General features: G+C 29.7%; 1 protein-coding gene across 1 annotated transcript; it reads left to right on the plus strand.

The window, feature by feature from the left end:
- Nucleotides 1-732: 732 nt before the first annotated feature.
- RunxB (RUNX family transcription factor Runt related B) lies at nucleotides 733-56,480 on the plus strand. Its single transcript, XM_088197504.1, has 6 exons — nucleotides 733-872; nucleotides 6,246-6,518; nucleotides 9,811-10,027; nucleotides 26,559-26,753; nucleotides 51,977-52,132; nucleotides 55,076-56,480. Exons 2-6 carry the CDS (start codon nucleotides 6,360-6,362, stop codon nucleotides 55,906-55,908), a joined length of 1,560 nt encoding a protein of 519 aa, XP_088053630.1. The 5' UTR covers nucleotides 733-872; nucleotides 6,246-6,359; the 3' UTR covers nucleotides 55,909-56,480.
- Nucleotides 56,481-72,089: the final 15,609 nt, after the last annotated feature.

Genomic DNA, 72,089 nt, shown 5'->3' on the forward strand with positions numbered 1-72,089 from the left:
TTTAAGTAATTTGTACTAAGTTTAATAGTAATTTTAAGAGGTTGAACCAACTGCGTTATTATAACATATAAATAAGTATAAAATATAAATATTAGGTAAAGGAGAACTATATAAATTCACTATTAGTAGTTTTTCTATATTTATTATTTAATTTTACCAAGTAGAAGAAAATTTTATTTTAAGCTTTTCGTCGCCACGGGCGTCCCTGGCCAAGGAAAGCTATAGCCACCCCCCGTGGCCTCTTCCCGTCTTGGGGCCAACCAACGACGTTCTTTCGGTCGTTTTATCGCCTTCTTCTTCCACACCAAAGTGTACCTTCACCCCCGCCGACCTAACCCTCCGCCCCGATGTCATATCCACCCCCGGCCCTAATGAATGTATGGTCGGTTTCTTTCGCCGGGCTGGGGAGAGAGACGTTCACTTCTTTCTGCTGAGCTTTTCAGTTTTGACGTAGTTAGAGAGACGCGGTCCGACCTAGAAAAAAAAACGTTCCACCGATAAAAACAGTACGCACCTTGCACTTCGGGCGACACGGTCGATCTTCCGCGCGGTGGATTTGCGATAACTTTTTTTAATTTATGAAAAATATAATAAAAATAAAAACTTTTTATAACAATAAAATATATTTTTAAAAACTAGACGAAAGTGATTTTAAATTTTTATTATTATATATAAGTGAAAGTTTCGTATTCTGTGTTGATACACTTGACGTTGTGCTGTTAATAATAATTAATTTTATACGAATTATTAAAAAAGTGATTTTGGTGAATTGTTTGTTGTTATGGAGGTGCGAAAAGTCACGAATTGCAAAGGAGTCGTTCGGGTTTGAGCGATAATTTAACTTTCCGACAAGTCGGTTGGAAGTTCAACAAGTATGCATTATTGAAACCGCATTTACCGCTCGCCTCATTGCCTTAAATCATTCGCGTGTAAAAGAGACCCACTTCGGTGTCTGCGTGTGAAAGTGGCTTTATATTTACTCTATAAATAAATTTAATTTCCTATTCTAAGAAAGTGTCTTTATATAATAAATAATATTGTTTTAAATATTGTTTTGAAATAATTTTTAGCGCCTAAAAAATTCAGGCTAATTTTAAATGCGCTACAGTTTTAATATTGTTTTAATATTTATTTTTAATAATTTTGAAAATTACTAAAAATAATATATATAATATATTTCAATATTTTTTTTATTTCTATATTTAATATTTACGATTTTAAGCTTTAAATAAAATTTTGGCGTAGTTTAGATATTGTGTATTTTAATAATATTTGTAAACTATAAAAAATAGTGTAAGATTATATACTATAATAGGTTATTTCTTGTTTGAAAGTAAATTTTACATTAAGCTATCTACTTAAAATTTAAAGAAAGTGTGTAAACTATGAATTTTTAAATGTATAATATTAGTTATTACTCAAAATATTATTAGAAATTTTACGTACTGACTTTCTGAAAATCGTTTGAAATAAACTAAATTTCATAATTTTTAAAATAAAGATTATTTTTAGTATAAAATAAGTAAAGATTTAGTTTTTTTACTCGAAATTCATTACTTAAAATTTTAAAGTAAATCATTGTTTAGTTAAATATTACGTATTAATTAAAAAAAATATTTTTTCACAAAATTCTGAAATAAAAATAATATGAAATATTTGTTTAAATATTTATTAGTTTAAATTTTACTTGAAATTAAAAAAAGCTCTTTGATTCGTGAAATTTTAGGAGAATATTTTTTCATAAAATACATAAAATAAACGTTATTTTTACTATGTTTCAGAATAGGACAATTTTATTTACAATATAAAAAAAGTATTAGTTTATGTTCTTTAAAAATAACAAACACACGAAGAAAATCTTAAGAAAAATCTTTGTTTCATTAAATTTTAGGGATTAATTTTAAAATGTATCGTTTCATAAAATTGTTTAAAAGAAACGTTATTTTTTATTATTTAAATTGAATACTAATATAAGTCATAAGTTATTACACTATACAATTAAAACATTCTTTTTATTAGAATCTTAGTTTAGTAAAATTTTACGTATTGACTATAGTTTTTTTTTCTTTCATAAAATTGCTTAAAATACACGTTATTTTTAATATGTTTGAGGTTCATACAATTTTAAATATAAGCAAAGTAAACTTTAAAATACCCAAATAAATCTTTTTAGTTTTTAATTAAGTCGTGATTCTTAAGAAAAATATTTGGTTCGTATAATTTTATGTATTGGCTTTAAAATGTATTGTTTTATTTTTTTTTTAATATTTTTGCAATTTAAACAATTTTAGGTAATAATTTATTACACTATAAAATAAACTTTAGGTAAAACAAATTTTAGGTACTGCCAATATATTTTTTATTATTATAAAATTGCTTAAAATAAACGGTATTTTTAATATATTTAAAGGTTTATTTATTATTAAGTATAAGCAAAGTAAAGTATTAGTCGAGATACTTTGAAATCAACATAACTTTAAGTCATAATTTTTGTGTCATTAATTTTTAAAATAAGGATTATTTTTGAGATAAGGACACTTTTAAGTAAATAGTTATTACACTATATAATTAAAGTATAAAAATTTTTTGATTTAAATTTACTTGTAAATCTTAAAAAAACCTTTGTTTCGTTAATTTTTAAGCATTGACATTAAAAATGCAGTTTTTTTTATTTAATTTACTGTAGCAATATAGATATTTTGCAATTAAAATAAAATGAGAATTCTTAAAAAATCTTTCTATTGGTAAATTTTAGGCATAGACTAATAAAATGTGTGTTTCAGAAATTCTCCTAAAAAAACGATATTTTTATTTTATTTCCAGAATATAATTACGAAATAAAATAAAAAGCTTTTTATATACATATTTATTATAGTCGTAATTTTAGTATATCATATTTAGTATGCAATAGTAAAAGTCTTGTAAGAAAATACATATATCAAATAATAAGGATTAAAATAGAACAACATTAAATATCTATAATTTAATCTATTCGCTTTTTAAAATATTTTTTTAAATGAAATGTTCAAAACACCTTTTTTGATTTGGTAAATAGTATTGTATCTTAACATTTAATTTGTTTAAATATAAAATAATGATAATATCAAATATTACAGTAAAGAAAATATAAACAATGGAAGTTTTATGTTAAATTTATTTTGTTATATTAATATAATGATCTTATTTTGAATATTATTATATATGCACAATATTTGCTAGTGATTTACTTGCATTTACTGTATCTTATCAAATTAAAAAATATTAGTAACGAACATATTAATTGTCAACTATACAGATAAACTTATTTGCGCAATAATTCAAAAAGGGTTTCTAATGAAACCAAAGGATGAGTAAAAAGTAAATTCGCATTTTAAATTCTAAACAACGTTAAAACTGACTTTTATTATATAAAAAAAATATATAAAAATTCCTCCTACATTTGGATGCTAAAAATTAGATCACTCGCAAAATTTCGCAAGCAAATTCGATTGCATGCGAGATGTGTGCATAATACACGGTGCATTTGACCCTTCTCGACCCCCGTTGCAACCGTTTTGTATTGTATATATCGGGGGCGAATTTGAACCCTCGCCCTCCGATAGTGCAGAGAATCCGCCCGTACGGGGAGTGAGAACAAGGAATGAATCATACATAATTCGCTTCATCCCCAAAAAAACCCCCCCGTGGCCGCTTCCCAACATTGCTTACAAGGTCGCGAGAGAGTTCTTGCATTAATTATTAAGAAAATCAAAAGTGGCAATCTCCAATTCAACTGTGTAATAATTCAATGTAACTGTAACTCAGTCATGTTATAAAAATTATGTATCATATATTAGTTTGATTTAGACTAACAAATCAATCAATTTAAGCGTCACAAAGCAAACTATGTTGAATGTTTCAATACAAATACTCATTAGCATTTAATTTATTATGTATTAATAATACGTGTAAATTGCAATCGCCGTTTGAGAAGTAACGATTGGATGGTGGTGGGTGCATTATTTGCCAAAGTTGCAGGCACGTGTTGCCGTTTCATTTCACAAATCAGCTGTTGCACCCGCCACGTGCAAGGGCTAAAGGGCAGGGGCCAAGGGCTAAACGATAATGTGGCACTGCATTCAAATCGCATTATTATTATACGAATGACATAATAATTATCGCGAACACTTCATAAATCATCCCCGATATGTTATAATATGTAAATATATGTATATATATTTATTCTTTATGAGCTGAATTAACTCATGATTAAAGAATTTTTAATATTCAATATGTACGACCTAAGCTCGAGTTTGGTTAATCATCTGTGAGATTAGGAAAATCTGGGAAAATCAAATCTGTAATGATCGATCAGAATTAACTAATTTCAATCTTCCAGACGTACTAAAATAAAAAAAAATACTAGGGTTAATATGAGATTCGAACCATCAGGAACCATGCTGGTTTTGCTAGTATTGTAAAATAAGTATACAAAAATAAGCTTAACTATCTGGCAACGTACTATATTTATAAGCTAATGAAAATATTTTCTTAACAGTAAAATTCATCTAAATTTTACATAGAATTTTTGAATGCTTATAGATAAATTGAATAAAATAATACATAGATTAATTTATATTATTTGTAATACAATTTTAATTAGAAAACTGTAATTTAATTCAAAACAAGAGGCAAATTATGTTGATATTTTTTTTTTACTATAAGTCATCACTTGAAATATTTTTTTTTTATATTATTTTTGTTTCTATAAATGAGCCGTTGATTTTGATAGTGGGGCAAGTCTTATGATATTTTGCGTAATTCATGGTTTGCGTTTGTATTGATTTAAATATATAAGTAAGCAATAATATACTAATTTTATATTGTTTATAGTCTTTTTTCATAAAAATTTCATATGACAAAATTATATGAAAATGTTGATTTATTGTTTTCATGAGTTTAATTGTAATAAGAAAAAATATAATAATTTATTTCTTTACTTTTATATTTTATTTCAACAATTCATATTTTTTTCTCATATGTGCATTAAACAAAAAGCTTATTATTATTTTATAGAAAAGAGAGAACAACAAAAAAAAATATAATAATTATATATATAACACACAACAACATAACAAAATACCTAAAGAAATATTACTATTAATTTTTTAAATTAAGATTTTCAACTTTTAGTTTCCCAATACTTATAGAATGATAAAAATGATTGTAATTATGACATAGCACACTTTGAAACTTTTGTATTAAAATTAGTTTATTTTGAGTGGACTTGCCTCACTTTAAAATTTAATAAACAATTAATATCAGTGACCAAAATAAATAACTATTAAAAAAATTATACATATGATTGTGAATTGATTAGGAACAGAAATTTTAAGTTAATTTCTAATGAAATTAGCTGTATTTTTTTTAACAAACGGCTCAAATGTTGATATATGTAATACATATAAAAATATTTAGATTCTTTGTAAAGTCACTGTCAATAAAAATAAACTACAGAGCCTAATGTCAAAGCACATCTGTAAACTATGCAATTCGTTTCATAAATTATATTCTGTGCTTATAAAAAAAAATAGTTAGTATGTTAGTACTTGTTCCTGTAGTTTTTGAGTGAACAATTTTGTAAAAAGCATGTGTTTAAACATAAATAATAGGTATAAACACATATTCGATTTTATTTATAAAATAGTTAAAAATCGGTCATTTCTTTTGTACCCAATAAAAATAAATTATTAATGTTATAAAATGTTATATCGTGTTAACATATTAGTCTTTAGGGCTTTTTAATAAAATATTAAGTAGTGTAAAATTGATTGATAGTATTATATATTATATTTTATTTTTGTACGCAAGCGGAAAATCTACGTATCTAGAAAAACATTTCAATTCGTAGTCGTATCTACTGCGTCTAACTGGCGGATACCATAACGCGGATTTAGATTCGAGGGAAATTCCCCACAAAGGAGAATCAGTGCCGTTATTGTATTGTACAAAAGTCATGTCGAATCATTGTTAGTCGCGCATTGTGATCCGAAAGGGATTTCCACCCCGCGGGGATATGGCATCTGAGGACACTAAGGATAAGGGCCGTTTTAGCACTGACTTCAGACCCTATATTTGATGTCTGAAACATATTGACATAAAAAAATGTTCAGTCAGTCAGATCAAAGGGATCGGCGCGTAAAAGTCTCATACCCACTTCACGACAGAGTGGCCCAAAAATATTTAAAGTAATTTTCAATTTACAGGTGAACTCTAAGCAACATGAAGCATAAATTGTGATTTTAAATAAAATATACTATAGTATGGTGTTGTGTCAATAAAAGTAGAACTGAGTTGAAACAGTGGGCGGTTTAAAGAAAATGCACTTGGCCAGCGAGGTGAGCTCAACCAGCGGCCCGGGGTCCGATGTGGGGCCCCCACCGGGCGCACTTTCGGCCGAGTTGCTGGCCGAAAGGACATTGGATGGACTCATGGCTGAACATCCTGGAGAGCTGGTCAGGACTGGATGTCCACATGTGGTAATTATAACATACATAGATTATGTTGTATTTTTCGTTTATGCAGAATCTGTTCGATCAAGTATGTGCCATTTTTTTTCTTTCTATCGTCACTTTGGTAAATTTTAAATAATACTAGTATGTTTTTAAACTACTAAAACACGACAGTATGCCACAAACTAGTAAACCAACAGTGTTTGTAATTAATTGTGGTGCCTTTAATAGTAGCCCTTATACAATAATTTAAATTAAAAGCTACATGCATTTAATAAAATAGTTTGTTAAATTTTTACGGTAATATTGTTGTAGTAGGATTTTAAATGATCTTTTCATCGTTTTATTGTAATTTTTAATTTGAAATATTATTTGTATAATTACACTGTATAAGAAGTTTTTAAAACAAAAATAAATTACAATTCATATGTAAACTCAAGCGAAGATATTATTTATAAATATCTTAAATTTTCGGCATAATTATTCTTTTGTAAAAATATACAAAAAACTGATTAAACAAAAAAATTAAAATTTTTTGTCAAAAATTTAAGGAGCATTATTTATCATTTATGTAATTAACACTTAAGAAAAATATTATGAAATTAAAATGGATTTTTTAAGTAAAATTATATTTTTTTGTTATAAATATAACAAAAAATACTTATATTTTTATATTACAAATAATATAACGGTTATATTTTTGCATATATTTTTAACTTTATTTTTTAACAGTTATAAATTTTCTATTTTAACACAAAATATTATTGTATATTGCCGAATTTACATTTACACGTATTGTAGTAAATTTTATATTATAAATAATGTTTCTTTAATTTAAAAAAAATAATTCCTAAGTGTCAACTTGTAGAATTTATTTTATAAAAAATGCCTAAGGACTTTTAAAACAAAAATATCAATAAATTGTATTGTTACGATTTTAATATCAAAATTAAAATTCAAAAAGATTCTTAGATGATTTTAAAATTAAAATCATCTAAGCAAATATTTGTTGAAGCATTAAAGATAGCAAAAATCGTAAAATTAAGGCTTAAATAAAAATAAATAAAGACTGCAAAATTATTAAGCGATTAAGTGGTAGTGACTTTTATATTTTTTTTTAACCGCATAATTTTATTATTTAATTTGAAAACACTTATCATGTGATTTTTCAAATTAAAAACATTAAACCTTAAACTTTCGCTAATTATTTTTGATGTATATATGTTATCTATAATACACTTCATGTTAATAATTATTGGTCTAAGCAAAATCGTTAAAACATATTTTAAAATCAAAATCTAATTTTAACCTTAAAAATTAAAATTTTTAACCATGGAGCCTAAAATTAAACTTCTAAAATTTAGTTATAGTGTATTACAGTGACTTTCATATTAAAAGTATACTTTGTCGTATTAAACATTAATAATTTTAACCTTGAGGCCCAAACTTCAACATTCATAATGTAATGTACTTCGTAGTATATATAATAATTATTATTTGAGTAAATATTTATAGGAGTATTTTTTAAAAATTACCGTAATATCAAAGCTTTATAGAAAATTTTCGAGGACTAAGATATTTATCTTTCAAATTTAAAAATACATAATAAAAATAAAAATTCATTAAAAATATTTACAATGTACTTCATAGTATATATATAAATTATTATTTGAGTGAATATTTTTATAGATGATTTTTTTAAATTACTGTAAAATCAAAGCTTTATAGAAAATTATCGAGTACTACGACATTTATATCTTTTCAAATTCCAAATTCTTGAGGCCCAGAATTTAGCTTATAAAATTTATTTATAATGTACTATATGCTATTTATAATAACCATTATCTAAGTAAATATTTAGAAGCACAAACTATTAAATAAAGATCTTATACAAATATACTAAAGACTACGAAAAATAATATTATATCAAATTGTATTGCAGAGACATTTATATTAAAAATTATATTCTTTCAAATATAAAAATTCATAACTAAAATCTTGAGCATTAAAATTGTTTTTTTAATATATACATATTTATAATATACTATGTGCTATTTATAATAATAATCAGTTGAGTATATATTTGCTAAATCATTATAGTTAAAAAATCTTAAAATTGAGGCCTTAAAATTCATAAGTATTGTTTAAACGCTAAATTTATTTATATTTATATTGTGTTATCTCAAATAATCATTAGACTTTATAGAAAAATACTATAGACTACAAAACAAATATACAAAGTCATATTTTAATTATTTTTGTATAGGAAATTATATTGCTTAAAAATAGCTTAAAAAAACATAATTTTAATCAAATAATTTAACTAAAACTTTAAAAATGATGTATAATGTACTATGTGCTATCTACAATACAATATTTATTATTTAAATAATTATGTCCTAAATGAAAATTGTTAAATTAAGACTTAGTAAAAAATAAATAAAGACTACGCCAATTGTATTGTCACATGTTTTGTATAAAAAATTATATTCTTTTAACTTTAAAAAATTATAACTTTTAACAACATACTTTAGCATAAAATTTTAAAATTAATTTATAATATAAAATGTGTTATTTATACTAATCATCACATAAAAAAATATTTATCAATGCAAATCAAGTCTTAATTAGAACTTACTAAAGACAACGCAAAATAACTATAAATAAATTTAGCAATATTGTAGTGACTTCAATATTAAAAAATATATTATTTCAACTTTAAAAATATTTAATTTTAATTTTAAGCTCTGAATTTAAAATTTTGCAATTTAATTATTTTCTACGATGTGTTATATAAAATGATGTCATTTAAGTAAATATTTATCAAAGAAAAAAATGTAAAAATTACCAAAGACCATGCAAAAATAATAAGCGATTTTTATATTAAAAATTCATAATTTTAATATTAAATCTAAAGCTTATACATATTATTTAATGTACTACATCTAATCTTCTATAATCTGAATAAATATATGATAGAAAATCTTGAAATCTAACCTTTCTAAGAAATTATTTAGGGCAAATTATAAATCGGCATATATACGTATTACTTTAATTATCTTACTTTTGTGATAAAAAATAATGTTATAATCGTAACATGAAATAAATTATAATGATTTGTATTGTTTATATTTACGTACTCTAAAATTAATTTATTTATTAATTATTATGTAATATTGGTTATTATTTATCAAGTTAATCATATATTATAACGCCTTAAGTTAGAATAATTACAATTTAATCTTTTTCTATTTTTATATGTTATATTTATTATTAAAATGATGCATAAATGACATTTTTTATATTTATTTCCAAATAGGTATGCACCGTCCTTCCTCCTCACTGGCGCTCCAACAAAACCCTACCAGTAGCTTTCAAAGTAGTGGCCCTAGGAGACGTCGGCGACGGCACAGTGGTAACAGTGAGAGCCGGCAACGACGAAAACTACTGCGCAGAGCTAAGGAACTGCACAGCAGTAATGAAAAATCAAGTGGCCAAGTTCAACGATCTGAGGTTCGTCGGCAGGAGTGGCAGAGGTAAGTTGTTATTATTATTTTATGACTATAGTCTATGCTAACGCCACCCGATTATTGTTCTTGGCGCAAAGCCTTTACCTTTTCTGAGGTCAGTGCCAAAGGATGATACAATAGGGAATACTGCACCAACGCTCGGGTGACACTTAATTAGTTTGTTTTTGACCCTCGCGTGTAAAAGGATACTACAGGTGGAAAATTGACCCGTCCCTAACCTGCACCCTAGCGTGCGATATGGCTTCGGGTCAGTATTCATACCGATTGTTGGGTATATGGATCTTGCGAGGGGTGAGATAATTGGGATTAATAAATTAAACGATGTGTGATTAATGACGTTTATCATATACATATATACATATTTCCTTAAAACTCTTGCGAAAATTATATATTAGTTAATGGCTTTTTTTGACAAAAGTTCTCAACTTGACAGTTTTGTTATTCGAATAAATAATATTATAGGATCACATTGTTTTTCAATAGTAATAATATTAGCATTTGGAAAACGCATATGTGTTTTTTTTAGAAAAATACATATATGCGTTCACATTAATTTTTTATTTAGTTGCGGTGAACTATTTTTATACTAATTATACGAATATTTATAAAAAATACAATTTTACGCATGCCAGTGAAATGAGTTGAGATGTATGTATTAAGTCAACTCTCAAGGTCGCGCGACGCACCCAGCTCATTTTATGGAAGGTTTGAAATTAGATAGGAGATAAAATGAATAGTGAGTTATTTAAATAAAATAAAATAAAAGCCCTGATTGTAGAAATGTATGTCCTTTCTAAAACAAGTGCTTTGCGTGTTTATAATATTGCTTACAGCGTGATCGTTGATGTTTGTTAGTTAATATGCTCATATTTTAATATATTTAACTACGATTTATTGTATTTTTGTAGATATATGTAGTAAGAAAGCATAGTACGTATTTAAACTAAACTATCATAACAATTCAAATTATCACTAAGCTTACAAGCGAAGACCTATTAAGTCGTTTTTCATTAAACATAGGTGTCAAGTTCACTGCTAATCTTAACCGTATTCGCAAACGAAACTCACACACACAGCAGTGACTTATTACACACGTTTACAACCCGACGATAAATACTAACCCCCGCTTCAAAATAATGGCAACAGTAGAGAAAAGCGTTTTTAAAGAGGAAGAAGAAGAAAACAAGACAAAAAAGTGGAGGGCCATTCAAGGGCAGGGGTCGGCTCGAGTTAAATCCCTCGGCAACTTTATCATTAAGCATTTCCGTGATTATTAAAAATTCACCACACGCCACTTTCGTGCTTTAGACACAAACCATGGAGCGTCGGTCCCCTCGGCTATATATTTTTCCCTTCTGGCTTATTTTTTCTCAGCGGGTACGTATTTACTTCCGCGCCTTCTGCGAGAGAAACATCCTTAAAACAAAAGTGCCTAATGGGGGAGAAAAAAGAGCAAACAGGCACATAGCAAGGAAGCGATATCGGGGTGACAATTTTAATTATATGCACTTTTTCAATAACAATCACGGAGATTAAAAATACCTTAAGCTACTTCAAGTCAACTGCATATATAAATTATTTATGTAAAAATATTGTCATAGTTAATAATAAATACTTAATACAAATTAAACTACTATTGTTTGAAATATTTGTGTAGAATTTTCTATTCTCATATCTGAAGAAAAATTATAATCGAGGGGTGTGACTGTACGTAACACTTTTTTTAAAAAGGCTCGTTACGCGAGTTTCAATCCCCCAGTTGGGTTGCCAGTTAAAACGACGACTTTTCACTTTGTGTGCTTCTCATTATTATTCTTATATATTTTCTGGCTCTACTCCAGTGGTTTTAAAACTGGTATATAAACAATATTTATTGTATGTTATATTAATAAAATAAATAATGTATTATCTTATCAGAAATAATAAGTATTATTATTACTGTAAATCGATTCTTGTAACAAGAAAATAGGAATAAGTCTATCATGGTATAACAATTGGACCGGTATAATTAGGCGTTCTGGTTTTCCGTTTGTCTTCTCAAGAAATAAAAATTTTAATTTTCACTTCTTGATTTTCTCGATAAATTTTGCTTAATAAAAAAATACATGTTTATGTAGAATGATATTTTATCTTTACTGTTTTTATTTTTGCAATTATTCAAACTTTCTAATAATATCATTTATAGTAATTATAATATTAATGAAGAATGGTAAAATATTTATAATTTATTAAAAAAATATTAGTATTCAAAGTAAAATCAGCCTTACTTACTTTCATTTTTTATTAATTAAATAATTACCTAAGCAATTTTCATACATTAATTATAAAGAAAACATATATGTAAATATAATATTTAATACAAATAAATTATTCAACAGAATCTTAAAAAGCTATTGAAAATGTGACTTTAAAAAATTTAATAATTACTATGTTTAAAATGCTACAAAAAAATCTCTATAAGATTAATAAACTAAAAAATATCAGAATTTCACTATAAGGCGACTACAAAATATAGCAAAATAAAAAAAGAGATATTATTTACGTATGATTATTACAAAGCTCATACAAATTCAATATAATTTTTAGTTGGTAAATTAATAAAAAAAAAATAACTGAAATTAATAAATTTATTATAAGCTGTGTGTCGAGATCATTCGTAATTGTTGCGAATAAATAAGAAAATCATTGATTTATTTATAGCTTTTGAACTTTCTAAGAAAGTAGTTTTTATCAGTGGCGTAAAGTAATGACAACGATTAATAAATTTAAAGCACTTGTGATGAACCGTAAAAAAGCAAAAAGGTCGGTGCTGAATACAAAGGATAGGGCTATTGTATATTTTCACAGAATCATCTTTCGGATATACATTCTATAGAATGATGTTTACAAATACATTTTAAATAATAATAAATATTATTATTTTGTCCCAAATAATCACATTAACCAGATAATCAATAAAAATAAAACTGTTGGATTTTTCAATTTTTTGTAGGCATAAGAGCCAGAACTAAATCACTTCACAAATAATTTTTTTTCATGACTTTCATTCTTTCTTTTGATTCTTTAGTCTAGAACTCCATTTAGATTACTTTGATTCTGATTTAAAATAAACGAGAATTCAATCAAACTTTTATTAAGAGAAATGTCGATACGTTCGAGATGATTTTTAGAAGTATAAGATAACAGTATAATAATATATCGACATATCTCTGTAGAACAGATATAAAGAATTCATGGATTACTTGTTTTATAGAATAACGACGTTATCAATTTTATCAAGTACGCAGTTATATACTCTAATAGGATCTGTATTAACAATAAAAATAAGTTCGAGGATATAAGACTGAAAGAAACAATAGCCTTCTCTGTAAGTCGCAAAAGTATATAAATAAGAACACGGTTGTTCTAAATAAGCTATTTCGGACACTTTAGTTATAGCCTAACATAGTACTACGTTAAAAGCGGTTACATAAAAAATACTTAAAAAAAGCATACGGTGCCCAAAGATCTTCGTTGAGCAAAATCAATAAATGGTCAGTGCCAAATGCAAAAAATATGTATAATGAAAACAGGTGTAAAATACATTTTTACACATTCCAAAATAAAAAAAAAAGTTGCTATTTTATTTTTAATTTAACTGACAAAATATTTATTATACAATTCAATAGCTAAAGCTATAGAATAAATCATTGGTTTAACATAACATTTTTTTAGTGTACTTTTATAAATCACCAAATATTGATAATAGCAAAATAAAAATATCATTTTTTTTTGTATTGCTGATTATATTTATTATTACATTTTCAAAGTAAAATATTTGAAAACCTCTGATATGAATATATTATACATTATAACGCACACATTCGCGTAATTCGGATACAGACTTTTTAAATTCCACTCCAAGCCCCCCTCATCAGCTTCCCTAAGCAACGATTTTTCCTATCCCCAGCTTATTTTTTACAACCGACCTTTATCGGCTTCTTTTCCTTCCACTTGAGTGTTGTGCTTTTTTCCATTTTGGATTCATTAACTGTTTAAATTGACAACAATTTCCCCCTACCCTTATCCTGAATACTCGTTACCTTAACTTCGCTAATACATCTTAGGCGTAGAAACAATTTTGCATTGAATTTATACGCACATGTATAATTATTATGATATTATAATTTTTCAGCGAGATTCATTATGACGTTTTGAGCGGAACCCTCGCCCCAGTCTTAAAGAATTTCCCCCAAAACTTGGCTTCTTTCCGTTTTTAATTATCGAACCACTCATTTCTAATTATTGTTATTAGGGGTTGGAGCGGAATAACAGGAGGATTATTTGAATTGAGATCAAATTGGCCGGCGGATGCAAATTGAAAAGTCTTTGGCCTTTTCCTGCTTCTTTGCCAGAAAGGTTCTTTGGTTAATTTGAATTATTCCCAAGGGGTCACGTGCCCGAGAAACCGTAAAAGTAATCCGTTAAACGATGTCGAGGGACAGATGGTCGATCCCTTAAACTCCAGATAAGGAATGGTTGACTTATTAAAAACTAATTATTTATTAGCAAATGTATATATACATTTTTTGTCTTATTTATTGTATCATATATAAAACGCACTTTTAATCTTAAGTAGTTGCTATGAAAAAACATATTTAAAATAGTCTGTAAAACACATTATTTTTTAATTTATTAAATGGTAGATTTTTTTATTATTACATTAGATTTTTGATGTATATGTTACAATGAAGTTATATTTTTACTGAAGTTTTAGTTAAATCATATACGAATACATTTTCACTAATAAATATAATTTAATTGATAAGTACAAGTAAAATTATATGTTATCTTAAACTAACTTTGGAACTTGATTTGACAGTTGCGAAACGTCTAATTGAATTAAGCTAACCTAACTCGATCTAATAAAAATTCTAAAACAAATTAAATCTTAAGATTTTTTATTATATTGATTTGCTTTGATAAGGATTGGATTAAAATTAAATGAATTTAGTTTATTTTTATATTTAATTAAATATATTAATAAATAAATTAAGTAGAAGAATAATCTTTTTTATAATTTAAAGTATAATATTAAACAGTTTAAAATAGAAAAAACTATAATTATGTGATTGCAAAAGTTTGTCCTTGCAAATTTATTGTAGCTAAATTTTTCTTTTATTAATTTAGAATAATTTCAAAAAATTTAAAATATGCAAATATTCAGCAAACTTTAAAATATGTTCAACATATTAAATATTTAAAATATTGTGACTTAGGCTAGGTAAGAGTATGCTATACCGTAGCCTAACTAAGCCTAATTTTAACTTTTTATTTTATATGCATACATATTTTTATCACTTTTTTGCTTTGATACAATTTTTAAATTATTAATAAACATAAAATGATTCTTGAAGTCTAGAAATGAAACACACAGAAAAATATTGAAAATAAAAAAAGCTATTTTAGGGATTAAGACAGTTTACGGAGCACATTATCTGTGGGCGCAAACTGTCAGCGGAACGTGTTTTGGTGACGTTGCGTTAAAAGGAAAAGATGATGTAGACTTCTAAATTACTTTCTCAAACGAGCCTTACTCTGTGGACGCAAATTGAGAGTCTGTCGAGTAGAGTTCGTTGTTAAGGCTTTCTCCATAAAATGTCCTAACAAAGGGATGTATTTAATAGAAGCAGCTCAACAAGAGAAAAAGCTTAAAAAAATCCAAAATCAATTCGATTATTTAGATTTATTTTTTAATATTTATTCATTGTAAGCGCACATATTTAAAATAAAACACTTAAAAAACTGTTGCATTTGACTCCCTTGGCACTCGCAAAATCAAGGACATTCGTGTCGCAATCAGTGGCGTAGCTATGGGGGGGCGGAGGGGGCGGGCCGCCCAGGCGGCACTTGCTTGGGGGCGGCATATTCGCGATGGGATCGTCTAGTATGGTTCTTAACCCTGAATGCACTAAAACATATATAAATCCACGGATAACAAGAGCTTAATAATAACCAATTTATTATTTTAAGAAATGCTGATTTTATGACCCTGCGAAAAATGTATGGGGAAGGGGCGGCAATTTTAAGGTTCGCCCTGGGCGGCACATACTCTAGCTACGTTAATGATCGCAATAATAACATTGACTTATAACATTTCCAAACTTGACTAGCTGCCGGTACCTCACGACAGTGAGGTACCGAAGCTAGCGAATGTGCGAATACCGGTACGTAATATTCCCATAGAAACTATCCTTTACACTTACTCTTACATTATATTTATATATTATAATATAAGCTGACAGTTTTTTCAAGTACGATTATATTTATATGACCTTTTTTACATAACTTAGTTAACCTCTTATTAATATTGAAAAAAAAACATACAAAGTAGAATTTTGTTTTTTAGTTTAAAACCACTGATTAGATATATAGATAATGTAAGATAAATTTGACATTTCATAGGTAATGACCTAATGCTATATTAAGCTATTATGATATGGATAAGTCGGAAAATTCGCTGTTATATTATGCGTATTTTTCTCCACGCACCCCAACATCCCTTTGGCTTATTGTGCCGACACTTGTTCTTGACATTTTTGACAAATGTTTTAACGACATGTCGACACACAACCCTGTTCATAGATATGCCAACCCCATGCCGGTGCGCGGATATCTCACATGCATGAACAACATACACACACTACTAAAAAAAGGAATTTGTTCTTCTTATTCCGAGAGTCGAATTTAATATTTTGCGTGATCTCTCGCAAGAGTGAGCAGCCACTATGGATCGAGGACACTCGTCACTTTATGCTTCCGCGAAGATTACATTGTTCTGTTTGAGCGTATCCAGGATACCAGGATAAAGAACCTCGCGAGGAATTATTCACTCGATCTCGATTGAGAGGATATTATATTCAGACCGTGAACGTCATAAAGGGTGTACGCTCAGCCGAAAGTGTTTCATTACTTTTTGGCAGTAGCGCGCAATTAGCGTGGAATGAGTGGATTTACACGTTTTATTCATATAATATATTCATTACAATACAGAAAACGATTTGGTGTAATTCTAGTACAAATATGCATAATTTATTTTATTAAATCTTCTATTGAAACCTGACAGGCGTAAGCCCAATGCATTACAATGGGGTGAACATGATAAAACCATATTATATTTGTAGTGAAACATCAAGATTGAAACCAGAGAGAGAGCTATTTTATTGATTTTATTGTATAATTACAACTTAAAATTAATAGTAAAATAACTGCCTAATAAAATAAAACTCATATTATTACAGCTTAAAATCAATAGATGTCACTATACATAACTTTTATTTTATTTATTCATCATCATATTTATCTGCGAGATCAGAAAAATATAAGAAAACCTAATCTGTGATGGTCGATAAGAATTACAATTATATAATTGATACAGATACAATAAAAATTAAGAAACATGTCTAAATGGGATTTGAACATAGGTCTTTAATGTATTTGTTATAAACTAATACCATTGGGCTTATCAATATATAATTAAAATAAATATTTGCTTAAAAAAATAAACCCAAGCTCCTCTATGTATTTAATGCTATAGCAATATCGTTTAATAATAAGATTTGAGCTAATAAGTATACAGATGAAAACCTAATATAAGTTTTAATTTATTAGTTAATTTTAAACTTAAAGTTAAAAGTTAACTTTATATTGATATATTTTATAGGTTTATTACAAATGTTGTAGCATTTTATACTGGGGCTTGAAATATAATTATAAAGAACGCCTATATATAATATTTACTAATTCAAGTGTATTTTTATGGTACAATCTTTAAACGGCTGCCGTTCCTATTTTGATTTTATTGTCTGAGATATTTTTTAACTTAGTTTTAATTTAATATATCTATAATTTGAGACAGTAAGAAGAGACTAATAAACTCATGGGATTAAAAACAATTTGACTATTGAGTGGTAGAAGTACGGGAGATTATAGTTGAGTTTTTTTTCATATTTGTAGAAATTAATTAAATTTTTTATACTTATCGGGTACGCAATGTACTATAAATTTTTATTTATCTGTATTTTCTGCGTCAGTAATTTATAAATAAAAAAATATTGATAGGTCAGCAGCTATTGAATGATCTGTACTTTTACGTGAAATGAGTAACCATAGGGTAGAATAACAATAGTAGTATGCACATATTGTAATGTAAGGTCTAGCCTGCGTCTTTTTAAAATATAAAATAGTTTTTTTGCCGGTACTTATAGGTGATACAATATTTATATTTATTGACACAATTGTTTGGTCACGAGATCTTTAAATAAATTGTGCTTGCTTGAAACCCCCACAAAAGTGTTGTTGTGTCAGTCAATCATGAAACAATATAAAACCTTATTAATAAATGGTTTAAAGGTTTTAGAAATATAAGATTATGCAATTATGAAGGGTTAATATTCAGATGTGAATAAATTGTATAAAAGTCAATAGTAAGATACGGCTTTGGTCGACCTTTAAATGTTAAACGCGCCGTTTTGGCGTTATATACGCCTTTTTATGCACGTTGCCAATGTATTGTATAAATGCTAACATCTCCTTTCTTTTTGCATACATAAAATTTTACTATTTTTCAGTACATTTCGGTCGGCCGTGCGCAATATTATTCTTCCTCGCTCGCCAACAAACGGCAATAAGAAGATAAGGCAAACGGCGGGAGAACACCCTCCATATTTTATGAAGCACTTTTGGCTTTTGGTTTCTTGAAATAACCCTAGAACCCAACGCAACGAGTGCCTGTTATGAACGAAAAAAACATGAAAAATTAATATCCATATCCCATTCTCAGACATTGTTCCGATTGCGATGAGACTAAATTCTAAAAAATAGCATTTTTACAGACTTTTTGTTACGAGGCAAATAAAATATTTTTTTTTATTTTAATCAACGTTATTTGAGATTAATACTAATATTAGTATTTTATGTGCCCTAATATAATTTTAAATATTGTATTTTAAACATTTATTTAAAATTAAAAAAAAACGTTCATAATTTCTGCAAGCGAATTCAGCATTGCGTTTCCACCTCTATGGAGGCAGTTTTAATCTCATCCGATTCTCCTTTTACGTCGTCATATAATAGCCGAAAATAAGAGGTTCGCTATTCAGTTATGCTGAGATAAGAAAGTTGCCATTTCGTCTTATTTAAATAAATATGCCGGAGAAAAGGAAAAGGGGGAGTTGAATACTGAATGGAAATTTTATTAGTTTTATAGAATGCCATATTTTTTAATCTGATTAACATAGTTTGAGGTTGATTTGACACTCAATTTAACGTTGTGATTTTTGTGACAATTCAATAATAATTACATTATAAAGAAAACAATAACATACAACGTATGGTGTTTTTTTTAAGACCTGTGATATGTATATATTTAACTGCAAAAAAAATATTCAATTTTGGATGTGGTTTTCAATTTAAATAATTTAGCAACCATTTGAGGATCATTACATATAAGCAACAAGCCTTGAAGTAGCAAATTGTTTTCCAAAAAGTATGTCTTAACTGCAAGAAAAATCATCATCGGATTAGTTGGAGAGAAAATGACGCAATTCATGCTGATTGTAAAAAAATAATCAAAAAAATGCTTATATTGCGAAATACTCGTTAACCAAGTTACTCGCAATACGTAATTTCACTGCAATAAATTATCTAATTTTAATTGGATTATTTTTACATAGTCGAAAATTGACTGTGATTATAAAAAGACGGTTGGTAGTAAATAACTTTATTTTGTTTATTTTACCAAGGATACTAGTTTTGTTATTAAATAATTTTCTTATTAGTTTAATTGTTTGGGTTACTATGTAATATAGTATTCAGTATCATTAGAATATTCACGTTCCTTTTTTGCATGAGCTCAAAATTAAAGGATTTGGAGAAGGTACTGTTAGTCACAGAATTGTATTTTTAAAATAAGCACCACAGTAGACCCGTTATGAAAACACAAACAAGCGTTCAATTTCTTTAGTACATAAAAAAATCTGCTATTGCTAAAAAATATGTAAGAAAAACTGTTGAAGCTAATTTATATTTTATATTATCAACAATTATCTATAATTATTATTATATTATTATCTAACATATTTTTTAAATTAATAAGCATACATTTTTTACCCATATTTCTATTATATTTAATTCATTAATTAAATTATTCAAAACTTATTTAACATAATCATCTATGCAATTAATTAATGTGTCATCTGCAAGCAGATGAATTATTCATTTTTTATATTAATAATTATACCGTTTATATATAATATAAGCAGCAATGGTCCTAATTTAGATCCATGTGGTATACCGTAAGATATTATTTTACAGTGTCTAATATTTATTTTTACCAGTTCCTGGCCAAAGCCATTTACCTGGGTATCTATTAATTGGTTCTCACTTTTATTTATTTATTTTTAGGACAAAAAAAAAAAAAAAAAGTAAAAAAAAAAAAAAAAGTTGTTTCTTATTACGTTAGCTAGCACTTTTTTTTACAAATATTCATGTTACCTTATTAAGGTTTTTAACTAATGGGTTAGAATGATTTTTGTTTCTGTCATGGTAATTTACTTTAAGTTTATCGAAATAATCGCGTAAAGTGTCTATTTTTAAATCTTTATGTATATTTGAGTTTCGGACAAACCATTGGGCATTTGTCGCCATTCTTAGCGCAATATTTTGTTGCGTTTGTAGTGATTTCGAATAATTACGACTAAGTATACCACCCCAGACGGGGGAGGCATATGAAATAACTGGTCGGATGATCGATTTGTACAGGAGCAGTTTGTTTTTTACATTTAGTTTGCTCTTTCTGTTTAATAATGGATATAGACGAGCACGAGTTGTTTTGACTCTTGAAGTTATGTTATTTATATGGGATTTCCATGTTAATTTGGAGTCCAGAGTTAATCCTAAGTATTTGGCAGAATTTTGCCATTCGAGGCTTTTATCGTACATTTTTAATTTAGAGAGATTATTATTAGCATAAGCGTGTTTTCTCCTGCGATTAAACATTACAGCGACGCTTTTGTTGGGATTTGCTGTTATTAGCCACTTATCGAACCACTTTTGAATAGTGTTGAGTTTGTTTTGAAGATGAATTATTGCACGATGGGGGTTTTTATAAGAGCATAAAATGGCGGTATCATCCGCGAATAGGGCAGTAATTACTTTTTTATATGGCTTGGAGGGAAAGTCGCTAGTAAAAATTGTAAATAACAATGGACCCAGAATTGATCCCTGCGGAACGCCTGCCAGAATAGGTCTCGGACTCGATAGATGGTTTTCCAATTTAATTTTAAAGGTTCTATTTTTAAGAAAAGATTCAATTATTTTGACCAGTTCAGATGGAAATTTGTATTTTATAAGTTTAAATAGTATACCATCATGGTATACTTTGTCAAACGCTTTGGCTATATCCAAAAATACTGCTCCTGTTGTCATTTTTTTATTAAAGCCCGACTGGATGTGGTTCACAACTCTATGCAGCTGCTGCGTAGCCGAGTGTTCCGTTCTAAAACCGAACTGTTCATTGGGTAATATTTTATTTTCTATTACATGTTTTAATAATCTACGTTGGATAAGCCTTTCAAATATTTTACTCGCGACGGGTAGGAGGCTTATGGGTCGATAGCTCGCGGGAAGAGTTGGGTCGGTACCGGGTTTTCTCAGAACTATCACATTAGCTTGTTTCCAAACTGTTGGAAAATACAGACAGTTAAATGATGCGTTTATGATATTAAGAAAAAAACTGATAGCGCTAGGAGGAAAGATTTTGAAAGCTTTACTAGGGATGGAATCGTTTCCAGGGGCTTTGCGGTTGGCTAGTGATCGAAGAATATTTTCTAGTTCAATTGACGTTACTGGTTCTATTTGCTTGTGTTTTTTTCCTAGAGTAGTTCTAATTTCTTTTTCTATTTTGTTTTTAAAGTCTACATTTATTAAAGATAAGTTAATTGTACATTGATCTTGGAGGCTATCGGCAATAGCTTCTGCTTTATCTTCTAAAGAATAAACTAGCACTTGTGAAGGAGTCATAATTTTTTTTATATCTACTGGATCTCTACGTAAAATTTTTGACATATTCCAAAGGGAATTGTCTTCAGGGTTTAGGTCGGTAAGTTTATTCTCCCATAGTTCATTATTGTATTCTGAAATTGCAGTTTTTATTTCGGACTGTAAGCGGTTTAATTTTGATTTATCTGACTTATTCTTAGATTGTTGCCATTTCCTACGAATTTGATTTTTAATTTTAATAAGTTCGCGAATATTATTTGGTAAAGAAATATCTTTGTTTGTCTTTCTTTCGAGAGTAACTCGTTCTATCGATTTGTTTATTGAGCAAGTGAGAGTATTAATTTCTTCTTCTATTTCTACCGTGTTGTTAAGCTCTTTTTGTTCAGGAAGGGTTTGCTCTAAGTAATAAGGGAAGAAATCCCACTGTACTTTCTTTATGTTTCTTCTAATGTTAATATCAAAATTTATTGGAAGGCAAAAAATGACTGGGTTATGATCAGACGCGAGACTATTGTGGACCTCTATATTGCATGTGGGTAAGTTGTTTGTTATGGCAATATCTAAAATATCTGAAACACCCCGTGTTGAATAGTGAGTTGGATCTGTTGGGATTTCTAAGTTTATGTTATTATTATCTTTGGCAAATTTATTTAGCGTTCTACCATTTTTGTTAGTCGCCCTGCAATTCCATTCTCTATGTTTGGAGTTAAAGTCCCCTGCAGCAAAAATAGGTTGCGAATAGTTAAATAAATGTTGTAAATCTTCAATGGGATACGCCGGTTTCGGTGGGGTGTATACAGAATGAATAATTATGGGCGATCGAGCATCAGCTTTAACTTCTAAAGTTGTAACTTCAAGCTTATTAAATGTTTTTGTAAGCGCATCATTATGCTTTATCTCGTTTTTAATGTAAATTGCAGTTCCTCCCCCGGCACCGATTTGCCTGTCCGAGCGATAGGTTTTGTAATTAGCAAAGTTAATTTTTATCGATTCTTTTAGGTGTGTTTCGGAAATAAGAGCTATATCTATGTTTTGATCTATGAGGAATTGATTAAGTTCGAATTTTTTATCGCGAAGGCCATTAGCATTCCACGCTAATATCCTTAAAATTTTGCGGTGGTGGGTTTTCCCTTTTTTTTCGCACATCATAATGTTGGCAATAGGTGGGAACTGATAAATTTCATTTTTTCACTTAATTCCATAAACATCTTGATTATGACGTCGCGATTGGAGGGGTTCTCTGTTGTCACATTATTGATAGGAGTCTCTTCCGGGTTTCCTTTAAGTTTTTCGGCGAATGAGCAGCCGTTTATTTTATTATTAATATGGTTATGGGTTTTTTTATTATCTCGCGGTTTCTTGTAATCTATATTTTTTTTATTGTTTGGGTTTTTAGCACATCCCCCGTAATTCGCAGGATGAGAACCGGCGCAGTTACTGCATAAGGGCTTATCAATTTTTTCCTCGTGGGAGCAATCTCTGGTGAGATGGGGACCGGCACATTTTACGCATGCAGGAGTAGCTCTGCAATTAATCGCAGAGTGGCCGAACAATTGGCAACGGTGGCACTGGAGAATGCCTTTTGGTCTATTCTGCTGCTCCACCGTAATACGCTGGTGCAGGAGATATCCCAAATTGTATATTGATTTATTGTGCTCGCTTTTTTTTAGCGAGACTGCAAATAATAGCATAGGTTTGCTTGACTTTTTATTTTTTAATTGGTTGATGGATTCAACCTCGAACTTAAGCGACAGGAGCTCCTCTTTAATTTCGTCGCAAGTAAAGTCAGCGTTCAGCCCCCGGATGACTACCCGAAGAGGTTTGTCTTCGGTTAGTGTGTAGGTATGAAAGGAGAATTTCCTTTCATCTAGCAAATTAGTAATTTTGCGGAAGTCATCGGTTGACGCCGCAATAATTTTTGCGCAGTCGGTGCGCTGAATAGAGGAAAACGACAAACCATTGTTGATAATGGTTTGTCTCGCCGCTTTGTAATCTGATGGATTATTAAGTATAATTGGCGGGATATTCGCCTTTTTTATTTCCGTTTCTACTATTGGCGGTGTGCTAGGCCGTAGCCTCTTCTTAGCAGGGGACGATTCCCTATTATTCGAGGGATAACGAGTAGTCGAGGGCGCGGTCAGTTTATCAGCGAGAAATGTCGCGGGTGCAGAGACAGTGTTCAATGTCACTATTCCGGTCGAAACGTTACTCGCGGGTATCGCGGGTGCAGATGCGGTAACAACGATTGGTACCGCAGATACGTTTTGTTTATTATTATTTTTTATTTGAGAAGAATATGCGCCTTTTAGAGGCGCAGAAATAACTGCCTCCGTTGCGGACGCGGAAGAAACGGAAGCCGTTTTTTTATTTGATTTTTTGCCCTTCAGGAGCTCGGCAATTTGCACCTCAAGGTAGATGCGGAGTCGACGTTCCTCAAGGAGTTCCTGGCGAAGGATCTCCATTTCCTCCCTGAGGTTCGTCAAGTCTGAGGCATGCTCACTTACTTGAGTGAACTCCATGCTTAGGGAGTCCACGTCAAAGATTGGCTCCGCCATGACAGAGCCGGTCGGAAGACCGATGAGTCAGCGGGGGAAAACCGTCGTTGGAGTGGTGTGCTCAGAGCGTGTATCTCGTCCGGTAGCCGAAACAAGAATGGATATTATTTTCTCTTTGACTATTTGCTTTATTTTTTAAAAATAATTATTAAACCATCTAAAAACTATTTCACTTATATTGAAATTCTCTAATTTCTTCAATATGATTATTATCTATTGTTTCGAAAGCTCTCTTGAAATCTAAGAAAACTGTTCCAATGATTTTTCTATTTAATTTTATGTACGAACATATAAAAAATATTTTAATATTCACGTATCTTTTTGTGTCCGAGTCGAAGCAAAATGCACACGCGTTTGCATTTACTGTGAATATAAAACGAAACGTGTACTGTAAAACTGCCACCCTCAACACTCACAGACACGGCATTGAATTCAATTAAATAAACCCTTTCACTGCGTACGTTCAGGATCGCGAGGACTGCGTTAGGGGTAGAAAAAGAACTCGGCGGAATGTCGCGGCATTCCACGTTGGAAACTCGCGAACGTGATGGAATCCAGACCTTTTACTTTACTGTAAAATTCCTGCAGGAGAGAGAGAAAAATCCAAATTTACCCCGATTGGATTTATGTCTGGCGAAAGAAGGAGTCTAGGCCGTTAGGACGGTTAGCCAAGATGGTAGCCAAGAAAATAGCGGATAGCCGCAACATTTGGCACGGATGCCATATTTGGGGTGTATTTAGGGGGCGGATGTAAAGGGGCGATTGTTTCGGTTTATATGCAAAGGAGACATTGTCGCCGCTTCCAACAGACTAAAGATAAACATCGATCCATTAACTATATGAATATATATCATACAGTGTACATAGTGAGCCAAGAAAGAGGTTACATTTTTTGTATACATGTAAATAGCAATCGCAAGTTAAGTGACATTAATCATTGTATAATTTTCTTATATATTTTTTTGTGCATTTGCGATTAGTAGATTGTATATGTACTAGTCTGCACTATTTTAAAGGTCATTTTATGAACAAATCTTAAGCTAAGTAAATCAATAAACAAGTGGACTAAATCAGCTTTTGAGAAGAACGTTTTAAAACGTTTAAAACATTTTATGAATGATCCAAACATGTGTGAAATCGATTTTATTTGTACGGATAATAAACATCTATAGTTTTAATAATATTAAGACGTTATATTAGTTTGTGTCAGCCCTACGCATTTCGGTCGAGCGTATGGGTAAGTGTGCGTATGTGAGTCTATATTCGCATGCGTGTATGGTGCTATTGCATACATTGAATAATTCAAATATTGCCACTTTTATTAATGTCATATTATTTTTAATACGATCATATTAGTTTATTTACAGATTTTTTATCTTATATAGATCTTTATTATTATAACCAAATCGTTTTTAGCAGTGAAAATTTATATTTTAATTATAATGAGCTTTTACATTTTACAAAGACTAAGATAATGTAGCGTTGCGTGGAGTTAATATTGTTTTTTATTTATATAAAATATGTAATAGACATAATGAAAGGTCCTTAGATTGGTTGTGTTTAATATTATTAAGTTCAGATAAAAAGACAATATGAAAAACAGTTTCCCTATTCAAATTTGTTTTTTAATGCAAACAAGTCTTTTAAAGCGCAAAAGATATTCATACCTTCGAAACCCTCAAGCGTTTTCTTATTTGTGCCCCCAAGAGACGAGGGCGGTGGTAATAAAAAATACATTTGAAAAAATCAATGGTGCATATTTGGCTTTTGATATACACCCCATTGTCCCTTCCGAGACACATGTAACTGCGAAATTATTCAACGTCCCTCGGGTGATTCATAAAGATATGAATGTCTACTGTCTACGTCTATATTTTCTATAAATATGATTTTAAAGGATAGACGTTGATACCTTATTAAAAAAAATATTATTTTTCTTTCAGGGAAATCCTTTACTTTGACGATCATCTTATCAACGACACCCCCGCAAGTGGCAACGTACAGCAAAGCGATCAAGGTGACGGTGGACGGACCCAGGGAGCCCAGGTCCAAGACTCGTCACCAAGGTTTCCATCCGTTCCACTTCGGGCCGAGGTTCCACGACCCCCTGATGGGATCCCTCCCCTTCAAACTATCCGGTGAGTCTATACGTAGGTGCACCTTGTGCGAAAAGCGTTTAATTTTGAACGATTACAACTATTTGTCATGCGATACGTTTCGAATCACACCCAAGGAGTGGCACATCTATTTCCCTCGTCAGGCAAGAGGCAACGAGGGTTGACACTTTCATTCGAAATGTTCGTTCGCGAGGTGTCATGTGGGCATGACAACCTTTCATTTCGGGGCCGCCACCCGCAGCACAGAATTCTTAAGCAAATAAATCGAGTCGGATGTGAAACGACTGTGAAGGTGACACTGTAGTCATATTTAAAGTGTCATAATAATTTAGCGAAACAGAAATATAATAACCAGCGCTGTAAGTCATTTATTACCGATTGAATGATCGTATGCCCAAATTCTACAAATATTTTTTAATCTCTGTCGTGTCAAATAATATTAATTATACTGAATACAAGTAGAAATTAAACATGAATCAGTCTCATTTTATTCACCGCAAAATCTGGATTTTGTAAACATCATTTAAATTTTATAAGTGTAACACTTTCTTTATGATTAAAGAATCAATTACTTCATAGGTGTTTAATGATATATTATCATTTTTTCGTTTAAAAATGCTTAACAAAATCAGATTTTCACTTTGACTAAATATTTTGAGTTGTATATAAATATTGATAATATGAATATAGCTTAGTAAAAAGTGATATTGCTATGAAAAATTTGGTTTAATTATGTCAAGGTTACATTTTTGTTGCAACAATTAATTTCTTGCTTCATAATATAATTTCAATTTTAATATCCAGTCGTGTGACTTTCAGTATGTTAAATTTTTATCGCGAAGTAATGTGATGACACAGGTAATTCATGTAAAGATTGCAGGATGATTAAAAAGGTTATAGTAAGCAGTCACCTCTGATATAGAGCAGTAGTGATGTAGTAGTATTTTCTCTGTTGCTGCCTCTGCTTAGAACTCTCAATTATCCGTAATTTTCAACTATTGAAATATTAAATAAAAAATAAATGAATTATTCAAATATTCAAACATATTTTTCTCAGTTTTACTGATATTATTTTATTTAACCAATTAATGCAAAAAATTATTTGATTGCACATAAATTAATATTTAATTAAAAAATAAGTATTGATTATTAATAAATATTTTAATTAATAATTAATTACTTTCATAATTGTATAAAATATACATAACACAATGTTGTGCGAATTAATTTATTGTTACATACTGTTTGATCAGGAACTTTCAGCGTGTTCAAATCACCATAATTAAAATCAGTTTTAAATACATTATTTTATCAAATTTATTGTATTTACAATAGATAATAATGTTTGAAACGAATTTGATATACATACAGATTAGATCCGTATCGGCGTTTGTTTTGTGCGAATTTGCATATAAATTAAATAACTAGAAATAAATTTACCGCGATTGAATTATTAAACTGATCAAAATAAAATCTTTGCGCATTAAAACAACAAATATAAAAACGTAACACGAACTTCACAAAAAATGGAGCGCAGATCTGTTTTTGAGATAAGCGTTAAACGATAATAAAGGGCGGACTTGTCCAACATTTTTTTGTTTCGTTCTGTGATTTTCGGTCATAGTAGATACAGCTGATAAAAAAGGCAAACAAAAATGATTATTTCCGCTTTTAAACGACTCTTTATTTTTTGCTATATATTCAATATTAGGTAATCCTAAAATGAATGTAGTTTTTTCAATAAAGCAGAAAATGACTTTTAATTATTTATTTATATTTCAATGAAATAAAATTCAACGAAGAAATTCTGCGATTTTCGGTCATAGTAGACACCCGATAAACATTCTATTTATAAAAGCATATTTTTGCATCTTATTGTCTCACATTTCGAAACAAAATAAAGGCGCATAAAAAACCATGGATTTTGGAGCGGCATTATTCATTCGAGTATATTTAGAGAAAAAATGACAATGATATAAATTGTTTCATTCTATTTTTTTTTAATTTTCATTCGAGATACTATAAACAAATATTTTACGAATATTCGATAAATTATTCTAATTTTCATATAGTTAAAAATTGAACGAATTGTTCAAGTAATGGAATATTCGAATATTTGATTTTAAATCCTACTCTAAGTATCTCTCTCTCTCTCTCTCTCTGCGTCTCTATTTGTGATAGTTCTGAAAAAATGCAATGCACACCCGTTTTTAAAATAAGCGTCAAACGATAATAAAGGGTGGGCTTATCCAGCATTTTGTTTCGTTCAACGAACGAATTCTGCGATTTTCGGTCATAGTAGATACATAGGTTCAAAACAATGTTTAGCTTGGATAAAAATTTTCTCTTTTACATGACTTTTTAGTTTTTTTTTTGTATATTCAATATTAGGTAATCCCAAAATAAATGTCATTTTTATAATAAAGCGAAAAAATCACTTTTAAATATTTATTTATATTACGATAAGGTAAAATATAATTATATTTTAAAAATAAAACATTTTTTTTGCTTCTAAATTATTTTTTAAATAAAACTTCATTTAAATTAAATAGGAAGTGGAAAAAAAATATATCTTTAAAAATATTTTGAATCACAGCAAAATTCATTAAAAAAACGACATTATTTTCGGGATTATCTAATTTAATATAGAATTTGACGTATATGGAAAAATATTCATAATAAATACTATGTTTCATAGTCTATTCTAATAAATATTAAAAATGCAATAAACCTAAATTTTCAGGAGTTTGTCGAGATAAAATTTTAACTGAAAATTACTCCAAAAACACAAACTTATAGCAAAGAGCTAATTATTAATTTATAATCTTTGTCTTATTTTCATAAAAATATTTAGTTTACTGTATTATATTTTAAGGCAATTTAAGTTAAATTCAATATATAACTCATACACCTAAAACTATTTTTATAAATTATGCAAATTTTAGAGCACGACCGCACACACGTCTAGTATACTTAACTTGAAAGCTTTCGTCTTTTAGCGTATAATTTAACGTGAAACGCGCCACTCATGGTGAATTCACGTAAACGTACCTACACAATATCACGTAAAATATGATATAAATAATACACTATAATCCTTCTACTGAAACAAAATATGGTTCATAATAACTATTTTTGGATATTTGTTGTAGCCAACTTATTTTTTGATATGAAAAATCTAAAAAAAGTTTTAACCTTGTAATCCAACCGAGATACGGCGCGGTAACAATTCGCGCCGTATCTTCGGGTAATATTGTTAGTTTAAAATTTGTTGTATCACGTAGTGAGGGTTCGAGGTACACACACCCGCCCCTTGTCACCCTCTAAACATATCAACACTCCTATGAGGCTCCCCCAAGTTCCAAGCGTCTTAAGTCCAAAGTTAACTCACCCCTGTCGCCTTACACAGTTTTCACACGGCGGAGGTATGCGGAAAAAGGTGCTTTACTTAGTTATAATTTTAATTCTGAAACATTGCATGTTGAAATAAGATATATTTATTACAAATACGTAGTAGAAAAATGGCAAATCGAGAATTGTCATTTCTCGAGAAATAAATCAATTTTTATTTCATACATAACGCTGCATAAGTTAAGACGGGTTCATACCTAATATGCATACTTATTGAAAGGTTTTATTAGGAATGACAGAAAATTGTTTAAAAATTTTTAGCCCTCGAATTATTTTTGACACTCAGATAAGAAACATTTCTGAAGGTGCTCGTGCTAGATTTTTGAAAATATGCATACTTTTTAGGAAGATCGGAAGTATTTAAATGACCAATAATTTTTATACGATTTTCTATCATTCTAACCAGCCGGCGGCTTTATCTTTGCTTTGGTGATCTAAGAACCCGCTCAGATATGAATAAATTACGCAATCGGCAGAATGCAATTAAACTTAATTTGACAATTGCAAAACGTCCATTTTATGTTCAAACCTAGACATACCCTTATAAAAATTCTAAAACTAATTATAGTTTTAGCACTTTTATTAGGTTAAGTCACGTCGCATCTCGCATATTGCTTCATAGTTAGTCTGCACTTGGACATTACACTATGTTTTAAAAATATGATAGCTATTTTTACCGTAATTACTATGGTTTTCTTATATAAGAGAATTGGTCGAAATTTATTAAAACCGAATTTTGATCAATAGGAGGGCGCAAATACAATTATCACTTCTCAGAAGTCAAAAATTCACGTCAAAAGCAATAAAATCGTGTCGGTGCTGTCGCAGTGGGAACGCTCGGCAACGAGCGTTTCCACTGCAACAGCGCTGACACGATTTTATTGCTTTTGGCGTGGATTTTTGACTTCTGAGAAGTGGTAATTGTTTTTTGCGCTCTTTTATTGGTCAAAGTTCGGTTTAAATGTGCTTCCTTTATTCGATTCTCACTTATTATAAGTCGTAATATTGTTATAAAAAGTCCTTATATAACGCTAGATAACCGAGCGTTTCCAGTGCAACAGCAATGGCACAATTTTATTGTTTTGACGTGAATTTTTTATTTCTGAGAAAGAAAAATTTTTTTTGCGCTCTCCTATTGGTCAAAATTTGTTTTAGATAAACTTCATACGATTCTCACTTATTATAAGTTGCAATATTGCTATAAAACGCTATATAATCAAGTGTTTCTACTGCGATGGCGATGGCACGACAGAAGCGACATTTGGGAGGGGGGAGGCAATTAGGGTAAATTTTTAAATGTATGCCATTTAATGAAATATTATGAATCCAGATCCAAACGACCACTGACTGGCCAATTTTTAAAACCTTCCTTAGGAATGTAATGTTCCTGTAATGGCGTCCACTTAGATACGCAATATCGTTTGTCTACGTCGATGCTAAAAAACTTTGTTTCTTAGAAAATACAAGGGACACGAAAAAATCATTTTATTAGAAGTCTTTCGTATCGAATTACACTGCAACATATACATATGTAAATCTTATTGCTATACTTAATTAATGCATATAATACTAATCTTAAACTTAAATATATGTTCTAATGTAACTGTATATATTTTTTTTTATAAAAGCGGTTTTTTGCCAGAAATGTTTTTTGGAAATATTCAAAATATTTAAATTTGTAATAATGATAGCTCTTAATTTATTTAATATACAAATTTCTAATTGTGCAGTATGTACATAATTTATTATCCTATTATCTCAAAAGATGTCTGTTTACATACATATACCAAATCCCATATTAAGCACCTTTTCCATTCTGCGTTACTATCCCCGTATCGGTGGATGTAAAAGACGGATGAAGGGTGATGCTGTGTTGCGACTAAGGCAGAGTCAAAGGTCCGTAACTCAATTAAACGCCTTATGGCACCCGAAACTGTTACAGGTAGGCTTTTCGGCATACCCACCCCCAATAACCCACACCCTTATTCCTAAATACCATACACGTACACATGCCTAGCTACCGTACGTACAAGTGACGAGCGAAATTAGATTACGTGCATAAGTTTTCCGCACATCGGAAAGATTCAGACCGAGGCAATTATTGTTTTCGACGCGATTTAATCCCATATCTTTCACTCTCTCTCTCTCACTCTCGCTCCATCTTAACGACAGATATTAAAGATGCGATTTTCTTGGTGCGCGGTGTACTCGCGTCGGGGCGTTAAATTAACGACGCTTTTAACTAATAATATTTTAGAGTGTCAATAAACGCACATCGCTTCGTTTGATTGCTGATAATAATTTACATATGGGTGAGCGTAATTACTGCTGATTGAGCTTTGATTATTTAGAGGTGGTGCGTATGAAATGTCGCATTTTAATTATTTTTATTTGGCTCAAAGTAGTACCGGAACTAGGTACCCGGTTACTGTCATTTTTGATGGCTATCCAGTTATTTTAATTTAAATATTATACTTGATTTCACTATATGAAATATATATCTTAAACAATTTTCAAGGCTATTTTTCTATTTTGCAAAACCCATTTAGATATTAAATGGGTAGTGAGAGCGGTGTTTCGAAAAGGGACTGGAAATCCCTATTTAACAATCCCATAGTATTGTTTCATAATGTAAATTTTATGACACATTTGTCGTTTAACAGAAAATGGGAGTATTTGCTTAAAATACACATGACATACTCGGAGGACGGTTGTACACAAAAACGGCATTTATGGTTAATATTTACCGTCAATGATTTATGAGCGTTAGAGTCTTGATCACTCGTTATCCATGGATGTAAGAGATATACACATATTTTCACAATACTCCAATGCAATTTTGACACAAATTACACAGAATAAATTATTTGATTAATTAATTATTATTTATAATCGATTCAGAAGTAACAAAAAATATTTATTTTTCACTTTTAAAAATATGAAAAGAGCAACTCCTGCTTATACAAATAAGTTATTCATAACTAAAAGGTTATAAAATTTACATTAAAAATTTCAAGTTTATAATCCGTGAGAGTTGACAATAATCGGCACTTTATCAAGTTTCTGTTAATTCTTTGACTCATAGTAGAAACATATTTTTTCTGTCAATAATATATTGGGACGGGTAAGCCCTTTCAGGTGTTTTTACGATAAGCAAATTCATGTATTAAAATTATCTCACGCTCACAGACAAAAGCAAAACAAGAGTAGTTCTAAAATATTTCTTTGAGATTTTTTTCTATCTTACTTTTTTTACCATAAAATAAATCTTATCTGTGGACTGTAAAATTTATATATTATGACTTAAATTAAATTAAATTTTTTAACTTTTAAATTTATTATTTAGAGAAAAAAATATTTAATAGCATCTAATTTGAATCATAAAATCATATTTATAAAATGTTCAGTGTTTACAGCCATTATTAAATTTCATAATATATATGTATATATTATTGTTTTAATAATTTAATCATACGTGTATATTCAATATATACAAACATACGTTGTTGATAAAAATACATATAAATAGGTATATGATTAGGTAGTTAGTTTTTTTTTGTAGCATTTTTTGTATTTTTTTATTAAATAAAATTTTATATTGTGTATTTGATATTTTTATTTGATGTAATATTTTATTTTTATATGTTAACTTAAACGCTATAGTTTTTTTCACATGAATATTTTTCTTAGTAATTATCGATTTTTTTAATAATACACAAAAATTTTCGTATTATTAAAAAACATAATTACAAATATAACATAAGTGAAAAACTTCAAACATAAATCAGATAAATCTTTGTGTTAAAAATGTAATAGCAGATACATATTTTGTATAAGCTCGTATCACAAATAGGAAAAAAAATAGCACGTTAACACGTGTATTATATTTAAGCATTCTGGTTTCTTCATGTTTTTAATTTCTAAAGGAATGAGAATTCTCATTTTCATTTCTTGATACTAAAATAAAAATTAAGATGAAAAAGTATTTATGTTTTAAATGGTATGTGATTATAATAATACAGCTTATTATTGTTAATATTATTATATTATTTATTAAGGGTGAACTAAATGTTCGTTTAAAATAACAGACTTCAATCAGATGATGATTTGATATATTAGACGCAAATAATCGAAGGATCAGAGTGGATCGATTTACTTCGATTGATTACAGAGAATTGCATTACACATTAATTTTGGGCTTCTATATTTATACCTAAATTTTACAGTAAAATGTTCAATTTTTCATAATTAAAACACCATCAAGATGAAAAAATCATATTTGCAAAAATCATTTTTGAAAGGCAAATTTTTTTGTGTAACTCTAAAAAAGAAAGCCCCATACATTTTTGCAATCTGCCGACTTTTACGCAGTGCGGTTTTTACTTATCTGATTACTAATGTAGTATTTAAATTTGCAAAGCAATGATCACGCCCATTAAAATAGTTGAGAAAATCATAACCCATTTTTTGTCATTCAAAATCTTTCGACCTCTATTAGGAAATTCTTAAAATGCATGCAGATTTTCAAACATCTGACACGGACCTACCCTTTGTTATGCAGTCGTTATAAAAAATAGTAACTAGTACGATTTATTGTCTAATGGAATTTCTAATATTCTTTGTGAATTAAAAGTAAGTTGCTTATATAAATTAGCGCATAGCGAATTTTTTGTATAAGCAAAGTTCTCCGGACTCCTCAGTTTGTAATATACATTACACGTGCTATTTTTATCAATATTTTTTTAAAATAGTTTCTTATACTTACTCAATGTCAAATTAAAAAGAGTGACATGTATGAGATGCGTGGGTATGTGTGTTCGTGAAGAAAAGCGCTGTAACAATGCGCTTCGCCTGCGGCAGAACAAAGAGCAGTTTTCCCGAAAGGATTAGCTAACCCTTTCACGGCCCAAAACTTTCGACATGACAAAGTGAAACTGTTAAATGCCAAAGCCTTCTTATTAAGCCTATGATATATCTTAAAGCGTTTGTCTTTTACGGAGCGAGCGCCAAATTTACTTTGCGTTCGAGGCTCGGCAGCGGACAGGGCGCCGCGTGGGGAGCGGATAAATTTATTAAATTAATATTTAATATCAATTAAATTTTTTTTTTAACATTATTACATATTATATATACACTATCATTTATTATAGAATTTTTAAAGTCATTATATACTTCAGGTATATTAAGAAGTAATTTATAAAAAAATATATTGCTGCTTTTAAACTTATTTATTTGAAGGCTATTCATTGCCTAAATCTTTGATATTATCAATATTTTGTCACTGTCAATTCGTTGAGTTTGACGTCAATATTCTAAACGCATCAAAATATTAAATCATAGCATGTCAATTGGAAAATTAAACAATAGTTAATAAATATAAAGTATTACACCTATTGACTAAGTTATTTTTTAATGCTTGACATATATAAAATAAGCCTGTTAATATGATGGATGTCTCTGGACATTCGATTTACTAGATTGGTTAGCTAGTAACTGTTAACATACAATTACATATATAATACTGTGATTGGCTGTTACTGAATTGAAGACTACTTTGATATTTTATTATGCAAGTTTGCGTTAATATGTTGTGTTTATGATGATTATAAGTTTGAGTGCGAGTAATATTTTTAACGTAAAATATTCAAACGTAGAATATTTAGCGTTTTTTTTAGATTAGGATTAATGATTAAGTATTGAATGAAAAAAATTGAGATCCATAGTAATAAATCTAGTTTTGCTACTTTAGTTAGAAAATAATCTCATTAAACTGTAGCAATAAACATAAGCAATTCAGAAGATAATTCTGTCAGCATCCGTAATAGTTATTAACTCTTTTAAAAGCAGTACTCTGTATCCTCATACTTAAAAAAATTTCCAAGAAATGGTAGTAAAATATTAAGTACCAACACACAGTCTCAAAGCGTTTGTGAAAAAGCAAAATTAGGGAAAACTGTTTTTATGTTTGAAAGAAATATGATAAAAATTCAATTTAAAAAAAAAGAAGCTGAATCAGGGTTCGCAATCGAATATTCGAATGATTCGTCTGATTTTTAACTGTATGAATATTTGTAAAATATTTGTTTATACTATCTGAAATGAAATTTAAAAAATCTTAGAATGAAACAATTTGTATACTTGAGCAATATATGTATTATTTTTTTCTGAATAGTGCAGCTACAAAATTCATGTGCATTTATTTTTTACGAAATGCACAACAATGTGACGTTTCTTAAAAAAATATGATTTTACGCCTTAGAAAAACATTAGTGAATATAATGTTTATCGGTTGTATCTAATATGACTGAAATACGTAGAATTCGTTCGTTAAACGAAATAAATCGCCCACAGGTGTGGGTCGCAATTATTGGTGAAGTCTGTGTTACGGTTTTGTATTTGTTGTTTTAATACGCAAAGAGGAAAAATTATGAATATTTTCAAATATTTGAATACTTCAACCATTTGCTATCTTTATAGTTGAAATTAAAAAAAATAAGAATCGTAATCGTATTTATCATAGATAAAGTTGTCATTACTCCTACTTTTCCTACTATACGTTTGTCATATTTCGAACAAGATAAAGATAAAAAATCTCTTTGGAAGATTGAAAAATTGAGATCTAAATTCACTGACGGATAAATTTTGTGGAATAACTCAATGAACAGATTTTCAAACATCTGACACGGACCTACCTTTTCTTAAGCAGCGGTTATAATACAATTAAAATATTTTTTAAAATTTTTTTCACCATAAAAGACTTTATTTATATTTTTGGGAAATCAGCAATTTTATAATCTCGATTTGGCATTGCTTTCGGGAGATTTTTGAGAATAATCACTACAAACAATATTATTTATACCTGTCATCAATTATCTGGATTTGCAATTAAAATTTATTATGCATTATAAATAAAGTTCGATTTGCGTACATTCAATCGAAAAGCTATGCATTTCTTCACAAAAATCTCTTTCTAAAGGCTATACCTATATGGTTATATGTATGCATATCTTTCAGTTAGGTTGAGTGTACATCTCTTTTGACGCAGTACGTCGGGCTCATACTATAGTTCGCACAAGCAGAAAAGGACCCCCGCTGCTTCGGGCTGATTTAGGCGTCGGTGCGCCCTTACGAGACGCCACTGCTGCTGCAAAAGGCGTCGGTGTACTATACGTGTGTATGTGTGTCTTGGTACGACAGCTTTTCGAGCGTAACAATTTGTAGCAGGAAAGGTGTCATTAGTTAGGTGTCTTTCACACTGGCGGCCGGCTTTCCGCTCAGAGCCCTCGCCCTGGGAATTGTGCTCCAGTTTCAATCATGGCCGCGGCCCTCATCTATTCCTGGGCCCTGGACGACCTTATTTAGAATATGCGGCATGTTATGAAATTAGTTTGACATGAAAATTATTGTTATTACTATGGATTGTTTCAAAGAAACCAATTACAATTTACAATTATTCAATGTTCGAATCTAAGTGGCAGTTGCTAAGATTTACAAAGAACAGTTTATTCTGTATCAGATTTATTATTGATATGGTATAATAACTATTTACATATTGACCAGAGAAAACAATGCATTTGCTAAATGGTTAATAAAAACAAAAAGTCTTATAAATTCTACCACAAAGTCGAAAGATAATATAGAAAAAAATGATGCGTTATTTAAAGAGTAATAAAAATATTTTTTTTAGAAGCTCTGATTTGTTTATAAATAAAAAACCAATAATATTGCGACATAAAATTAACGCTGAAAGAAACATCCATCTTTCACATTGAGTGGCTGTTTATTGTTATGGTGAAGGTAGGGCGATTTAATGTTTTTAGTGTATGCCTATATTCACATCCTAGCTTCTAGCTGCTAAGTAGTTAGTTTAGTTCCCTAAGTCACACATTTGTTTAATACATTTTTGGTATATCCAAATCCTTCAATAGCATAATTTTAAATTCATAAAAATTAAGAGCTAGGTGGTTCATAGTCTCTTATCTCCTTAAATGAGTAAAGTTAATAAGCTGCAACAGTAATTTTAATTTTGCTCGATTATCACTGATTAGGTTTTCTTATGTTTTCCTTATCTCACGGACGAATATCGTGATGAACGTGTGCGGCAGTTTTATATAATAAATTTAAAGTTTTTAATTATTAAATATTTTTTAATTCACAATAGGCTTGAAATTTGCTGTTAAATTTGTTCATTTATAAGTATATCCACATGTCTTAAAATCATCTATAAGATTTAGTTGAACTCTTGGATTCTTATGACTTCTTAGCTAGATTAGGTCTGAGGTGGAAGTGAAAAGCGACTGCTTTCAAAGGCTCTAATATAATGTGAGATTTCGGTACTTGTGACAAAAATATCAATCGCATTTCCTTGACCATTTACCAATCGTATTCTTTGTTTTTGCCCAGGAACGTTTAAACCGTTCAATGTAAGTCAACATTAATATTTTGTAAAGAGCATATCTAATTAACTTGTGTTTTAATGTTTATTCGAAAGCATTTTAATTTTAATCTTATCGCGGATTAGATTTTCTTAGGTTTTCCTAATCTCACGAACGAATATAATATTTTTATGATATAAATATAAAGCTGTTATTTATACATTATTTTTAAATTCACAATTTACTGTAAAATTTAAGAAATTCAATTTTATATCTATGTGCCTTATATCGCTGTAGTTTGCATAATATAGTCTTCAATAAGATTGAGTTGAACTCTTGGATTTTGGCGACTTCTTAGTTATTCGTGATAACTTACATGCAGTTTTAATATGCAGCATTTTCTCTTTCAATTGGAATTGACCGTATCCTTTGTATTTAGCACCGACCATTTGATTTTGTTCAGGTCTTTTCTATAGTCATTTAAACCGCTCAAATACACGATTGTCGATGTAAAAAGTCAATTTTTATCGTAACGATTACAACTGGTCTTAACAAATATATTAATCAAAACTCAGACTCAGATTTAGATGCTAATATATATACAACATAAAGATATATGTATTTTAGAAAATAAATAATATTTTTCTAGTAACATTTATGTGTAGAAAATGTAAATATGCGATTTACAGTTATACGTAATAATTTTTTTAATCTCAACTTATTATTTGATTTTATTTTTCATTGATAAACTTATATTTCTTTATACTCATACTTACTTTAAATATTTATTTTAAGCATTTTATTTTTATAAGATATTCCCTATGAGCTGTATTAGCTCATTATTAGAGAATTTTCAATGCCTGATATGTATGACCTAGCTCGATTTTAATTAATCATTACGATATTTATTCTTGGGATCAGGATAATCTAAGTAAACCTAATCTATGATTATCGATCGTAATTAAAACGAAATAGTCCGTAACGTCTCAGACTAGTAACACTGAGGTTGCGGGTTCGAGCCTCGGCAGTGGCACTCAAATTTTTATTTATAAAAATGCACTATTATTAAAAAAACCGGCCCCAGTTGCAGTGACATATATTAATTATAAAATGTATAGCACATAATAATTTATAATTAATATTATAGATGTCACCGATTCTCAGACTTACTTGTAGGTTTTCATTTTGCCTGATTGACTTACTCAGTGGATACAGATTAGACCGTTGTAACGCACTGGGCTTACGCCTGTCAGGTTACAACGGAAGATTCAATAAATAAATAAATAATAATCACTGATTTCGATCTTCCAGACACGACAGACATATAAAAACACTAAGGTTCGTACGGTATTCGAACCCAGGTCTTTCAAGTCAATAGTCAGAGACCAATACCACTCGTCTATCATATAATTATATAATTATTTATTTTCATTCTTATTTTGAAATATTAAAAAAAAGTAATGTATTTATTTTATATAGTTATATTATCATAATATTTTTATTTATTTTAAATCACAAAATCATGCAGTTTATATTTAATATCGCATTGCCTTCACCATGACAATACATAAATTATAAGTATAGTCGCTCAATTATAAGCGTAAGCATACTTGTTAATTTCTATTAAGTGTAAGGTAGTAATTAATAGTTCTTTCGCTTGCTTTAGCTTATATTTTCTTTTTACAAACAGCGGTATTTTATTAAAGTTCGATTACCTTAAATTTATTATTGATTAAAAAGTTTGATTTCCTTAAATTTATTGTTGATTATTTAATTAAAAAAGCCTAATTTATTGCTTGCTTTCTATGAGAACAACCTAATGAAAGTAGAAGTCATTGTCAGTTTTATCATACTTTTCATAATTTTTTTGTAGAAATTTATTAATACTATAAATATCAATGTACATTAAGGCAAGCACATTGATAAAATAAACAATAGCAATTACAATTTTTTTAAGATAAAATAAAACATTAGTTACTTTGTTTTATTTAAATGTTTTTCTATTTACAAAATAAACAAATAATTTAATGGCTTTTTATAATATAATAGTATCGGTTGTTTACGTAAGCATTTTATTTCCAATCTCTCCCTCGTTCCAATTTAATTCGAGTGCATTCCTAAAAAAACAGTCTCAATAAATGCAAATCCCTTTTGTTTTTCAAGCAACGGGATTATCACCCGAGCAATCGGGGATCCGACGACAATTTCTTAAAGCGCATTACAATGTTTTCTTAACCCTTTACAATTTTTCAAAGTCAACCCCTTTCGGCCCATTAAAAAAATCCTTCGATCCCCTGCGTTATTTTTTTGTCTAAAGGGAAGAAATTACCGATCCTTATTTAGGACAAAGCCTGCTAAGTCTCTGTCTTAATCCCCGACTAGAAAAAAAATCTGTGGAAAATCCCTCAGAAGACTTGACGCCGCGTGACGGAAGCGAGAGAGAAAGAGACGAGGATAAAAATTGGCGAAGATGGCGTTTGAGACCTTTGAGCGTTTAAAAATCGAGTCCCCTGCCCTTATTCTTTGGAAAGAACGGAGGAGGAAGCGGAAGAGGAAATCAGTCAAGGGGTGAAAAAGAAAGACGTCTGGAAACGGAAACAAAAGGGGGAAGCCCGATGAACTCCGGGGCGAAGACACAATAAGCCCGCGTCGCTACTTATCGCACTTATTTTTCATATTTTCGCAATTTTCCGCGTTTACACGCGCGTATATATAGGGTTGGGGCTTAAATAAAATGACATTTGACAAACATTGGGTGTATGTATGTATTATATTCGTGAAATTGCCTATTACGCGAAACATGCAATATATCATATCTACTGAAAACGTAAATTATGTTGTCTAGTTTTCAATCAAAAATAATCAATACTTTTATATTTTACACATTTATTTTTAAAAAAAATATTATAATGTAACAAAGTTGTTGAAAAAATAACAAAAGAATTTAATAAATGTTATTATAAAAAACGAAAACAACAGAAAAGCCATTTTTTATATTGCAAAATGTGGATTTCCGTTTAAAGAAAAAAATATAAGAAGCTAATTCCATAATTAAAAATGACATAAGCCTCAAACAAGCACCTGTGCATAATTGAATTATAGCAAAGGTGCCTAAAAAAAACTGGAAAAAAGTATATAAATAATTACAAATATTTTCAACGCAATATTAAAACTCTAATATTTCCTAACACAATATGAAGATTGCACAAGTTTTCCTTATTCCAAAATCAGGAAAAAAACGTGAAAGAGGATAAATTTTACAGATCAATTGGTGTTTTGCCTTTTTTATTTAAAAAGTTTGGGAGCTATTGCTACGTAAAATAAATCCAATATTATATAAACAAGAAATAATTTCAAGCCACTAATTCGGCTTTTTGCAAGAGTACATCACAATTAAAAAAATACGCTGAGTGGCAAACGAGATTAGTAAAAATTTACAAGAGAAGAAATATTGCTCAGTTGCTTTCCTGATTATTTGTCAAGATTTCGACATAGTGAGACATATAGATTAAAATATCACTACCTCGCAGATTATTGTTGACTTTATTGCTTATTCAACGTTTAAAAAATATTAGACATGAGAGCAAATATTCAACGAATGTAAATTAGTAGCATTGAATTTTGGAATTCGATCGGAAAATTCAGATTAAATACCTAAGGAAGAAGCAAAGAAATAAAGAAAAATCAACAGCAGCACCAGCTGAGTATATATAAATTTAATGTTTTTATAGACTGTATTATCGGTAATTTGACAACTAGATTTGATGCAGAAAAATCAATAAATAATACGTTCAGTTTCATGTGGCTAATCCTAAAAGAAAATATAGAAAAAACAGTCTCGAATCTATTCCAAAAATATTTTTTAAAATATGTCATTACAGTAAAATCATATCAAAATATATTTTCACCACTAGATATATATTTCTACTAGCTAAAATTTAATTGAACTAATAAGCGCTGATATGCTGCTTTGAAAGGTCTATGAAACTCAATTTGACAGTTGCGAAACGTTCATTTGCTGTTCAAACCCAAACCTAATTTAATAAAAGTTTTAAAACTTATTATAGTTTAGTAGTAAGTCCAAAATATAAACTTAGCCAACTCAGGAGAAAATAAGCAGAATAATAAGTACTCTTTTTTATATATAAACCATATTTTTTTATTATTTTTATGTAGACGACTTACTGCCTATTACCAGCATATCAGATAATACATACAATTTGATATGTTATAAATGTTTGTGTTGTTTAATTTATTTATAAAAATCTATCAACATAATTTTGTCATTTAATTTTAATACTTAAAATGAAAAATGATAGCAATTCTTCTCAGGGACATAATTCCTTTATAACGCGGGTTCGTTTCTAGTACAGCATCCGGGGAGTACTAAATGAAAACACTATGCGAGACCTAAATGTGTGCGAAATTGTCACTTTGTCGCCATATTATCATTTCTTTCGCCAGACGGCGCGCGTTATATGGCGCGCTTAAGCCCCGGGCTGTAGGTTAAAAGGGTTCACCCTTTCGGGTGGTGTGAGACCTCGACAGGGCCGCTGTAATTGCGTTAGGGTCTTCGTGACGTTTCATTCTTCGAGCCGATGTTTCAATTAAACGTTGATTTCGTATCGGAGCGTACATAATATGACGAAGAATTGTTTGTTCAATTATGCCAGTGATAATACATGAACGGCTCGGAATGGACAGGAGCAAACCGGAACGCGGCTATGGTTGGCGAAAGCCACACACTATCATCTATTTACTGTAAATGCTTATAAATCAGTGACTATTTTACAGCTTGGAATCATAATAAAAAAATGTGCAAAACACTTCTCATGGTTGATGAAGTATATTAATGATTATCAAACATTTCATTATTTTAGCACATGTTTAATTCAAACAAACAATGGGGAACATCTAGACTTTTACTGATTCTAAGAAACAAACAAAATTTTCGAGCCGGACAAAATTATCTTTATCTATAAGGGCGGCATTTTATGATCGACTAGATCATAAAATCAGCATTTGATTATTGTTTTCACATATTCAACTTAGATCTTAGCTATTTGTGTATATATTTTTTAGTCTATTCAGTTTAAGAGCCACATTGCACGAACGGTTCATCCATCGCAAAAATGCCGCCCCCAAGTAAGTGCCGCCCGGGGCGGTCCACCCCCCTCCACTAGTCTAATTTCAATTTAAAAAAAATTTGAGTCTGATCTCTCAGACGCGAAGTTGCTAAGCCATTTGTTTTTTTAATATTTTTTGATATTATTTTTGTATTTCGATAAACTATTTAATGTGTCATTGTGTTAAAAATATTTAAATTATACAAAATGTAAATAATAAAAATACAGCAAAATTTATTTAGCAAAAATAATAGCCAGGAAGAAAGTAGCGAACACAGCAAAAACAATCCAAAAACGAGTGAAATTAATTGGAGTGTTAAAAATGTGCTTTAAAAAGCAAGAATATTAAAAAAATATTGGTAGACCATTATTATAAAAAATGACGTTATGAAACTAATATTACGAGGGAGAATCGAATAAAGTACATCTAAACCAAATTTTGCCCAATAAGAGTGCGCAAAAAACAATTATCCCTTCTCAGAAGTCAAAAATCCACGTCAAAAGCAATGAAATCGCGGTGGTGCCGTCGCAGTGGAAACGCTCGTTACCAAGCGTTCCCACTGCGACGGCGCCACCACGATTTTATTGCCTTTGACGTGAATTTTTGCCTTCTGAGAAGTGATAATTGTTTTTGCGCTCTCATATTGACCAACATTTGGTTTGAATATACTTTGATCAGCACTTTTATATTAGAAGTGCATAGTAATATCAGTAAAGATAGTCTAATATCAAAATGCGGACAAACTATGAAGCAATATGTGAGATGCGATATTTTTATGTACTTATTATTCTGATTATTTTCTCCTGAGAGACGAATTGGCTAAGTTTGTAGTTTGGACCTGACTTAAAAAAATTCTAAAACTATATTTAGTTTTAGAATTTTCAATTGGTTAGATTTGGGTTTGAACAGCAAATGAACGTTTCGCAACTGTCAAATTGAGATTTATAGACATTTTAGCGCAGCATATTAGTGCCTATCAGTTAAATTATAGTTTTACCTATTTTTTAACCCTTTGATTGTGGATGGCACTAATAGAAGTCATCAAAAAAATCGCCAGTATGCATCGGACACCTAAAGGTGTCATGAACCTTTGAGCCTTGTAATATGTTTTATTTTTGTATAATTAAAGGTTCAAAAACACTATAATTTATTATTATAATATTTAAATAAATTATAACATAAATAGTTGCTCCCCTACATATTATCATATTTTGAAATAGCGCGTAAAAATAACAGAAGCGGTGAAAGGGTTAATATTAGATTTTTAAGAAATCACAGTTTGTATATCCTTTTCTTTTTTAATCAAATTACCACGTCTTTCTTTTGTTAAGTTCCTGTTTTAAACAAAAAAATTATTGATAAATTTTAAATAATACTTTAATTCAATAGTAACAAAAAGTAATTTGTACGCAAAAAAAATAATTAATATTTTTAAGATATATAAATAATTAAAACATAGTTTTAGTTCAAGTTTAAATAAATTTTGTTTTTAAAACACCTTTGCTGAATACCTAACTAATATTTTAAAGCTGTTTTTGATCTTTAATTAGATTTGTAAATACATTTATCAGCAGGGGCAACCGATTTGAGATTCTTGATAACTGTCGACAGACTAATGACAATCGGTTTCGCGTCGCTCGAGATTGTTCAGCCGAACAAAAACAATATACGCCATCTCTGTCATGTACATCTGGTGCGAAAATATACGCCTGGTAGTATAGCTTAAGAAACCCTGCCTTAGATGTATTATAAAAATTACATGATATACACAAATCATTAGCACTATATATGCACATACATATGTACATTTAACATACATTAGTGTAGAGCTCTTGTTCAAAGTTTATCAATTTCTTATCGCGGTATTCATAATCGCAAAGTTTTACTAACAATACTATAGTCGCAACGTAGTAAAGCGCGTAAAATATAGTTCAGCCTAGTTAACCCCTGGTTAGCTTAATCCTAGAAATTATTTTACTCAAACCCCCACCCCACATCGTTCACCCCCCCCTCTTTACCCCGCTCCGCTCCTCCCCGTCCCGGCATTAATCATAGTCTGCTTTAAGACTGAGCATAATCACCTCTCACCCTTTTAACAACGAGAATTAAGCGGGATCTTGGTGCGCCTACTGGAAAAGGAAGGGGTACATAGAGAAGGGATGGAGTGGTGGGGGTGGGGTAGAATTTTGCTAGAGAAAATTCCGGGGCCGAGTTCATCATAGTTTGCGAAAGTATGATAGCAATAATCGACCGCGAAAAGTTTGGGCGCGACTTGCGCTCCCGCGAGCGGATAATGTGGCAAGTTGTGTATGAACATTGATAATGCTTTAATTAAATATTAATTTTATAGTTTTAATTTATATAATCGTTATTTTAAAGTCACGCTAGGGCACAATTATATATGATTTGCTGATAGTGTGATGATAATATTTAATAAATACTGCGTATAATTTTTGCATTTAATTGATTTATTATGATAAAACTATTATAACTTTAGGTTATATGTTTTGAGGCCAAAAAGTTTTAGCTTTGCAGCCAAATATACGCTGGAAAATTTGGTAAAAGTTTATTTTATACACATATATAAATTAACAAATATATAGAAAAGTGTAGATGCCGCTATCAGCCAATATAGTAGAAATGGCAGGTCTTGGAAGTCAGATAGTCTTTGCTGGCGTGCCGCTTTGTATTATTGTCAGCTATGATCTTGATGAAGCAGCTGGTATTTATCGTGACGTGTTCTCGTAATGCTCTCCGGATAATCAGCTGATATCTCTCATGTCGATGCAGTCTTCTGGCTTGTCTCTGCTGCGCTGACTCCATGGCGTCTCCGTGTCGTCTTCTCTCTATGACTGTCACATGTTTTATAATATTGGTACTAAACTAAGGCTTAAAATGTATTTTAACAGTAATTGGCCGAACCTTTCACAAAAAAATGACAATATGAAAAAACCCTCTTTGGAACGATTTTTCTAAATACGGCAGTCTTATTGCTGCTGTTTTGCTTAGAAATTTATTTATCGATTTTATGCGTAATTTATAATTTTTGAAAAAAAAATTTTTTTTTATTAAATTTTAAAATAGTCGTAGAAAAGCGATAAATCAAGTCAAGAAACCGGTTTTCGTATTTTTAAATACTTTTTTGAAACACCTATTTGAAACAACTCTGATAAATCGTAGATAAGGATGTTTGCGAGCCCATTGAATCGTTTCTTAGACCCACCTTCTAAATGTGTACACGTCTTAAGAGAAATTATCCGAATTCTGATGCCATTCTGGCGATCGGTAACCAAAGAGTCGAAGAACAAGAGTAATGTGCGCAGAGTAATATGTATTGCCTAGTTAGCATTGTTTCCAAACAAAGAGTTTTTTTCAGTGGTACTTATTTATGATTAATGTCCAATGATGTCTTTAAATTTCAAATATGGTTTTCATACCCTATTACTTAAAGTTTAAATGAAACAATATATTTTCTGGTGGTATAAAATTCCAAAATTATGGGGTCGATTTTATCTTGAAATGCAGTAAAGGCTATTTGACGTGCGTTTATTAAGTAAATTATTTTATAGAAAGTGTTGAGAAATATTTTAAACTTATTTTTGAAACAGTTTCTGAAACAAAAATCAGAAAAGGGCAGGTAAGAAATTAACTGTCACCAATAGTTTAAAAATTTATATACATAAGTCAATTTAAAAATAAAATGCTCAACAAATATTTTTTTAATTTAGTATCTTTATTTTCCGAATATATTATTTCAATGAACTTACATTTAAGTTGTGACATAGTAAATTAATTTACATTTACTATCAACACGATAATCATGTAAATTATTTAATGCAATATTTTGCCCTTATTAAATTTATTTATCCATATTTGAATTATTTATTATACGTTAAGCTTCTAAGCTTCAAAAATATCATATGTACTATTTTGCTTCTGAAAATTAAAATTAATAAAAAAAACAATTACTTTAAAATATCGCTGATATTCCAGTTTAGTAGCGATTCGGTTATCACCGAGTTGGTACGTAAATTCTCAAGCGATTCAGGCTGAAATATTATGCAGGATTTAACGCTTTTTATTGTTTTAAATTATCGTTAAGTCTCTTGTTCCTCCCCTGGAGATTTTCACCCCCTGGCCTGAAAATGGCGACACCTTCGTTGAGCAGAAAAGGGGTAACAGATTTTGTTCCTGTTATCGGGCTCTAACTGTGCATGGTAACGAGCGATTATAAATTAATAGAAAAAGGGGAGATTTACGTCGAGTGCAAAAAGCTTCTGGTGACAATTTGTAGCCACTTGAAAACCTTATTCCAAATATGTCAAAACGACTGATCTAATATAATATAAATCTGTATTTAATTTAAGATGAATAATTATATATTTTCATCTTACACACAATTAACTGTCATGAACATATAAAATGGAGCGTTAATAGTTGCATTCATTTAATGACTTCTTATTTTAGCAATAAAAGCTTATTTGATTGTTATAAACTATTACAACCATACGCAGATATAAGAGTCAATTATTTAATTTACTTTACCTGAGAATAAGGGGAAGCTATTGGACATTGTAAATCTTACAATAGGACTCAATTAAAAACTACTAAGTAAGTAGCGAGAAACTAGATTTAAATCAAAGTATCTAATTCATTGACATACGTAAATAATTTTAAACTTATGGACGACCTAGATTGTTTTTTTTTTTAATTATTCATCCCTTGGATTAGACAAATATAAGAAAACATAATCTGCGATGATCGAGCGAAATGATGTATATATACATATATATAATAATCACTAATTCTGATTTTACAATATTATGAAGTAATGATTGCTGAATGTTAAGGCATATATTAAATTAGTTTTCACAAAATTGTACTTCATAAACAAGTTTTTAACACTTTATAAACAGCCAGGTCTCACAGGTTATCTTACATGCAATAAAGACAGACGAATCTTTCATTAAGATAAAATCAAACTGGGATATAAGAAAGGGTTGAACCGCATTTTTAATCACAGTCGCCAACTTATATATGTCGCTATATATATGTAAGACTTTTTAAAAATATAAATATGTTTTAAACTTTAACTAAATAAATATATTTGAAGTAAACTTAAGCTTTATGAAATATATCGTTGACATATACTATATGTTATAAGAATAATACTTTTGAGTCTATCTGTATATTAATGTGAATACAGCCGTTACACGCAATTAAAGCGTATTCCAAATTTTCCATGAAATTTTAATAACCGAACAAGATACAGAGAGAACGTAACGGAACGGAACCTGCTTTCGAAGTTGCGCTCAAGACAAATTTGCCAAGTTTTGCGCGAAATATTGTTGTGCACAGAGGGATGTTTGTGTAGAGCTCGTCGGTAAATACGTCGATGGCTCTCATTATGCCAGGGCCCAAGATAAATATTGATGTATGGAGAGTGGAGCACAGACGAGAGGAGCTCCCCAGCAGCCGGTACAAAAGTCTAATCCCAGACAAAGCTTTTATGTTGATGACTGCTTGTATTGTTTAAAAGCTTCGTAGAGTGGGTAGAAAGTAGGGCGCGAGGTGCGGCCGCTGCCAGGGGCGAATCGGGGTGGCTCTCGAGGGTAGAATTCGTGCGTATCGAAACTATAAGCGATTATAGACTGTGTTTGCTTAGGTATAATTTATATTTTTGTTTGGATTTAATATAATGTCCACATGGAAAATTTTGAGTTCATTGTATTATTAATAAGTTCAACTATTCGAACACAGATGACTCTAGTGTGGAAAGCTTGAAATTAACGAAAGCTTATCGAAGCTTTAAACCATACATTTTCATTTTTTTTTGTACATTTATTGCCATTGTTAGATCATTAAAGTAGATTAAACGGTAAGTACATTAGTTTTTTTAGCAATTATTAATATGATTGAAAATTTAAAAAGACAAAAACTGTTTTAAAATATAAAAATATTAACAATAATATTTATCGTTGCATTAGTTTAAGATTTCACTATTCTTAGTATAATTTATTAAAATAATGTTATCCAGAAAGAGCAGATAATTAGTACAAATAAATTTATTGTATTTCTTTTCAAAGTTATGTTTGAATTTATCAGGATCACCCGTAATCGTTGCGGTGAAATTAGTGGACTTGAGAAATGTTTTATTTGAAAACATATACGATCATCTATATATATATATATATATATATATATATATATATATATATATATATATATATATATATATATATATATATATAGATAATTTTTAATACCTTACACGATATTTATCTGTGAGTTTAGGAAAATCTAGGAAAATTCAATCTGTGATGATGGATCAAAATTTTAATTTAAAAAAACTTAATAAATCTTTTAGATAAAAATAGTGCTTGAATTGATTTAAATGTGGTTTTGAATTTATAAGAATGATGTTTTTTTCGTCGGCGTTATACAATACAAACGATTGCATATCTGAACCGATATGTAACAATAGACAAAGCAAACATATTTAAACTACCTTAACAATGTGATGGTCGGTGCTAAATAAAAAGGAATGCGTTGCATATCTCGTTCGATGCCCCAATTTTTATTTGCTCCATTCTTATCACCGTTACGTCTATAAAAAATTTTTGGTCTTTTTCGGTCCGAATCATAGAATTATGGTATAAGACAGAAAGGAATATGTTTTCTCATTAATAAAAGGTATATATAATTATTTGGGTAAACACAGTTGGTTTGAGAGATATCCATTTTATCATTATTCATAATATAGATTTTTTTTTCTATATATGTGTTTAAATTTAAACCGGAGTAATGATAAGTATATCAAACGTATATCCGTATCGTGTGCTTTGGAGCTAATAGTAGAGGATTAAAATCAAACCTGCCATCTCTTTCTAAATTATGAATAATGGTGAAATAGAGAGCTCTTGAAGTGACTGTGTTAACGCAAATATAGTGTAGTATATATTTTATTTTAAATTAGGATTATCGTGACATAACAAGTTACTCCAATGCATCACGATGGTCAAAAAATAAGTAAAATTAAATATAATAAAGTAAAACTATCATAAAATTTTCGTAAAAATATATCATGAAAGAAAGGCGCTGAGATACAAAAATAATAATATTTAAATATTTTATTATAAAGTTATCTCAAAATTATTTTCTAAGCTTTTCCGATTAAGAGGAAACGTTTGATTATTCTGAGATTAAAATATTTAGATTCCGATTCAGAAACTGTCATATAGGACGCGAATAATCGGTGGACCGTGAAAATGAAACGCGCTTTTCATTACAAAGCCAAGCATCTTAAAAAAATTATCGCATACGTCATTTCCGTGTAGAGAGAAGCGTTACTTGGTTTTTAGTGTAAGTTCGAGATCCTTAATAGAAATTGTTTTAGCCAAAACATTCGCAACATATCCGAGATGAAAAAAATTACACAATATGGCACTTTCCGACACTAAAAGGCAGACGGTTGACAAAATCTCTTTTCTGTAGAGAGAAAGGGCCCGCAAAAAAATATTGCATTAAAACAATTTCAAATCATCTGCATGTAACTGCTATATTTATGTCAGAGGGTTCAAGTTGGACCCTTGAGGAACCCCCGAAAGGGTAAATTTGACAATCGGCCGTCATAGGTTACAAACTATCTACGATCAAACAATATTTGTTTGATCGTAGATAGTTTAACTGTTTTATAAAATTAAAGACCAACTAAACCCATGGGGCTAAATTAAATCCATAAGATTGTTTATGAATGCTGTGATTGAGAAACGCTGGCAAAGAGTATACATATTGATGAATATACACTTAATGCTATGTTATAAACATTAAATCGCACCTCTATGTAGATATATAAAATAAAGTAATCTTCTTACGAACGAGTAACACATATACACATGGGTGCATATGAGCCCATTTTCAGACTCTAATCAGAGATTGTTCTCACATTTAAATGGTTAAGATATACATACTCAATTTACAATAATAATAATTTGTTGGTATTATACAGCCATGCGATGAACTGAACCAGCAAGTTAAACGCTATACAGTGGATAACCTCTGACTGCTGCATTAACCGTGTGAGGTTAACTTTAATGTGTGGACGCTGCTAATGTCCACAATCAGCGTTTCGCAAACTTTGTACAATTAAACAATTTAATTAGTAAATAATTAAAAATAAAAAACTCGGTTTTATTCGCATTATAGAATATGCGAGACGATAATCCCGAATCGGCGGTTTTGTAACTTCGGCCAGGGCCGGAGCGGGGGTCAGCCGCAATTGAATACTTTCCGATTAAAATGGTTGAATGTATGTGTGTTTGTGTTTTATAGGTATTGCCCAGCAATTAGCCGGATTACCTGGACCGGAATGGGGCGCTTTGGCGCGGCCTGGAGCACCAGGGCCCTTCTTGCCTCCGCCGCCACATTTCAGCCCTTACGTGTTTGCGGCCCTGGACTCGGGACCTAGAACGTCGAATTTGCAAGGAGGTATGTATTCTTTATGAGTTTTCGCTAGTGATATGTCATATTAAAAGCACTATTTATAATTAAGTGATGGTTTAAAACAATGGTTTTAATTTGTCAGCTATATTACTAATTTAATGTATTCAAAGTAAAGTGAAAGTAACTGCGTTAACTACAGATTTTATTGTGTATACCAGTGCTCTTTAACCTTTTAACATCCGCGGCCCAGCGAAAAAATTACAATTTTTTGTTAGTGCGACATCTGCTGCTGATTTTTTGCAAGAAAATTTGATATAATTTATAGTTTTTTATAATTTCTTGCGGACCGGCGTCGGTCCGCGGACCACCAGGTTGAAGACCACTGGTGTATACATATGTATAATACATATAATTATTGTTTTTAGATAATGCATTATATTACAGGTAGTTGATTTTAAAAATTCATTTTACACATATGTTTTTTTTATTTAAAAGTGGTTTTATGTATTTTATTAATTTATATATATTTTTAAGAAAATAGCAGTAAAATATAAAATTATGGCTGGGTCATTCTATAGAATTAATTATTTAATTTTAAGTGAAATTAATTAAATAATTCCGTAAGTGAGTGCGTCGATCGACCACGAAGCTATTTGTGATCGCCCGCGTTTTAATAGGATAAATATACAATATAACGGTTTTAATGAAAAAAAAAAAACAATAAAAAGATTACACATTAAATAAGATTTTTAAATAAAATTTGTAAAAAGATTTTTAAATCAAATTTGTTTTTAACCATTTTGGAGGCTATTGATTAAAATGTCAGTTAAAATGTACATGTTCTTGATTATTTTAGGATAAGAATCATGTTAAGATAAAAACAGATAAAATTCAATGTCGGGCATCGTTTTTCGTACATTTTAGAATACTAGTTTTAAATTTAAAAAATATATTTTTCTCTGATTGAAATATTTTAAAAATAAGAATAATGATAAGATAAGAGGGTGAACGGGCAGCTTCATAAGATTCTCATATCGTCTGGACGAAGTACCGTTACACGAAATAGCATGCTTTATCTCTTTCTTCGTTGCGTGCGACACCCCTCCCACTTTTATTTCTAGGAGATCGGCGTCAGTTCTGGATTGTTAAATGAATAAATTTGATTAACCTACAATACCAATAACTTCATTCCATAATTTTGCTACTTATGTATCTAATTTTTTTAATTTTGCGCAGAATTTCAACGATCTTTTAAATAAATATAATTATTATAGTCATTATTAAATGTGTTTCTACTATTTGTGTTCTTACTATGTTTCCAAAAGCAATAAAATATTTGTATTTATTATAAGAAAAGAGAATTATTATATAATAAAAATAAAATGGTGAATATTTCTTTAGAAGCGCAGGGTAACACCCCCACGGTGTATGGCTGAGAGGCAAATAGTAGTGGATTCTAATTAGAATGTAACGGTAAACCGTCGAGCTCGATAGGGAATCTTATGATGCGAACGGGCAGTTGCTCACATGGTGATCGCTCACATGAATAATCACCCACACAGACAATTACTCACATTTTTTTTAATTGCTGCATGTACATCGGTGATGTAATATGCAAATTAAATTGGGGTTTAGGAATTTAAGGAAACACCACTGAGATTAGAGGCAGTTAAGATAAGATGGAGATTAAAATCAATGTCGGAAATTATATATACTATTAAGTGGTAAAATAAAAAAAATGTTAAATTTTAAGTATTTTAAGAAATCCGATTTTCTGTTTTAATACAAGTAGAGGTAATTTGAACAAATCAAAAGTATTTAAATTAAAATTTTCAAAGCACTGAGATTATAGTAAAAATATATACTTAGAGATTAATATAAATATATGTATCACATTTAAAGTATTGAAGTAAATGTCATTTAATTTTTTCATTAAAATATAATATTTATTGCAACACAATCGAAAACATCATCAAAAATCTTTAATTTTTATGCGTGGAAGAAATTAAAAATATAATTAGGGGATTAAAAAACATACATTGAAACTGACGAAATTTATGTGAAAATTCTTATACGATAGAAACATTGAAAAAAAATCCTTATAAAGGGTTCTTGTATTTTTTGCTTAATTTATCCAATGTCTTTTTAATTTCTTGTAAACTATAAATGGTTTTAAACCATCAACTTGTTCTTATGTTTTTTTAAATTTCTAAATAACATTTAAATTAAATAAAAAATAGCAGTAAATAAATCACTTTTTTAAAAACCAATACTACAAAAATTTATTAATACCTAAAAAATTGTAGGTAAGTAATTAATATATTAATTTAAAATTAGTACATTTAAACTATTTATTTATATATATAAAAATATATACTTAAGCTACTCTCTCAAAGCTATAAAAATTTAATTACAAAACGATTTATATACATTTACATATATAGAATTTAAATAAATTAAAAAATCTAAAAAATGTCTTCAAGATTATAATTTTGAAAAAGTTGTAGATAAATCGACTATATACTATTAAACAGTAATAATAGATAAACCTAAAAAGTTTTATTTACTATAATGAAAGGGTGAATGAAAAAATACAATAGTATTATACTATCTCATTTTAACTTTTGTGCAACATTAATACTAAACAGTTACTAATAGTAAAATTATGTTTGATCGATTAAAATGGTTCGATTGATATTGTTTGTATTTTTATACAAGCTTAGTATTAAAAATATATGTACTTCAATTTAATATAATATATAGTCATATATCTGATATTCTTATGTATGGAGGTGTGGGTTTATATGATATATTAATATCCCGAGGAAAATCCTCAAAGTATATAAAGAAAGACAGAAAGGAAACGCCTTTATTATATACTTTTATATTTTATGTATGCTGTTATTATATTTCCAATTAGCTTTAAGTGACATAAAATAATAATATGTACATAAATAATTAAAATTATTATTATTTTTCCTAAAACAGACGTAACACACCCGGACAATCTGAGTTCACTGGCTCTGGCTTGCAACCCACACAGCACAACGAGCCCCAGAGCTTCGCCACAAATGGACCTGCTAAATTCAACGTCGCAATTGTCTTCACCGCAAGACGACGAAATATCAGTGACCGCATCTTCAAAAGGCAGTCCAGCTCCAGACGACAGACCTGGTGCGTTTACCACAGTACTCAAATCCAAGAGCGAAGATCTGAACGCCCTACTTACAAAGAAGCACGAGCTGATGCAAAAGAACCACGATTTTTCCAATCTGTTCCACCACAAAGGTCAAGATATAAACACGTTCTTGCACAACGGAGGACAACACGTCACACATCCACATGGGAACCTCTTTAATAACGCTTTAGCAGCTCAATTGTTTTTAAACACTCCTCTCTTACAACCACCAAATCAATGGTTATACTCACAGCTCTATCAAGGTGGTTATGATTGGCCTTGGTTGCAGATGAGACACCCTTCTTTACTACCATCGAACGCAAGAGCTAACACATCTTCGCCAGATACGATAAGAGTAGAAGACTCAAGTCAAGAAAGCACAAAGAGAGACGATACACCAGTCCCTACTAAATCTAGAGATAAAGATGAACACAAATCTAGATCGATCGATACACAGCAACAAAAATCATTAGGTATTAATCTGAGCAAGAAAAAATCACTATCTCTAGTCAAGATAGATTCAGAAGCTTCCAATGTGAGTTCCAGCAAAAGATCCACAAGTCCTCTAACAGCAACAGGCAGGACGAAATCAGGAGATAGAAATTCAACGACAAGACATTCCGACGTTTGGCGGCCGTATTAAATGTTATGTGATTTGTGATATAATGTAAATATATGTGAATTGATGTGATGTTGTGCTGCTTCAACTGTCAATACTAATCAAATAAAAACTCAACTTGTGATTGCATGAAAATATTAAATATTTTCAATCGGTTAGAAGAATAAATGTTAATACATACGAATATCCAATATTCATATTATTAATTATTGTTAGCGTAAGTTTTAGTATTCTTTAAATAAATGTGATATCATTTTTTTCATACTTTAATTCTGTGTAAATATTATTAATAGGATACAAATGTTACTTTTCTGTTTAATCTATCATTGTTGAATTGATAAATCATACTTTATTTATGCGTTTCTTATTTAGTTGATATTAATATTAATAAGTGTGTAAATTCATTAATGTTGTGAATAAAATGTTTTTATGTTCCATAAACAATGATACAAATTTTTGGTTCGACATTAAACAAGTGTAATATATTATCATGTATAGATCAAAAACAATATCGGATTCCTGTGTTCATGTAATATACAATTATTTTAAGGTTTTAGTATTATATGGATAATAATAAAAACGTATTTAAAAATCAACAAGTTTGCCTAATTTATTTGCACAAATAAATAAGAAAATTTATCAAATGAGAAACTACTAAATTGTTCTGTAAATTAACAGCAGAGCTGAGCAAAGAGTGTTCGAGATTTTTTTTTTAATAATAAATATGTGAAACCTTTTGAAATTTATCGATGAATAAAAGTTACACAGTAAGTTTTGATGTTGACTATAAAGTTTCGAATTAGACTTTTTTCTACGAGAATAAGCACGCGAAAGTCTATTGCAGCATGAACGATGATGTATCAGCATTAATGATGTACTGCAATCAGTGGCGTAGCTAAGATATGTGCCGCCCAGGGCGATCCTTAAAATTGCCGCCCCCCCTCCTATACATTTTTTGCAGGGGCATAAAATAATAAATTCGTTATTATTTAGCTCTTGTTATTCGTTGATTTATATATGTTTTAGTGCATTAAGAACTACACTAGATATGCCGCCCCCAAGCAAGTGCCGCCCGGGGCGGCCCGCTCCCTTCGCCCCTCTATAGCTACGCCACTGACTGTAAGGTGAGTATGACACTAGATGCCTAGAATAATGTTTGGAACACTTATATGACTTTCTAAAATGAATTTAATCGATACCATCAGCTTAAAACTAAAACCATAGAAATTCTGAATATAACCAACTAGAAAAATTTATATTAATTCTGTATAAGAAGAAAAATTTACCATTACAAGAATCAGATTTTATTAAAAATTATATTTTATTTAAGCTGTCCGTTAAACGTTTGCAAAGGTTCAAGAATTACAGTTTGCCTCTCTTCGTTTAAAGAGGTTCAGATCTAATGCAGCAGGTAGCGCAAAAGTGGTTTTGCACTTGAATAAAATATATTTATCAAACTTTCTAAGAGCAGAGAATATTTTTCGCTCAATATACAGCACTCACCCTTATATTTAAATTTATTTTGTATTTTAATCTTAAGTGCCAGTTTTCTTAAAAAATAATAAAAGATTACTATCAAAAAGTACTTCTAAAGTGCATTGTATCTACATTTTAGATTGTTAATAAAAATACATATATGTTTATTGTGAAATAATATTTTACTAGTTTAAATATAAATTGTCTAGCTCGGCTAGTTAAAATATATCAAAAAATTGATTTACCATTTTAATGATTAGTATTAGTAAAACTATGTTTGTTTTACAAATGGATACTCGTATTTCCACATAATCAGAGATTCGTTTTGGTTAGATTTAGGTTTAAACAGAAAATGGACGCTTCGAAACTGTATTTTGGACCAATATATAATTTCAGTTAAATCATATTTTCGCTAGTAGAAATATCTATCTAATGGTGAAAATGTATTTAGATATAATTCCACTGCATCGCCAGTGAAAATATAATTACACTGATAATTCACATTCACTGTAACACATATACTAAATATAAACATCAACGATACAGGTCATATTTTTGAGTGCTACGGTTCTAAAAACAATTTAAATAAAATTACATAAAACTAGAGTGAGGAGAGTAGTAGTATAAAAAGAAAATTAAGCTTTTAATCCCGTATAATGGTTAGGCGTCTGAACTATGCCCGACGATGATATTATTTATTTAACAACCATAATCGAATAAGCTAAAATATCATCAGTACTGACGCGTAAAAAAATACATAATTATAATAAATTATTCGCGGTAGATGAGGATTTAATTTGGAAAACAAGCTCACTAGAAATTAAAATTTTTATTTTAAACTAAATTAAGTCATAAAATTGCTAAATTAGATAACACGTTGATTAAACATATTCCTAAAATTTGTATTCATTACTTAACAAACATCTTTTACGCCTGCCTATATTTTGGGTATTTTCTATTTGAAAAACCGCTAAAATTCATACGACTTAAACCCAATAGGGATCCTTTATTTTCCGTAAAATTCCGTTTATTTTTTATTTTTTTTATTTATGTAATTTTATAATAGATTTAATTTTTCCGCCCTTTTGCATTTTAAAAGAATCTTAAGGAAATAAAATTAATAAAGAGCACTCAACAACACAGCAACTTAATAGTTTGACGGGGCATATATGTGCTAATTTTAATATGAAAAAGAGTATGAGTCTTTTAATATTAGATATAGGAAAAGCTTTCGACACAGTATGATTCATAAACTATACAAATAAAAAACCACGACAATCTGCTAATACTATCTTAATACTATCATACCTGAGAAGTAAAAGCTGTGTTGTTTCATTAAATGATGAGCACTCGATTCTGGGTAAAATTCTAACTGTAGTCCCTCAAAGAAGTCTGCTCGGCCCGTTCCTCTTTATCTTGTATACGAACGATATCTGAAAAAATAAATAATACACATTTATCTATGTACGCTGATGATACATCTATTTTAATTAGTGTTTACAGTCTTAAACCAATCGCGAATAAATTACAAAAATCTTTATAAATCTTAAACAAATATTTTGTAAATCTTTATAAATCTTAAACAAAGTAGAAAATTAAATTTACCTGAATTATTTTTACAGAACTTAAATAAACTCTGCCAATATCTCCCCTAAATTAAAAAGGGGGAAAAAACGTGAAATGAAAAACAAACGGTAAATATCTGGGCTTATCTGTATTCAAACCTTAAATTTAATAAACATATTTTGTGATTTTGCTCTGAAGGGCTTACCGCCATTGCAACCCTTAAACCGATATTTAATAAAAAAAGCGCGCTAAATATAAAAAATAGAATTTTAATCTTTAAACAATTAATTAGATGCATTTTAACATATGAAGTAATACTATTTTTTCTAAATTACAAGTCATTTAAAATAAAGCTATACAATTAATTAATAATACATATAAAATAGTCAATTGACATAATACTGATTATTTTTGTATATAGTTATGTTTGTAATAAAAATCTTGAAAGGCTATCTACTATTTCATCCCTTCTATTTTAATATATATTTTATTTATAAAATAATATATTATGAAACTGAACACGTAGCACACGTCGACCGCACTTGGTTGTCCACCAGCTCTCCAACCGTTGACCATTTACTATTATTACTATCAGCGTGCATCTCTATGAATGTATTTAATAAATCTATGTTTCGTACTACAATTTTGCATTATTTGCGAATTTATTTTATTTATTTATTCGTTAGTGGCTGCGGTTGGGGGTCGAAGTGCGGGCAACGTACACGTCCGAACCACGCGTCCGTTTCCACGCATGGTTATTAATATGATGATGTACCTAGGTAGTATGATACCAAAATATTTATTTATTTAAATTAAATCAAAATCATAACGACCTAACAGACTAACCCAATGCGTCACGATGGTCAAAAAATAATAAATATTATTATAACAATACACAAAAAATACATTAAAAGTAAGAATAACCAGATCAATGTGCAATGCCAGTCGGATGGTGATAGGCATAGGCGAGTCGGGCGTACTGGCTCTAACGATCAACAAAAGAGTACTTGATCGTGACTCTCAAAGACGTCCCGGAATCCATATAGTTTGATTGTCGACAGCGTCCTTAAGTTTGAAGAAATATTAGCGATATAAAACTTTCTACGAGTACTCATGTTTTTAGAACGCAAATTTTTATAATTATTGATTGGCAACTTTTGTAATAATTGCGATGATAAGAAATTATTACACTGACAGAAATTTTACGTAAGCAAACGGATGTTCTGATCTCTTCCATAATTTAAGAAAAACGTGCCTTTTTTTTAGCAATTTAATGATATTAGCAGAAAACCATCTAGAATATATTATGGTAAATACTCGAGGGCACTTTTGAGTAAAGTACTAATCAAATGCACAATATAGCACCTTATAGAAAGTCGAAAGAGCAGATTGTACATCAATTCGCATACATGTTATTTTGTAAATATATTTTATTATTAATATTGTAAATAGTGTAATAGCTATTTTAATGTATAACAACGAAATAGAAATTGACATATATGAGTAGATATTTTATGTCTGGAATTTATCGGTAATTATTTCATAATGTAGCTCTCAATAAGTAGATATTAATATGCAGCTAAGGCCGAAATCAAATCAATATAGTAATTAACGTCGTATAATCATAGAGCCAATAGAATACTTCTTATCAAAATCAAGCAATAAAACATACTTTAACATATGGTCATATGTAGATCATGAATAAATTTATTTTTATATGTTTTTCAGTTTTGATTAGAAGTTTGGTATGTAAAATAATTTAATAAAATCTATAATAGATCAGAATAAAATTTTATTTTACAAACTTTCATTATGACTACATTAAGTTATAATATAATTATAACATTATTTTAATCCACTATTTATTTACTAACAATTTAATTTAACACAATAATATGTAATATATGAAATTAAATGCTTTTTACTACATAAATCAGGACCAAGGAAACCAACTTCTGTCTTTTTTATCGCAATACGTCTTGAAATCATCGATAACTCCATTTATACTTATTTGCAGCATATCTCTCGAATAAACAGAACATTTTTTGCAAGCTGTCCAAGTGCAATCCAAGAATTGCTTCCAAAAACTTAAACAAAACAGGTTAATTAATCACATTAGCTTTAAATTATAATTTTATAATAACAGTATCTTACAAGCAGTAAATATTAAGGACAGCTCTGTCACTTTCAGAAGTTTCAACAGCTATATCTAGATTATCTTTGCACAAGGTTAGTTCGCTAGAAATGTTAGCGAATATTTTGCTTGACTCTTCGAATTCTAATATATGTGATATGTGGTAAATATGGAAAATTAATTAACTATAATTTAAAAAAAAATGTACTATATTTACATACCATTTTTCGTTGCATCCAGACATGCATACATCTGAAATTTTATTTCATCTTGAGGTATAAAATGTTTTCTTAATGCTTCCCACTCCTCGTTGTTACAATTACTTTTATAAAAGCAGTTGTTCATTTCATCAAGATTTCTTAATAAAATTAAAATATTATTAGTTAATCCAAAAAATTAAACTCGTTTTTTTAAATTAGTTTTTATTTGGCCGTGAATACCCGAGTAAATATTTTGTAATATCTGTGTTGGTATATCTCCCAAAATCTATGATAAATAAATATTTTTACCAAGTACAACATTTATATTAACTTGCATGTTATATGATTTTTTAAAAACAATTGCCAAATACGGCTACTAAATACATTTGTAAAGTAGTAGGTGATTCATTAGATATTCGTGAATGTCAAAAATACTTTTAGCAAATTCGAACGGGAAATATCAATATCAAAAACAACTCTAGCCAGCAAAGATATGCTACTATGTCCTGGCTGCAAAAATGGAAGTAAATTCTGATCAAACTATCCATTAATTGGCTCAAAAACTAAACCAGTCCAATTAAGAAGATTGGGAAGGCTTGGAGACAATGTGTATGGATTCCACGCTTCTGGATCTTGAAGCTGGTCACCTTTTCACGATCATTTGACAACCGGAGATGAGAAATTTGTGTTGTATAACAACAATCGCCGTAGAAGACGGTGGTTATCCGAAAGTAGCAAAATTTATCTCGAAGCCCAAGCTCGTTGTAATAAAAATATTTTGTGTGTATGGTGGTATTGCATTATGAATTTTTTTAACCATGTAAAAATAACAGCAATGTTCTAATACGACCAGCTGGAAAGTTTTCACAAGAATGTAAAAAAATATGCCTTCACTTGTCAACAGCAGTCAAAAAGATCTGCAACACGACAATGCGAGTCTCCATGTACCGAAATTGACTCCCGAAAAAATCAAGGAACTTGACCGAAAGGTTTAATTTCATCCACATTTTTCTCAAGACCTTGCTCTTTCCAAGTACCATTTATTTTGATAGATGCAATACTTTTTAGACGAAAAATAAAATAAAAAATATCTATCGGAATATTTAACATCGAAGCCTTGAAACATTTTATGCTGATGAAATTAAAAAAATGTCCGAAAGTTGGGAGAAGGTTATATCTTCAGAAAGAAAGAAAATATTTTGAATCATTACAATAAAAATTAACATGTGATTTTTTGATTAATTTAAAAATCACATTCGTTTTGGGATTACCTTATATATAATAACAACTCACTTGCATCTAGTTTTAATGTCGTAAAATGGAGTCTCTGCTTTGGTCTTTAGGGTGTTTAAGCAGTCTATTACTCTATCACATGCATCTGCGCTTCCATTTAAGTAGAGTGCTGCTGAAATTAATTATGACATTAGTATAGTTTTTCTGTTTATCACATATAATTCAAGAATATAGTTTTAACAGATTAGATTCAATCTACAAAAATTTATTGCGTCTAAATGATTAAAAATATGAAATATATTAATGATAAAAGTAAATAATATCTTTCTATAAAAATATTAAATTATAGTAGAAAAAATTCTGATATTTTTTTTGTGAAGTTATAACTAAATTTACACTTTATGTTTTTTATTATATTATGTATTCTAAAGGCATTTACAACACAATAATTAAAAGTCTTTAAATTTATATTTACCGACAAAAAGTGCGAATAGAATAGCCTTGAAAGCCATTGTTGCTACTTGCTTCTCTCGATTTTTTATAGTGAAAAGAAGTGAATGCTTATTAAATAATATTTATAAAATAAAATATATTTTATGCTACATATTTTTAAATTAACGATAATGGCCACAAAAGTAATTATATTGAGTTGTTATTAAAAATTAAAATAAGCAATCTTATTATTTTATACTTTTTAAGCATACGATAATAAAAAAATTAAGTTACTTTAAATTACAATTAAAAATATTATAATAAATATATGTTCATATATTAAGTATTGTAGCGATTCATACACAATACAAATTAAAAGAAGAAGAAGATGAAAACAGTTAATAGAGTAGGTGCGAGTGAGCGGTAGCGAGCGAGCATTAGTCAGAACAGTAAAGACCCCATGAATAACTCTCTATAGCGAATCTATTTAAAATAATGATTATATAAATTGGCAGAAACATTTATTTATCATATATGGTTTAATAAATTGTCGCATTATGGCCAACGACATTCGGTGTGTCACCAAGCAGTCACCCATCCAAGTACTGACCAGACCCAATGCTGCTTATCATTGGTCGTTGGCTACACCAACGCTAATGCACAGCTTATTTATTTTAATGCACAAATCATTCGTTTTAGTGAGCACCACAAATACAATTTTAATGTTTGAGAACCCTAGGGGTGTGACTTCGTAGCCAGTAAGACACGGGTGAATCTGGTTAATTTTATTAGATTATATTACAATTGCATAAGACGATAAATGGCGAGATGTTTTCTCCGAGTAGTGGTAGAGAAGCTGGCGCAGGGATGATGTTAATAGGAGGTCCTCAAAGATTTTGTAAATGCTTGCAGCGAGATTGTCATCAGGCAATTCTATTCGGGAGCCTCAGGTCGTATCTTTGCGTCTGTCAGTGAGGACGCGTCTTCCAGGCGGGGTGAATCTGCTGGTCTCTTTGAGTGGCTGCTGGTAATTCTGCCTTCTCCTCATCGGAGTCCAGACTTAAGTATCCAAGGCTACACAGCTTGCTGACCAATCCCAATTATGTAGCGATCATCCAGGCAATCGCTTCTTAGAACGGTGAAATAGGTATACGCTTTTAGAAAGCAACATTCGCTTCATGGGTATTGTCCAAGGTCGTATTTAATTGCAATAGGAATCTTCTAGATCCGGTGATTTATTATATCCATGATCGTTTTACAACAAAGAAATATTCTCTCAATGTTTAGGAATATTTGCAGTAAAAACACCTACATGAGATTTATGTGATTTCTTCTGGTCGTAACGAAAGCTTTGTGTGTGATTCCATCTTTTACGCTATTGTCTTGCTTATTTGTTAATGGATAGTTATCTTAGTCACAGTAAATTAACGCAAGTTTTGAGACAAAGATCATTTCAAAATTTTAAATATTTGATTTTGATTCTGGATGCAATCATTTATCGGCTCACAATGAATCTAATGGTGTTTGGTTTAACCCTTTATGTACCTTGGCGTGATATACTACCGTAATTTCAGCCATTGTTATTAAAAATTACAAAGGCACAAGTAGCTTACGACAGCCCAGGCGACGTTGAAAAGCTAACATTTAATTCTCGCCATTTTATGAATGTTATTGAGTGGTAATAATTTTAAATGTTTCTCCATAGATAGCTCTATATACTTAAAGTCTTGAAATATTATTTCAAAGCTTGTGGCAATACGGCTGCGATTTTGTACGGCGTCTGTGGCATACAAACCGTTAACTCTTAATTACTAAAAACATTTCTTTATATTTCAAATAAATCCAACAAACTGTATTTTCATTGTTGCTTGCTTAAAGTCTTATATATAAAACACTATAAAAATTAAAAATAAACTTTTCACGTTGCGTTAACAACGCTTAAACACACGCCGACCGCCATTTGATAAGCAAAAACCGTTTTGAACGCGTCAATATCGCATCCGATCGGAAATAATTATCATATACGTACACACGTGTGTAAACGTGGGGTTGGGGTCGGTATACGCGCGTGCGTTCATTACGCTGCAAATGTCCTTTTTGACGATTTTCCGATCGGCGTTCGGATTTCGGATTCCTCGAAATGTATTCGAGCGCATCACTATGCACTTATAAAATATTCATTTCACGTGTCCGTTAACAAATTCAACCAGCTAGATACCTGATAGACTAACACTTTAAAATAAATATATTTTACTAATGTAAAGAAGCAATTCTGATTTTTTGCGTATGTGGTTATTATATCTGTGGCTTGATTCAAAAGCAAATAATGTCATTTTTATGTGTTCCTTTATGTAGTAGCTCGACAATATTACAATTTTTTTTCAAATCGAGTAACACAAAATATTTAAAATTTTTGTATATTTGGCGTTTTTATACTTACATTAAATTCCTTTACATTTATTAGGAGAAGAAAGATGAATATATAGAGCATAAAAATATGCATTATTTTAAAAAAATAATTAATTATTAAAAAAAAATCGGCATGTAAAAAAAAGGTAAACAGCTGCGCGACACCTTTTCAGGATTAAGATTTTACTAATCATTGAAAAGAAAGATATGCTTTGATGTATTTTGATTTATAGTAGTAGTTTAAAGTACAATGTAAAATACATATTATAAAACAATTTGGCTTCAAAGCATATGTTTGCAAAAGATATGTACAAAGTTGCAGGTATTTTTTGAGATTTGCTAAAGACACTAAAAATTATGTTTTGCATAGGTAAGTATGATATAATAATCAACAATATATTTTTTCTCAAGTGCAATAAAAAATATTTTTAAAGATTCTTGCATACAATTTCTTGATATACAGGGCCATAATAATGTGGCGCCCCTTGAAATGATGTGTAACTCTTTACAAGTGCATGGTCTGACAAAAATATTTTAACAAGTAGTTTTAACCGTAATTCTGAGAACTATACAACTAACGGAATCCACTTTAATAGATTCCTATTTGAAAATATTACTAAGCAACGACCACGCTACCATCGGATTACAGCAAGAAAACGCACCATGGCACACTTTCCTAAGAAGCAGGGGTTGGTTTGGGTCAGAGTTTGCCGCTTTTAGAATGGTGTGCACAGTTATCAGACCAAAATTAAAAAAAATGTTAACTAACACAATTGCAAATCCAAAATTGATCTGAGAGAAAAATTGCAGATGGAATGGAGAAAATTGTCTGCATCCATCTGTAACTCATTAGTTGACAGTATGCCAAAAAGGGTTGCAGCTGTTATTTAAGCTATGGATGGGCCCAATAAATAATAAAAATAAGCTTAAAATAAATACTTTAAACAACCCTAACCGTTATTTTATTTATATTTTCATATTTTTTTAAAATAAAAAACGTTTATTGGGGTGCTCCATTATTATGGCCAAGCCTGTTTAACAAAGAAGTTTATTTGCAATTTTGTTTTTAAATAATGTAGCCGCCAAACAACGTTTGTTGCTACGTCTGACATACAAAAAGTAAACAGCTGCGCGACACATTTAAAAGGTCAGGATTTAACTTTCTATTGTTAAGAAAGGTAGGTTTCGAAGTTATTACTGTACAAATATAATAAAATAATTAATTAAAAATACTACAAACAACCAATATGGCAATTTACTTTTAATATGTGTTTGTAATGAGAGATTTTTGAGTTGATTTTAGAAGATCTGTAAAATACAAGTTTTTCACAAAGCTATTTATTTAATATTTATGAAAAAATATTACGATTTTATTGCAATTATCAAATTTAATGGTGCTGAACCATTGAAGTTTAAGAAAAAATACATGTTTTTAACAAAAATTATATAATATATATTATTAAAATAATTATTTATTTCACAATATACTATATTATATAAAGTCAAGTATTTAAATCTTTCATAAGTATATTAGTAATATATTTATTTCATAAGCTCTTTGCATCATTAGTTATATAATCATTAGCAAAACAACTCATTCCAAGCATTATATATGTAATGTATTTCTTGAATTTTATATTTTTTCTTAAAAACTTTACTTTAAGTTCAAGTTGACAAAATATATAAATTCCGCATAAAAGTTTGTGTTTGTGATCTGCATTGTGTTTTAATATTTTGCTAACAATATATTTTAACGTATCTTAGATATAAAAATATGGTGTTTATAAATGTAGGTATCACTTAAAAAATTAACATTTCAAGATACTAAGTTTTGTGTATCGAATGTTTTAAATATTTAAGATAAATATTGTGAAAATATAATAAAATATGGTTATTCTGTTTTCTGACCTTATCATAATAAAAAAAACATATCTTAATTATGTTAATGATATCTTTAAACATATTAAATGTTTTAATATATACTTTTATATAGCATATATGTTATACTATATTGAATTATTATTTAAAATTGTTTATTATGTGTTTGATAATATTTGTACCTGTATTTATTATTTACGTACATATATATTCTAAAAGTTTGTTTGATTTTCATATAGTTAAAAATATCGAATAATTAGAAACTACAGTTATGATTCAAAACTAACTTATTATCTACTTTATATCCTAGTGAATATTCTGCATCAACAACAACTCCTGCTCCTCAGAGCATTTATGATGCAACAATTACAAGTGCAAAAGTGTTACCTTATAAAATAGCCTAGATAATATCATACGTATAACATAGGTGTATATATTTATTGACATTGTATCCAACACCAATAAATAAAGTTGTGTTAATTTTAATCAAATTTGAGATTAAAAAATCCACAAAAACCAAATCTTAAGAGTCTACGATGTATAACTAATCTATTAGTTTTGTATTATCTACACTTATATTGCTAATTGCTAATAACCCATAGAATATGCGATCTACCTTTTACCATAACATACACAAAGTTCATTTCGTAGTCTGTTACATTGAAACGTCGGATTGCCTTCCAAACAAACCGACAGCCGCTAATTACATCTCACTCTACTTTGCGGAAACTACTATGAAAAGTGGACACACTACCAGTCGATGGCATTTTATCTCCTTTCTGCCTGTCTGTGGGAAATACGTCGAAAAGCCCTGCCATCCTATAAATATCCACCTCTGCAAAATGTATGCAAAAACAATAAACAGACTCTGCCTTTTCTCCCCCTCACCTTAGAGACGGTGTAAAATTTACCCTCGTGCCCTGAGGGGCTCAGTTTATCAGCTTTACAAGCGTTTAGCTACTTGTTAGGTAATAGATTCTTCTTTGTGTACATTGACTTTTAAATCTCGATAAAGGTATGGAAAACCAAAGCACCTATATATAGTAAGTGCATAGAACGGAGGAAAAGTTTTCCGTAAAAGAGAAACTGAGTTAATTGATTACTTTTTGCCTTTTAATGGATGACGCTATTGTGATACATATTTTTTTATAATGAAAATCGAAAAGATATAACTAACAACTATTTGCATTTTGTGTTTGTATTCTCCTTCTCAAAAGAAAAGTCATTGAAGACTAATAATCACTATACAATCTCATGAATATATTTACTGTAAAAAAATATAAGTAAGTCAAGAATCCCTTCAGTATTTAAAAATGAGATAAATTTTCATATTATTGTATTTTTTTAGGTATTAAAAATATAATGTAAAATATATACATACATTAAAATTAAAAATTACATCATCATTAAAAAATAATGATAAAAATAATGCACAATAATATACATATTGATTGGTATATAATATTAAATATTGTCTTAAAAGATATTATGCATCGAACAATGTTAAAATTAATTACTTATTTTAGTCTTAATTACGATACAATATTAAAAAAAATACATATTACAATACACAAAAAAATATATTTCAACTAAGATTCTTAAAAAATAAGGGAAAATCATAAAATAATATAATTAAATGATACGAACCATACCAGCTCCTCATAGCTGACATTAAATTAATCAACGTGCAGTGTCGGCGAATTAAGGAGCCTGATGGCGATAGCTAAAAGCAAGTCGGTCATCAAAAGAGGAGGCGATCGTGATTCTAGAAGATATTCCAGAACCCAAAACTGGAATTCCTCGAGAATATTTTGACTGTCGCCAGCACATATAAATAGTTTAAAAACATGTTTAGTGACATACAACTTTATGCGAAATTTCAATGAAACGTATCATAACGCTCCACAAAGAACGCTTGAATACAAGAACGGGTAATAATTAAATGTACAGAGATTTTTTTTGTGATAGGGATGGCTGGCGAAGTAAAAACAAAAGCAGGTATTAGATACGCGAAACTTTTTTTTACTATTTGTACATTTTTATGTCCATTCTGACATATTTTTACGCAAATAGTCCACGAATATGTATATTTAAATATAATATATATTTAAAAAAATTGCGACAATGTAAAAAAAAATTTTTTTCATTGGAAAATAATGTAATGTTATTTTTTTCTGATTCCAACTAAAGAAATGTTGACTTAGACAATATAATAAAAATAAGTAGAAACATAGACTCCATAATTAAATATATATAGTACATATGTATATGTATATATATAAATATATAAACGCGTGCGTTACCCTTAATCCGATAGTCACTTTAATAAAATATCTGATTACATCTCATTATTAACCAGGGGTTGAGCTGCTTTTCGACTTCCCTTTGAACCTTTGCTCTTCTACAGTACCTGGTGCTTCGAAAGAGAAAATAAAAAGGAGCAGAGGCGAGAGCAGCTAACTGAAAAAAGGACACCTTAAGGATGCGGAGAAAATGAACGAAAAAAACACACTTCTGATAAATTATACAGACAGACGACGGCGATAACGATTTTTAAGGGCGGCGTAATTTTGCGATTTTCCCCTTGTTAGGGACAATTTAAAGTATGACTCTAAGAATGTCGTCCTGGATTTCTAGGTGGGTAAGCCGAGCGCGCTGGGTGTGGCCGTAGATGTGTGGGTTTCGGGGGGTGGTTTTCGGCGGCGGTTTCGGGGGTTGGGTTCTCGGGTCCTCTCTTCTCGTGGGGTGGGATGGGGTGCGGGTCGGCGTGGGTTTAGTGTCACTTGGCGCCCCCTCGCTTTGTTTTTCATTAAAGAGCCGCCTTCAGCAGCCTGTGAAATCGGCGGCAGGCTTCAATGAAAATTTCGCCTCTTCCAGAATACGTATTTTAATCTTGGCCGTAATTTCGATAGGAGTATACGACGCATAGGACGGACGATGAGACGAAGAGTTTTTTGAGAGTTTCTTATTTTTGTAAAATAATTAACCTAATAAATAATGTATATAACTAGAAATGCAAAGTGCCATTTGCAAGGCTTATAAAAAAGAAAATACAAGTTGATATTCAATATATTACCTTGACGTACATTAATAAGTTTCTGATGTATTGTATAGTTTGTACCCTTTCAAATGCACGCAATTAAAATGATGCTCAATGTTTTTTTAAAATTAATAGACATTGATATAATAACTATGATCAATACATAGTTACCTAATATTTTGAAAAAAAATGGAATAAACAAAAGAGGTTGTATTTTATTTATTTAATTGCGCATTGTTTTTTCGTTCAGTGTTTATCAAAATTTGAATCGTAACAGTAAAATTAAATTCAAAGATTTTCTTTTGAGTAAGGCTGGATGTAGAATTCAGTAAAATCTATCGATTCTAAAGACATTTCACCAGTGTCTACCACATCTTGCTGTGCCCGTGCTGTCGGTCCACTAGAAAGGCTTTCGGATAAGCTAAGCATCAGACAATAAAAATAATAAGTTGAGAGAAATATGTGAGAATAAAAAGTCGTGTTTGTTCTGCACATGGAATAAGAAAAGATACAAAATACATGTGCAGAAGTTGTGAAATTTCGCCTCATATTGACGAATGTTTTTTACGTATCAAAAAATATTGAAATGGATAAAAAAAAGTGTTAATAATAAAAATACATATAAATAGTGACATAGTGCGGTTTAAAAGTGTAATGATAAAAATAAATGTGTCTGTGGCAGTTGTATGCAAAAAAATAATGTAAATAATGAAAATAAATATAAATAGTGATATAGTGTGGTGTATAAGCGTAATGATGAAAATAAATGTGTCTGTGACAGTTGTAAGCAGAATAAGGACGCCGAAAAATTTGGTGAGTGCAAATTTTAATATATTATAAACGGAGGTTCTTTTAAGTGCAATATTATTATTTTTTTCAATCAAAAAATATTATTTTTTATATGAAATAAATAATTATAGTTCACGTCTTATTGCATTGTGTCGCAATGGAATAAGATGACTTTTTTTACAAAAATTTAAACTAAAATATATTTTATTTTTCATTTGATAGTACGTAAAAATAGTATACTAGCATTTCTGAATATAATGTAGAGGCAAACTGTATTTTTTTAAATAAAAGAAAACGCATGACTCAAGACTCATGTCTGAGTTCACGGCCACTAAGCAATGTTCTTTCAAGACTCGTATACGAGTCCTCGGGCGTTAAGCTGTTAAAAAATATTTGTACATAGAAACTTTAAATTTACACCCTTAACCATATTAGACATACATTTTTATTTTTCGTAGAAAACATATTTTTGTGGGCAAAAATTTTTTTTCTGTATAGTTTTTTGGATATTTTATTTTATTAAGTACATAAAATGGGCATTAAAAATATGAATTTCTTATTTTTTTTGCCTGAAAGATCATAATTAGTAATTTAAAAATAATATAATTATACACAAAATATATGTTTCTAGATTTTCATAAATTTGGAGAATAAATGTTTTGGTTATATCCTGCATAGTTACATTTACAGTCAATCACTGATTCACAAATTTTAATTTTAGTCTAATGACGTTGTAATGCATTCAACTAAAGTCCATAATGTTGATGTAAGCTTCAAAAAATTTGTGCTAATTATATATATCGGTAAAATTTGTATTAGCGCTGCTTAGCGCCTTTATTTATTTAAATATATCGGTGAGCTTTTTAAAGTCGAGTGCGATTGTGTTTCGGAAATCCATCAACGCGCTTATTTTATTATTATAATTTTAAGTGTGAAAATCAGTCTTTCTATATTATGATCTATTATGGATTTCACTGTAAAACTTAAATTTATAAAAATTATAATATATCATCATTAACATAAAATAAAAAAGATATAATTTATAAAG

Source organism: Plectrocnemia conspersa, unplaced genomic scaffold (assembly GCF_051122295.1).
Source record: "Plectrocnemia conspersa isolate PC_06_02 unplaced genomic scaffold, ASM5112229v1 ptg000011l, whole genome shotgun sequence".
Classification (NCBI taxonomy): Eukaryota; Metazoa; Arthropoda; class Insecta; order Trichoptera; family Polycentropodidae; genus Plectrocnemia; species Plectrocnemia conspersa.

Excerpts from the sequence above, each read along its gene's own strand:
- RunxB (XM_088197504.1), top strand. The coding sequence starts at position 6,360 with ATGCACTTGGCCAGCGAGGTGAGCTCAACCAGCGGCCCGGGGTCCGAT. Across the intron at positions 10,028-26,558 it reads CGTCGGCAGGAGTGGCAGAG|GGAAATCCTTTACTTTGACG; the intron begins GTAAGTTGTTAT and ends TTTTTCTTTCAG. Across the intron at positions 26,754-51,976 it reads CCTCCCCTTCAAACTATCCG|GTATTGCCCAGCAATTAGCC; the intron begins GTGAGTCTATAC and ends TGTGTTTTATAG.